Source organism: Aulonocara stuartgranti, assembly GCF_965226115.1.
Source record: "Aulonocara stuartgranti genome assembly, chromosome: 12".
In the NCBI taxonomy this organism is placed as follows: Eukaryota; Metazoa; Chordata; class Actinopteri; order Cichliformes; family Cichlidae; genus Aulonocara; species Aulonocara stuartgranti.
Window position 1 is genome coordinate 28,051,144 of NC_138948.1, and position 68,781 is coordinate 28,119,924.

Here is a 68,781-nt window from a genome sequence, read left to right on the forward strand (position 1 = left end):
GCACACATGTTCCCATTAGGCCTGTAAAGCAGTCTTTGTGTCTCTGAGCAGCATCCTTGACAGCAGTTAACTGTATTTCCCCCTTTGTGACAAACACTGACCTTGTCCACCTCTCCATCTGACTGAAAGCACCTTAACAACCCCCTCCCCTCCCCGCATTGGTGCAAAATGGGTGCAAATACTCCAGTGGGAACCTAAAATTCACTCTGTGGGAGAATTTCCCCAGCAATGAAAACTTCGGACACAGGCATTAAGACATTAAAACACAAAGAATAGAGGTTATCCCTCTACCTTTCCTGCCTCTACTGTGACTGATCCTTGTTACCAAGGGGGATTATGGGATAGTCCAGCGAGTTCACTATGCCATTTCTTATCCACACAGTGTGTGGGCCAGGTTGGCCTGCGGAGACACTGCCAGGCAGGCAGACGCGACTGCTGCTTTGGGCAACAGATGCCGAACAAAATGGAGATGAAAAATTCCACCTCCCCATTCCCATAAACAGGACTAAGATGTGATTTACATATTGTGAGACAAGAAGAAAATTATACACCTTACTGAAGGGCAAGTGTGTTTCAGATACATGTGCGCATGCTTGCACAATACTTAACTACAATTAGCATGCCTAAAGAACCCACAAAGGGTGCATCTGGGAGCTTGAAATGCCCACATTAGAGATGATTATATTCTTCAGCATTCAACCGCAAGTTTTTATTGACAATAATTGGAAAATGTTCCCCATCCACAGGAAGGTCAAAGCTCAGATTTGGAGCTGAGAGAGATTTATTGCTTTCTCGAGGACACTTCAGCGGCACGGGTGCCTACTGACACAAAACTCACCCTGTAATGTAGTGACAGCTGCTACAATGTTGCATTAAAGTGCAACTGACTGTATTGGTTACTGTTGGTCAGCGGTTGTCCTCCAACACCCTCTTAAACTTGAGCTGCTCGTCTCCCGTCTGCAGCCTCTCTTCAAATAGCGGTCCAGCTGACTCATCCTAAACCCCTCTCACACATGCTTACGCACAGATAGTGAATCCCACAGATAGAAATATATCCACATACAAGTGCTACACACACACACACGCACACACACACACACACACACACACACACACACACACACACACACACACACACACACACACAGACTCTACTTACCCCTGGTGAAAGTAGAGCTCAGCACATTTTTGCGGGGCATGTTGACACCCTGGCAGGATCTATGAGGAGGTTCTGGCATCAGCGGCATTTTGTTATTCCAACATTTTTGCTCTTGTGAATACTAACTTCTCCATCTCAGAGCCACAGACCAAATAAGAAATCAGCCAAGTATTTCAGTCGCACCACATGACATTAGTGGATTTTGGAACTGCTAGTGAAAGGACGTATATTATTACTTTTCCGGCTCAGTCAAGTTTATTACCCAATGTATTCTTTATATTTATGCCTAAAGCCTCGCTGTGGTACAGATCTCTGCAGTGCAGACTGTGTATGGCAAATTTCCAGCGAGGACTGACTGAAATACCCTGTAAGTCACAAAGACAAGCAAATTCACTCTCACAGTGCATTCACACATGCTAAATGCAGTTAAAGGTAATCGAGTATCAACTTATAGCTCATGTAGCCAAGATAGCATGGACAGCAAGCATTATTCTTTTGACAGGTATGCAGAATATAGCAGATAAGCAACCTTGGACATTTATCTGCTCATACATGTGCCAAAATATGATAATATACAGATGTTTTCACTCAGATGTTAACATCTGAATGTTAGCATCTGAATGTTAGCATCCAGGCTACTGGAAGCTTGTTGAAAAACCAAAAATCAAAACACATAAATATTTTTCCATTTTAATAATATTGTTGCACCAAGAAAGTGATTAGCTATTAGTTGAAAACTTGACATGACATAGGACCTGAGAGATGCACCCAGACCTTCAGCTAGTCTGTCTACTGTTCACTGGGGCCTCATCAGAAATGGTCTCAGTGGAAGGTTATCTGTCAAGAAGCTGTTCTTAATGAAGGAAAACAGGAAGAAAACGCTGAGGTACGCCAAATTGCACAAGAACTGTACTGAAAGTCAGTGCCAACAATGCAGCGATGAACCCAAATTGGACATTTTTTTGTTCAGACTGTCAAAATGTGCAGAGGAAGTCAAGAGAGGGGTGCAAAATTGAGTGTCTACAGCCTTCTTTAGAACGTGGTGAAGGCTCTCACAGAAACCGTCTGGAAAGTTTCATTTTTCAACATGATAATGATCTCAATGCAGTAAAGAATACCTGGATAGAAAATCCCACAATGGAACACAGTCATTCATGGATGGGCCTCAACATCACTGAAGCAGTGTGGGATCATCTTGACAGGGAAAAAATCAAAAGAAAATATCCAAAGATGAGCCTTGAAAGTCCTTAAAGAAGCCTGGAGAAGTATCCCTAAAGACTACGTAGCTCGTAAATTTCAGGCTGTGTTGAAGAATAAAGGTGTTCATAGCAAATATTAACCTCTTTTCGCTTTATACACTGTATTTTATACGTTTGCTTGTTTCCATAAATAATAATAATGGATTGCATTTATATGGCACTTTTCGAGACCCCCAAAGCGCTTTACAATTCCACTATTCATTCACATCACCAGTAGGCAGTAGGTGAAGTGTCTTGCCCAAGGACACAACGACCAAAACAGACAGAGCTGGGGATCGAACCGGCAACCTTCGGTTACAAGATGAGCTTTCCCAACCCCCTGAAGCACGGTCACCCGTAAATCAATTTCCCATTTTCTTAACAAAATACAAAGAAATGAAGGGTTGCTCAAAACATACTTATTCAATTCAATTCAATTCAATTTTATTTATATAGCGCCAAATCACAACAAAAGTCGCCTCAAGGCGCTTCATAGATACAGAGAAAAACCCAACAATCATATGACCCCCTATGAGCAAGCACTTTGGCGACAGTGGGAAGGAAAAACTCCCTTTTAACAGGAAGAAACCTCCGGCAGAACCAGGCTCAGGGAGGGGCGGCCATCTGCTGCGACCGGTTGGGGTGAGAGAAGGAAGACAGGATAAAGACATGCTGTGGAAGAGAGACAGAGGTTAATAACAGATATGATTCAATGCAGAGAGGTCTATTAATACATAGTGAGTGAGAAAGGTGACTGGAAAGGAAAAACTCAATGCATCATGGGAATCCCCCGGCAGCCTACATCTATTGCAGCATAACAAAGGGAGGATTCAGGGTCACCTGGTCCAGCCCTAACTATATGCTTTAGAAAAAAGGAAAGTTTTAAGCCTAATCTTAAAAGTAGAGATAGTGTCTGTCTCCCGAATCCAAACTGGAAGCTGGTTCCACAGAAGAGGGGCCTGAAAACTGAAGGCTCTGCCTCCCATTCTACTTTTAAATACTCTAGGAACAACAAGTAGGCCTGCAGAGCGAGAGCGGAGCGCTCTAATAGGGTGATATGGTACTACAAGGTCATTAAGATAAGATGGGGCCTGATTATTTAAGACCTTGTATGTGAGGAGCAGGATTTTGAATTCAATTCTGGATTTAACAGGAAGCCAATGAAGGGAAGCCAAAACAGGAGAAATATGCTCTCTCTTTCTAGTCCCTGTCAGGACTCTTGCTGCAGCATTTTGGATTAGCTGAAGGCTTTTCAGTGAGTTTTTTGGACATCCTGATAATAATGAATTACAGTAGTCCAGCCTGGAAGTAATAAATGCATGAACTAGTTTTTCAGCGTCACTCTGAGACAGGATATTTCTAATTTTAGAGATGTTGCGCAAATGGAAGAAAGCAGTCTTACATATTTGTTTAATATGTGCGTTGAAGGACATGTCCTGGTCAAAAATGACTCCAAGGTTCCTCACAGCGTTACTGGAGGCCAAGGTAATGCCATCCAGAGTAAGAATCTGATTAGATACCATATTTCTAAGATTTTCAGGGCCGAGTACAATAACCTCAGTTTTATCTGAATTAAGAAGCAGAAAGTTAGCGGCCATCCAGGTCTTTATGTCTACAGTATACTCTGAATATTGTTTTTTTACCACTTTCTTGATTACTGACAATATGAATGAATAAATAAATGGTAAATTTTCAATTTAAGAGTCTCTGCCATGATATTTATCTTTTGTGTATTGAAATTCAGTCCAACATTGTAAACAAACTTCCTTACAGCGCGTATCCCCCCACTGTGTTTCACTATATTCCCGTCCCACGATGGACCTGACTAATTAGTGGCAGCATGTTTCGACCAAGGTCTATAAATAGTCTTTCCTGTGCCTCGGGCCTCCTTTTAGTCAGGTCCCGATGGTCGTGTCAGAATGTCTTTACCAATATGGGGCACAGAACGGCTAATGTCAAACACGTGTGGAGAGGGAAAAAATGCTTCATCTTTTAAGTGATAATTACTTGATTCCTATTCTGCTTTTCTTGGCATTAGCCTTTGATCTCACGCAAGTCAGCTTGCAAGACAAGCATAAAATTACAAGAGAGTGTAATGATGTTAAAAACCCTACTGTCATGTGTCTAATTAGGACATCTCTCTCCTTCCCTTCTTGCTGCTATTTTTTAAATCTCACTCTCAATCTCCTCTCCTCTCTTCTTTGATGAACCCGGAGTGTCAAGAAAAATCTTGACACTCCGGGTTTATCTCCTACTTGCTTGCTTTGTGTTTGTGTGTGCAGCACGCATGCCTCTCGACACATTCGCTGCTGACTATGGCCTGACTGAGATGCCAGTGGAACAGGGTGCGTCTCCAAGAGCCAACTGCACATACTTCTGAAGTCAAGATTTGCAAGAGTCTTTCAGACAGCCCCCTCACTTGTAAACAGAACTAGGGTCTGTAGGAAGGAAACTGAACTCCACTTAGAGCTATTAACAGCATTCAGTAGAATACAGTGTGTATCCGCCGCATGAATATCTGAACTGTTAGACTGCAGGTTGGACGTGTGTCTTCATTACAAGTAGTATCGCAAAAGCTAAACATCTGTGTGCAAAATAAATTATACGTCCATATATATCAGCCTCTCCATGAAGTTTATACTGTGTCTTTATTGAGTTCATGTGGAAATATACTGAATTCAAATCAGAGGGCTTTGGAGGTATTCATCGGAGCAGTGCTAGGGCTCTCTGGCGCCTCCTCCCCCGTCCTCCCTACCTCTTCTCATCTCCTGACCACTTCCTCATGGCTTTGAAGCCGGGCGGCCTTCTCTGCTGCTGCCAGACAGGACACCCCACATCCTGTGAGAGACAGGAAGGAGCTCTGCTCATACTGCAGCCCCAGACACAAAATCTGTGCTCCAGAAACCTTCAGAAAAACCTTTGCTACTGTGTTACTTCTCACACTGTTCTTGTCAGACTGAAGCAAATACACAGAATTAAACAAATTAAAATCAGTCCTCAAAGATGCATCTCAAATCTGCAAGGATCTCAACAGCTGTTACTAATTTCCCTGAGCTTCTTTTGGATAGGCTCACCCGTGCGTCAGCGAAGACAATCCAGAACCTCCATCTGCTGGAGAGCTGGTGGTGGTGGTTTTGGTAGCTGCACTGACGAGCTGCATGCAGATCAAGAATTTGGGTGCCAGTGCAGAGTTTTCTTTAGCTCATACAAATGCGCAGTCAGGATCTGTGAAGCTGGGATCAAGAGTCCGTGCACATCAAAATGTGCTAATGTCCAGTGGCAGCGCTCTATCTCAGCCACTGGACACGTTCTCAGAACTTGTGATTGCCTCATGAAATGCAACATCTGCTGTTGTTTCGAGCTGAAGTTTTAGTTTAAGGGGACTATTTTTAAAATGCAAACGTATTTGAATTTTGCTAATAAAATCATATCATGCACCCTCACATTCTGCGAACACCCAGAACTGATGGGAAACTTTACCTGCTTTACTACATGCCTGCAGTTTAAGGTCAAAGGGAGTGAACCAAAAGACCTGCAGCCCCACCAAACTTTGTGTGAGCCCAGCTGTCATTTGTGTTTCGGACAGGCATGCCAGCTTGAGAGAATATTGCTTTTTCAAGTAATGAAAACAGGCACACACCCAAAATCCTTGGTCTAATTCCAGAAAAGAGAAGAGATGACCTTGAATAAAAAGCTCCCGAGCTATGACAGAACTGACTGTTCCTTGTAGTGGCAGCCTAACCTCTGCCAGGAGCAATCGGCTTTGCTGCCCTGTCAGCTTCCAGGTGTGGGAACCCCCTCTCTGCCAGACAGCCATCGAATGCATGACTGTAATTCAGAGCATTAAGATGCAGTAGAGTTCTTGTAGAGGGAACTGGCAGGGGGACAGATTCACACACTGCTCCCAGCATGAAAGAGTCAAGGCTTTGAGGTGGGCTGATGCTTCAGTGAAGACAGCCTGATGGGCTGGACTTCCTAACAGATTCCACTTCACTCAGACAGCAATACAGTGGGCCAACTAATTAGATGATCTATTTGCATACGTATATTTTATTGCGTTTTTACTTGTCACTTTGCCATGTCTGCCAGTATCACCCATGTCAGACTTGTTGGTTCTTCCAGAAATGACACTGTGTGACTGGATTTGTGGTGTAAGTCTCATAAAGCCTACCCATGAACCCTAAAATTGTCTCACTGAGGCACAGCGAGACATGGATAAAGTTCCAGAAAATGGAAAAAAGGTTGGCAAATATATTTTAACAAAAGCAAACAATACTTTCAAGGTCTGTGAATTGAGGGAAATGTAAAACTAGCCCTGGGCGTACCTTTGTTAGAAACTCACCATGTATTTATGTAGCGCCAGAGGTTGAGTGTGTTTGCCAGCAGTGACAGGAGACACCTAGTGGCCTGTTTGGATTTAATACAAAACCCATATTAACCATAGCCCATATTAACATCACAGCTGAAAACACATCTTCGTCATCTTCTCTTCTCTTCTCTTCTCTTCTCTTCTCTTCTCTTCTCTTCTCTTCTCTTCTCTTCTCTTCTCTTCTCTTCTCTTCTCTTCAACGTTTTTAGATGTCTTAATATCCGTTAACCCCAACAGCAAAGAGACTTTGCAGGGGAGCATTGAAGAATAACAGCCAGAGTATGGGACACACAGGGGTACATTTGCCCGATGAGTCTCCAGCATTTAATGTGCTTTAATTGGCTCAGGAGTTAATGTTACCCAACCCCAGAGTTCAAGTTTTATAATAACATTACTGCCAGACTATGCACCCCACTCACCTCGCAGATCCCATCATGCTGATGGCTGCCATGCTGATTATATTTGTCAAACCTTACTCTAGCTGGGTTTTTTTAATCTGTAAAAGGGTTTGTAAAAGTGATGGTGGGTCATCAGCAGAGCTGCAGGTGTTAATTATAACAACGGTAGTTCTGTAGGACACTTACAGTGCAGATTTATAGCTTCTGTGCATGTGTGCAAATTTATACATGTGCACACCAGCAGAACAGTAACTTCAGAAATCTTGGAGTAATTATAAATTTAGGAGCAGAATTTAGGGCCATTAAAACTAAGTACGACTTCTTCCCAGTGACAGAGGGCTGTTTGTTGCTGGGCCTCAACGTCTCTCCACTCAGGACAGAGGCAGTAGTGCCAGTGTGCCAAATGCTGGAAGTGGGTCAGTGCACAGTCACACAGTGGCTGCAACGCATACATCACGCGTGCACCTGTACAAACATACAGAGAGAGGGAAAGCAGAGGAGAGTCCACATTCAATTCAAGACACATTTTAAGGACATTTTTAAGCACAAGGCTACACGTTTAGCTACACAAAATGATGAACTTATAAAATAGTATACCAAATATGAAAGCTGTATGAGTAAAGCCTCTATGTTTGTAATTTTGCACTGGCGAACTTGGTAAAGTCTGCAGTAACCGCCCTGTTTGTCAGACAGAAGAAGGATCTTGCCTGCATCAAAGCCAAGACCGCAGTGGTAGTATATTTTATTGCCTTATTTGCATTTATGTTCTCAGCTATAGCTCTTTATAGTTCAGAGACTATAGCTGTATGTGATTCAGCAATCTGCAACTAATGAATGCAGAAAAGATAGATAGATAGATAGATAGATAGATAGATAGATAGATAGATAGATAGATAGATAGATAGATAGATAGATAGATAGATAGATAGATAGATAGATAGATAGATAGATAGATAGATAGATAGATAGATAGATAAGGAGCAGGATGCTATTTTATGTCAAATGTCTGGTTAGGATAAAAGACTCAAAGCAGGAGTCTTCATCAACTGGTTAAGAAAAGCATGCAGTCATTTCACTTTTATCAAAAGAAAACACAAAGAAAAAACAGGATAATTATGACGATGAAAGACGTCTTTCTAAAGAGCAACAAGATATAACTTGCTTTGAAGAAAATATTTGTGTTGCTTCTTTGTGAGACTGTGCTTAAGCACAGCAGTTGCCTCGAGCTAAACAGTAACATCCACATGCTTCCTGACTGAACAATTATAATTTACTTTTATAATATTTGCTATTAGCTAACAATGATGAATCCTAGAGGAATTTTACTTAATTGTTCATTTTAAAGGCACCATAAAACACTATGGGAATGCCTCAGCACACATATGGATTACTGGCAAATTGTATATAAATGATAAAAAATAAAGGTAATAATTTGTAGCACAATGTTCTTGTTTACTTGCTTGTGCTAGTAAACAAGCTTGTATACTTTGCTCAGTCCTCAAGCCATTGTTAAAAGGAAATGGATGCGCCCATGAAATCAACCTTCACTGCAGATTTCAGTGGAACTGGAGGCAAGCAGAATTAACCCTGCTTTCTCAGACAATATCCAACTGTGGCCACATGATAGCAGCAATTAAAAGGACGCAGTGAAAGATGCTAATGGCACAGAATACTGTTGAGATGGAAAGAGAGGTTTCACTCTGGGATTAATTGATTTTTAGATTTCTATTTTTAGATTTCACTGGGCAAGCAGTATTTGCTGTGCTTGCCCCGATGGAAGACAACTGTTTAGAGCACATAAAAACTGTTTTTCTCTCCATAGCTAATCCCCCATTCATGACAGCTATACCAAGGTTAATATTTTTAATATAATTTACCTGTTAAAATATTATATACGCTTAAGTTAAGTGTGTAGCTGCTTTACTGGTAAGTAAATGCTCACACAGCTGTTGCAGTCTGTCCCTGTCTGCTAAGTTTCACCTTTACAGGACTGACCATGTTTGTTGTTTTGTTGACTTTTGGTTCTTTTGATTTGATTCATTTGAAAAAAAAAAAAACAGCACTTTGTCATGTCTCTGTGTAGGCAGGCAGGAAGAGAGGACCCAAAATGCAGGACTCACGGAGGCGGAAGAAACTCAAAATAAACAGCTTTATTGCTGGGATGAAGCAGAACAGGGAAAACACTAACTAAACTGGGAGTACAGAATAACTAGACAGGTTGGCAGGCTGGCAACCAGAACACAGAGGAAGTGAGGGTACAATGCAACACTGACACGAAGAAACACTGGGCTTAAATACACTGAGGAAGTCATCAAGGAATTAGAGACAGAAGGGGAACACAGCTGGGAGGAATAAGACCTAATGAGACGGGGGGAACAAAGCTAGAAACACTGACATATGACAGGAACATGAACCTTCAGAGTAAAACAGGAAACAAGACACACTTAACTAGGACACGGACTCGACAGAGTGAGACAGACAAGACGCTGAACTAAACCGGCAAAAATAACCAAATACAACCCGAACCTTAATCATAATGCAGAAGCATACCAGAATAACTGAAACACAGATTCATAATAAAAATCAACAAAGCACCAGAGAAACATAAAGAACAATCCATCATTCAAAAATAAACCAAAACATAAGGAATTCAAAATGCTGGGTCAATCCGACCCAGGACCGTGACACACTTGGTCTATGGTCTATGGATTCACCTTTAAACCACCGAGAATGTAAAAGAACTCCACTTGAGGCTTCAAAACGAGAGTGTCCCTATGCATCGTTTTTGTTTTGAAATCTATGTCCATCTTTTTTATACAGTCTGTGATATTAATGTCATTAGTTCAGCATGTGTTTTATTTAAAAGAAATACAAAAAGAATTGTGGAAATTAAATTCCTGAACAAATGATTGTACTCGAGGCAGTTATAGAGTCATATTCTGGAAACTGTGAATGTCCATCCAAAAAATTTGTACCAGTCTGTTTTGTAGATGTGAAGTTGTGCCACTGGATAAATCAAACATTTTGGCTTGCTTGTGGTGCAAGACTAATGCTTGTTTATTAAATGTCACAAGTAAGTATAGATGATAGACACTCCAGGACAGTGCCTGATGAATTCCAGACCGCTGAGGGAACTATAACAAATGGTTCAGACCAGTGGGTGTCACAGACAAGTCTGCTGGTCTGGAAAGTATCATACCAGGGGAATGGTCATATTCATACCTGGGGTCAATCCGCAGAAACCCTGGTGTTACAAGAGTGGATGTAAATAGCCGATGTGTGGCATGTACAAATTTTAAGTTCAGAAAATCTCAATTTGGGCCTCATTTTTCTTTTGGCAAAAGAATTATGGCTTTTTTTTCTTTCTTTCTTTTTTTTTTACCTGTATTTAAAACGTGGAAGGAAACTAAGTCACTCACTGGTAAGTGTAGCATTGTATGCCAGCATCTTGACTGGCACTAGTTTGTTAGGATTTTAAAACCTTTACCTTAGTAAAAGTAAATGATTTTACATGTTTACTCACACTGTCTGAATCTTTGTGATCTCAAAAATGAAAAGGTGGGTTCCCCGCTATTTCTCCCCCATGTCTGTCTTTTTCTTACCGCATGGGCTGTCCTCTATGACCGCAAGTAAACACCCTCTTCAAAGTTTTGCTCTTTTAATGCACAGTATGAATAAATTGCTCCAAGCCCATAAACTTTAACAGCTGTTTTGTTGCTCATTGCAGTTTCCTGCGTTGCTCATGCCCCGAGTGGAAAAACTCCCTGACTGCTTGCCTGTTATGAATCTGCTTGTTCTCATAAAACATTTCTTTAATTCTGTGGGATTTTTTTAAGTGCTTGGACCTGTGAGCCGGTCTCAACATCTCTTCTCACTAAGAGAAAGTCGTAAAGAAAAGCTCCCGTAAAGAGGTTAATTAAAAGTCTTAAAACTGCTGGTTAATTAGGGAGCTTTAATTTAAAAATACAGGTCATTATGTTGCATCAACAAAGGATAAATGAGATGCAACTATAAATGCTGTAAATAAATCAAATGTAACTTATATTTCTTGCTAATGCTGGAGAGATCAAATTTTCCTGCACATACAAAACATTATAGGTATGATTTTCTTTGCACCGTCTGTTTTGTACTAGCCTTCAAAGGCTTACAGCTCTTTATTAGTAGTTCACTGATTACACAGAAAACATCTCAGTCGGGGCTAGTTCACCTGACCAAACAGCTCCTGATTAAAGAAGCTTGTTCTGGGTGGAAGCTTTCTCCTCCATGACTTAAGGGTGAAAGGTAAATATCCAAGTGCACCTGAAACACTCCAGAGCAGACACCCTTTGGTACAATTTGCCAAGCATATACACTGAAAAAAATATGTTGTTGGATTTACTTAATTCAATGGTGGACATTTGTTGCACACAGATGTTTTGCTTTGGCAGCAACTTAAACCATTGAGTTAAATTAACACAATTTATTCATGTTCAATAAACCTGTGCAATTTGTGTTGATAAAATGTGACTTAAACATGTTTTGATGAAGTAATTTGAGCTCTTGGAATATTTTAATCCTTCACAATTTTCTCACGTTATCCCAACACGATTCAATAACTTTTACCCAATACTACTTGGTCACTTAAATACTACATGTTATCTTCAAATTACATTTTGCTATTATATTCTAGTATCAAATACACAATTTTCAAATGGAGGCCTTATAACAGATTGTATTGTTCTCTTCCAAGATGGTTGCTGGCATCCACCAGTAACCTTTCAAAACAACATGTCTAATTTCACTGCAGTAGGTAAAGAATTAAACTGACATTACTCCACTACTGAATCTATATAAATCAACAGTTAAATAATGTCAGTTCTTCCGTGTTCTCTGGAATCAATCGCAGCAAAGAAATTAGACTGTTTCTTTTGAAAAATGTTGGGAAAGAACAATACAAAACATTCTATTTAAGGCCTCTGACATCACGATTCAGTTAAACAACAATTATAACTAAACAATTTGAGGTAATGTTAGTTTCCATTAACATTAAATTAGGTTACTGAATTGGCAAACACCTTCCTATTAACACTACCCATTTTACCCCAATAACTAAAGAAATTAGCACTTGCAGGTCAAAAACTTTATTCAAGAGACGCAAAAATAACATTGATACAGTGACTGTCAAAAATTACAGCACTGATCATACTGTGACATCTTGGTTCAAAACAGCACACTTAGAAATATTCAACGTTCTTTACTTCAACTGAATGAAACTGAAAATACCATTTCACACGACCCATATGGGATATTTAGACTGTATAACTGTTCACGCTACATCTCTTCACTAGTAAAAGAAAGAAAAAATACAAAGAGAAATTTAAAAATGCTGCCAAACAGACAGAGAACTTGTACAGAGCAAAAGGAAAAACAAACAACAACAAAAAACGGCTCGTCCTCATGGCAGTTGCAGAGTATATAAAAATGAACCCTGCGATCCGTTCCTGGAATTGAGCTTCAAAAATGCAGCAGAACAAGTGTGAGATTTAAATGTCCTCTCACCTAGAGCTGGTCACCTCACATGCATAACAGTGAGCTTCGTTGCAGGAGCAGTTTTGTCTTAGTTGTGAGCTTTTCTTGAGAGCTGAGTTGCATCCAACTCCATTACCACCCATTGAATCACCTCAAAAGTGTAGCAGAGTTGTGATGGGTAACTCATGTTGAAGGAATAAAAAAGGTCCAAACAGCATGGCTACTGCAAAGGTCACGTTATCCAGATCTTGAAGAACAACATCAGAAAAGTCATTGCCTGGCGCATCTCTGGAGACAGATGTTCATTGTGGTTTTCTCAATCTGTGCAGTGGCCTCAGGCAAGTCCTGGTTAAACACAAAACATTTCTTTAAGATTCCTTTTTAAACTCATCTCTTTTGAATCTACCAGTTCTAATGTTAGAGTAATTTAAACCAATGCAAGCAACATAGTAAATAGCTATAGCCAAAGAGTGGCCTGCCATGCTGCCATTCATGGTCTAACAGAGTTTCTAAGAGAGGGTGAAAAACATAATAATTTCAAATGCTTTACATTAGTTTGTCAGAAATCCAGGCTATGTCACTCAGAAGATGTTAGAATTTAGACTTTCAGCCCCACAATTTGGTTAGCTGTTGGTCAGTTGGTCTTTTTTTTTTTTTTTTTTTTTTTCAAACAAAAGCTAATGTAAATACTGGTGGGATTTTCCTTTGTTCATTAGAATGACAAATTTAAAGTTTTTTCACACTGATGTGACCCCTAATACAGGGGTGGGGGTGGGGCCTCAAGGGCCGGCGGCCGAGTTCACTACCAGGCCTCATGTGAACTTCAAATTATTAAAGAGGACTACTGGTCCTAACCAGTCCAATGAGGATCAAGTGGATAACTAAATGCATTTTTAAAGGTTGCAAATCCACAATCTACTCATAAAACACTCACCATGAACTCCTGCACCAAGATGTTGCAATTGTCTTTCACACAGATGCGGAGCACTTTGATGAGGGACTCCGAGCATTAATGTCATCCTAAAGTATTATAACAAAGAAAACAGAGATTTGTGAACTTTTCAGTAGCACAGAAGAAAATGATCCCAGACAAAAACTCTTGACTTTTTAAACCAGTCAACATGCAACACCAGCATCTACAAAGCAATATCAAAAGTTCCTGTTTGACATCAACTTTATGGATATATAGTTTCCAGAACATTTATTTTTAAAAAAAGATAATTTTTTCTCAGTGGGCCAGTAAATGCATGACGAAAATTATGGCATCCTTTTAGTGGAATCATTACTCACAGGTAATAGTTGACTGTTTCAATGGATGTAGCATAAAAATTTTACTGACCTAATGCAATACATATACACTTTGTAGTTAAAGAATTTTAAAGTTCTTACTGTCATAATGGCAGCTACATCCTTTAGCTTTGTGCCCTGTTCCCCCGATCACTTTGCAAACACTTTCAGCAGACTGTCAGAGAGAAACTCAGCTCCGTCAGAAACCTTGACTGTAAAGGCATGGTTGGGATGCACTGGAATGTTGCATTTTATCTGAAATGACATAAAATTATTTTGAAATAACAGCAGGCACTGTGCTTGGTTAATCAGTAATGTTTTGTTGAATAAAAACTGTGTTTCCAGATCTTATGGGATTAAAAAAAATCCAAAGATGTTTGTTTCTGATTTGCAACCCAACAACCCACAAGTTACAACCTCATTTCAGTTCAAGTGTGCATTAATGCGAGTCCAGTAATCACCTTTCTGGCAATACATACAGGTATAAGTTAAACCTATGGCAGATTTTGGATTTCTCAGTTGTATTAATAGGGTGAGTATGCATGCACCTAATAATTATAAAAAACCCATTATAATTAAGTTACAGAAACGAAAATAGAATATACTTTCTTACCATAACACCTTGAACCCACAATCCATCAGCTGACTCCTGGTGAAATGCAGAATAGAGGTCGTCTCTCAATGTGCAGCAAAAAAAAACAAAAACAAAAACAAAAGGACAGCAGGTGAGGGCAGGAGGGGTAGGGATGTAAGCTAGCATAATGCCGCTGATGATATTAGCTAAAGCTGTTCAATGTCCAAAATCTCACTAACACCATGGTGCAGTAAATACACAATGTAACTGAAGAGTCAGTTGGCAAATCTATTCACACAGAAAACCAAATTATGTTATGAGTGCCTCATAATTAGGTTTAATGTGATATTACGGCTCTTGTGCCAAAGACAAATTCAAATGAAAAAGCGCCAATTCTTTGACAACAGATAAAACAGCAAATAAGCTAACGGCTCTTTTTTAGCATGTTACATGGCGACACTCTAGACGTTTAACTACATTTGGCTGAAATATGGTAAATATTAATTCAAAAAATCAAGACATACCAAAAACGTAGAGTTGGCTGCTCGACTTGACTGAGATGGATGCCTTTTTTAAACCACGATCCAAAGCCCGCGAGATGAAATCACGCGTGGTTTCACGAGATTTAACGTTGCTATCTTATTGACTTACTTCACCTGAACATGATATGAACAATTTAATACACCCTTTCTGCATATCATGTAGTTTTTACACTATATAGTTACATTTAACTTTAAAACATGAGGCAATTGTGTTAAATACATGCAAGATGCTTACATAAATCCAAGAGATGGCCAGTCCCTTTTTTTCAGTGTAGGTCTAAATATACTCTGCCAGCTGCGAACACAAATCATACAATCAACCTCAAATGCACAGTTTATATATCTCAATATATTATCCCTTTGGAACATTTTTATGTTGTTTATCACAAGTGATGAAACTACTGTGCAGCAGAGGTGTGGACTCGAGTCACATGACTTGGACTCGAGTCAGACTCGAGTCATTAATTTTATGACTTTAGACTTGACTTGAAAAAATGTTCTAAGACTTGTGACTTGACTTGGACTTTTACACCAATGACTTGGGACTTGAATTGGACTTGAACCGGTTTACTTGAAAAGACTTGATATTTTACCCCAAATATAAAATTTAACATGCATATTATATAGAGATTGAAAATGTGACGTCATTCACGGGTAGAACCGCAAAGGATTCTGGGAACTCGTGGCAAGCGGTACTAGCGCACGCAGGCTTTCAATTGAAACCAGTCACACAGCGATAAAAAGAAACACAAAAATGTCAAGAAGCTGTTGTATTATTAACTGCAATAGCCGGTCGCATGACAGCCACGGGAAGCCGACGGGTAAAGAGATCGGTTGTTATCGGATTACCATTGAAGAGAAATTGTTCGAGCCATGTTTCCGAAGTAACAAAGACGCGACTGGATTGCAGCCATTCAAAGATCAAATATAACGTCCCAGAACACTCCAGCTCACAGGTTAGTCTGCTCCAAGCATTTACACAAAGGTCAGTCTGCTGTTGTAGTTAATGCGTCATTTTCATAGCATAATTGGTGATATAGGTTACAAGCAAGTCTGGCGCTGAACAGAAATTGTCGCACTATGCTCCTTTATTTATTGTGCATAAATAGTGAATTGTCCTGACACAATATTGTGTTTCGCTTCTGTTATTATGGTGCATTGACAAAAACATATACTTTTATTCACAGAATAAAACAGTTGTTTTGTATCACTAATTGCCCAGTACGATTACAGCATACAATATTATTGTCACTGCTACATTTCTGTAACGCGTACCAGAAATTATTTCCACTACTAATTAATTACCGTTGAGCTCAAAGGTCCTATTAATAAACGGTTAACGAATGTGTATTTATGACGACGATTTGTGAGACTGGTAAACTTATGATACGTACGATGGTCTTTCGTTCTACACGGTGCATTTCAAGGTCCTGTACCCATCCGTCGGTAAACTGTACCTGGACTTGTTGCAGTGACCGGAAGTTACTAAACTTCATGAGTGTATGCACTCACTCCAAGAAGCGTATGATTATAAATATGCATATAAATATGCTACGATGAGATAGCTGACTTCATCTAACTAGCAAATGTTGTCCAGGCTACGTTGGTGATACAGTTTTTTTTAATGTGTATGATATTTTTGTCATGCGATTTTAAAGCCGGTCCTACAACCGCATCCAAGAATAACATGCAGCTTATCTCAGAACTGTCGGTGAAAATTATTCTTGGAGCTAGGTTTAATTGAGCTGCATTTTAAAGAGGTGCAATTTCACAATTTGTGTATATTTTCTAAGTTCACTATTTTGTCATGTGTTGAGAAAAACACAGATTTAAAAATTACATGGTCTAATATTTACATTTAGCATAACTGCAACATACTTTTTTCTTTTTTTTTTTTTTAAAGACTCGAAAGGACTTGAAATTCAAAATTTCAGACTTGTGACTTGACTCGGACTTTTACACCAGTGACTTGAGACTCGACTCTGACTTGCCTGACATTACTTGAGACTTGACTTGAGACTTGAGGATAAAGACTTGAGACTTACTTGAGACTTGCAAAACAATGACTTGGTCCCACCTCTGCTGTGCAGTGTTGAAATATTGTAGTTGGCAGCCACAGCCCTTCAATTTCGGTGCTGTAATGAGCGAGTTTACCTGCCGTAATAGGCAGCTTTGTATCTGCACAGCTGCAGCAGATGTGTCCTCTCCGTCTCTGCTGGTTTAGGGGAGACAGAGTTACTGTGGGAAAGGGAGAAGCTTGTTTGAAGCAGGCAAATCTGCTGGGTCTTTTAAATAACATCCAGTAACACATCCAGAGAGAAAACTGAAACTTTAAGTAGATTATTGAATGTATTATGGAGAATAGATCATCTGAATTTCTCAGATATTACAGCTGTTACTCATAAAGAAAAACATCTGGAATGAAAAGCTCATAATTCTTTTTATTTAGTTAAATCATGACTTTCAGTGACTGTAAACTTCAATCAAATGGATGAGTCAGACGTGATCAAATGTTGTAATGTACCTATTCCACTGAATGGGGAATGGGAACATTCCCAAATCTGTGGATTCAACGAAGTCTTTTTTAAAAGACTTAACATTCCCATTATGGAGCAGCATGGGCTGCACGGTGGTGCAGTGGTTAGCGCTGTTGCCTCACATTAAGAAGTACCAAGGTTTGAATCCACCAACCATGTACAGCGCACATGTTTTTTGCTTGCGTGGGATCTCTCAGGTGATCCCGGGGTTATGGTTATTGGTGATTCTAAGTTGGCTATGAGTGAGAATGATTGTCTGTCTCTCTGTGTTAGCCCTGCAGTAGACTGGCAATCTGTCCAGGGTGTAACCTGCGAAAGCTGTGAAAGTCTCTGGCGACTCTGAAAAGGAAAAGTGGAAGAAAGTGGATTGGGTGGTACGGCTATGTATGTTGTGTGCACACACATAATGTGATAGAGTAGCGGGCAGATGTCACCAGCATGTTGTCCTGTTTAAAAACACAGCAAACAGACTTAAGCAGAGGCAACTTGCCATGAACAGAATTACCTGATTTGCCCTGTTTGCATATTAAAACTTGTTCCCACTGCTGCAAGCATAGCTGTGGCTATTTATGTACTGCACCTGTAAGCCATCACTTATCATTCACGTCATTAGATGCCACAATAATGTGCACGTTCATGTATATATCAAAAGATGTGAACAGCCTCCAAAACTTTTCAAATAATCTTGAAGAACATTTGCTTTTAATGAAGTTTAACTGATTTATTAAAAATGTGCTTATTATCACTGGCTATATATAACTGAGACTGAGAAACCAAAAACAGTACATGCTCATATCAAAGCAAAATTTAATGCAATAAAGTGCACCCTGATTTATTACCTTTTCGACACGGGAACATCACATTGCATTATGTTTGAAGCTTTTCCTCCATTTCTTGAGTTATTAGGATTGTGCCCTATCAAATACATGACTACTTGCCTGAAAAGGCGGGACTGCAGAAATGCATGAAAATAAGATATTTTGATCAGAACAAATCATCTGAGATCAAATACATACACCTGGAAGGATAACTGAGATTTCAGTTGTGTTGTATGGAAATTGGAGGAGAAAGCGCTCCAGCAGCTCAGCTAGACTCTCTAACTGTCAGGTTATGACTTGTGAGTTGCACATGTGTGAATGACTCCAGCCTCTGCTTTGTGCCAAGCTAAATGCATCTGTGGCTTCAGTTTATGGCTTAATGCACAGATAAAAGAGTGGTATAGATCTGCTAAATTTCAGTGGCAGAGTGTATGTGTTTTCTTTCCACAATGTGAAAATATTCCTTTACCTGTAATTACCCTCTACAGGCTGCAAATACAGCTACCACCAAGTCTAACTTGAGTGGCATGGTAAAGTTCTGTGAGGCTAGCCCCTATATTGTGGTTGTGTAGTTTACACCTCCCCTGTCACACCGCTGCCAGACTGCGTGATTTCTGTTTATTTATGTATGAAAAATGCAGAAATATATGTGGGCTGAATTAGAGAGGTCTTGCAGACCCACTGTGAGCCCACTGGCTGGAGAACCAACTGGGCCTCAGAAACCTCCATTACACCACAGTTTTATTTTTAGCAAGCATTCTTCAACTCAACAAAGAAGACATTCAGGTTAATCCAAAAGCAAATATTTCTCAGAGAGCTATAGAAATAAACCATGTCACATATTGACATCTGTGCTACTGTACAGTCTTGCACTGGTGTGTGTGTTTCATCAGTTTAAAAGAAAAAAAGAACCTCTTCACACGAGCTTTTGGTCCTTAGATTTAGAAAAGATAAGTGCGGCCTCTTTATAAAGAGTCCTCTGAAATAAAAACAAGGATCCTGCTCATTGAGTTTGAGCTTCAATAACATCAGAGCATTCCTCAGTGGCATCAGAAAATATTTGGAAACTATGGGAGAAGGAGAGAAACCCTAGACATAAACATGTGGGTCAGGGAGGGCTAACCGGCACAGGAGGACAACCTGCCAACAGGAGTTGTGGCTTTCAGGAATGTGCACAAACACTCCGCCTCGCTTTGGTTCTCAGTATCATCCGATTCTTCCCGTTTTCTCAATGCATTTGTCTTACCTGCAGCTTGCAGACATTTGACAGATGAAACTAATATTTCTGAGTTGAAAAATGTTGCATGCAAATATTTAGTGCTAAGATGTTTGCATGAAAAGTTCAGCATTTGGAGAAATACATGCGTCGGGTTTCTTTTTAAGACTTAAAGTAACCAGCTGTTGTTTAGTTTGTCCTAGTATAGCTTAGTCTGGATCAGTCAGAAGCACCTTTCAAGTTCACAAATTTTAATAGACACAGAAACAAAAAAGAAAGTAATTTAAGTGAAATGATACTTTTGTGCCGGTCAGTTAATCTCTGAGCTGAAAAACGCTCTCACACTCGACTCTCTTTATTCAGTCTTTAAAGTATTTTAAATTAATCAAATTTGAATAAACTTGGAAGAGTCTACAAACAAAAAGACAACAAATTTACCCTGAGGTCAGACCATGCTATGCTCAGAGACACAGCAAAGAACCCAACAGCCACATAGCAGACTCTACAGGCCCCAGGTAGCATGTTAACGTTCAGGACAATTACAACTAGAAAAAGACTGAACAAGTGTGGCTTGTTCAGAAGCGTTGCCCAGAGAAAGTCTCTTCTCTCCGAAAGGAACATGGCAGCACAGCTTAGATTTAAAAAATTGCATCTGAACAAACATCAAGACTTCTGGAACTGTGTTCGGACAGATGAGAGCAAAGTGGAGATGTTTAGAGAAAATCAAACACGGCATATCAGCACAAACATCTCAAACCCGCTGTCAAGCATGGTGGTGGAGAGGGATTGATTTGGGCTTGTTTTGCAGCCACAGGATCTTGACACCAGATCACTTTTATTTATATAGCACCAAATCACAGCAACAGCTGCCTCAAGGCTCTTTATATTGTAAGGTAAGGGCCCTACAATAATACAGAGAAAACAGAGAAAACCCCACCAATCATTTGACCCCCTGTGATTAAGTGCTTTGGTGACAGTGGGCAGGAAAAACCTATTTGTACTCTCTTCCTACAGAATTTGGACCAACAACAGAAACTCAAGTTAACTCTTTAGAGTTTCACCATACTCTTAAGACTCATATTGACAATAATTTATTGTTAATAAATATATTATTAAAAACAGTAAATGTTTAAAATTTGTTCTCCAAACTTTTGGTCTAACCTTGCTCTGTTGGTAATTGCCTCTCCTGGGGCAGGAGCTGGGTTGGCAGCATGTTGTTGCTCCTGCCTTGTTCACTTCACCTTGATGGCCTACCAGCTGCTCAGCCGGCACTGAGTTGACAGCGCAACCTCCAGTTTTGTTTACACAAACCCCCACTTCCAATTTCTCCCTGCATCACGATTGTGCAGTTTATTTCATGCGTGTCACCCATGTCAGTGTAATTTCCTTCAGCACACACCACACCAGTAGACCTCTGGTCACAGATGGTCACAGTTCCACACCTCTGTGGAGTGATTTGTACGGTTTAGTCCACAGTTGCTTCACACCACATAACAGATCCTGTTGTGCTTGCACCATGTGCTAAGTCAACCTTACTGAAGTTTTTCTTTCCAATACAGATCTGCAGCAATGTCACCCTGGCATATTCATGTTTTGGTATTTAGAGATGCAAGTCAGAACACTGAGCCATCTGATGGTGCTGTTATCGAAGCCAGGAGACGCTGCCAAGCATTTGATTCATTAAGAGTGCTCTTCCTCCAAGAAAAACAAAACATAACAGTTAACGGATTGATTTATGTTAAGGTGTGTTTATCAGGAATATTGCTCCAGGAAAAATCGAATGGAATTCTAAAATTATTGTCCGTGTATAGCAGCTGCTTGCGTCATCAGATTTAAAATCACAGCCAATTTTTTAAAGACTCATTTAAATGCTTTCAAACGGCGTTAAAGGCGTTTATTTGTGAAGCCAAAGAGATGCTCTATTCATTTGTTTGCCTGAGCGTTGCTGACATGTTGTCACTTATGGTAATGAGTCTGAGTGAGTGGCACATAAAGACTCTTTTCATTGCACTCTCTGGGGCACTGGAGCAGGGCAGTCACAGAGTTTGAAGGCAGAGCTGTGCCCCTGCCTGAATGAAAATACAGAATGGAAAGAATTTCCTGAAATGAAACTCAATCACTTTTGCCACTAAACAGCAGACTATGCACTGGAGGAATCATCTGCAAAGTCTTGGATTGGAGGGGCTTATTAAAAGCAATTCTGTAGAATAGTGGAGGCACAATCAGAATTATACAGGGCAGCTCTGTTCAGTAGATAGTTTACTTACATGCAATGCAAAATTACATTTTTTCCCCCAGTTTATATTGACTTAGACCTTGAAATTTTCCATTGTTGAGTTCAAGTGGACTGATAGCCACGGATGACAGCGACGTTCGTAAAGACGGTGGTGGCAGTGGAGGCTGTAATCCATGGCTTTCCTGTGCTTACTAGTCTCACAGAGGCCAGCTGTTGTTGAGTTTCCATCCAAGCAGCTGGGCTAGGGTGTTCTGTGGTCTCCTTCAGCCCTCTTTGAAAGAGGATAGTCAAGTTTAGTCCCTCTGTGAGTCCCTGAGAATACACCCACTGCAGCCTCACTGAGGAGAGATGTCCTTGTTGCAAGGATGTAAAAACAGGCCTGCAGAAAGGGACTCTGGGAGACTCGTGGGGATGTTGGCAGCAGGTGAATGCAGGACCAGTATGAAGGGAAATATCTGGCAAGTGGACTGGAACATCTTGACCCAACGTGGGAACTCAGGATGTCGTCAATATTGGTGAAATGTGTCTGACTCAAATGGTGGGAAGAAATAAAAGACGTTGGTTCAAAAGCAAATATTCTTAGTTCAGAAGGGTTACTCAGACGTGGTGAAGCAGCTGTCCTGTTGGGAGAGGCACAGGGATAGGCGAAGCTTTTCATTTACCCCCACAGAGGAAGTGGACAACTTTAGGAAGGGCCTTGACAGTGCGTTGATTGGGCCTTTTTGTCAATCCGACTGATCTAGCGTTCCTTGATCTGAGAAGGCCTGGGTAAATGGTTTCCTCGTATTTTGCCTGGCCACACAGATGGTGGAAAATAGCTCTGTAGTGGGTTTTGCTTGGCTAAGCAGCTCTGTTTTATTTGGAGTCCTGCACTAAAGGATGAGTAGCCCAGCTTGACTGGAGAGAGCCCAAGGCCTTTTGAGATCACACAGGCACTAAAATCCATATGTGAGATGTATAAACAGCAGACAGTGTTTATTTACAGCATTTGATCTTTCAGCATGTGTCTCATGCTTAGCGCCACACTCTGGAAAGAGGAGTTGACATATCTAGGCTTTGTAATGTAAAGAAACACATGCAGAAACCATAAGCTGGGGCAAGGTTTACAGACATCACTGCCATTTTAGTCATTTTACTTCCCCAGAATATAATTGATCACGCTCTTCTTATTTTACTGCAGATTTTGAGGTTATAGGATGTAAGCACGTCAAGCAGCCAGGTTCTGGCCAACATCCGGGTCCGTGGAGATTAAAGGAATGTTTGACAATTTGGCAAATGTGCTCATTTGCTCACTATCACACATGAATGTCAGGTTAATAATGTTACAACTAGCAGCTGCTTTGCCTCGCTTAGTACAAACCTCAAGGAGAGGTAGTCAGACTAACCTGTTAAACTAACGAACCTTTTTTTTATGGAGGTCTTCACTGGATTAGACAAGCAATATTTGTAAATAGTTAACATTAGAGGTGTGGTTAGGTGGATTTTGTTATGTTTGAGTAGAGCTAGACTAACTGTCTTTTTGCATTTCAAGCCTTTATGCAACGAGTCCACAGCATCTAGCAATTGCATGAGCTGTGCACTGCAGCAAGCAAGGCACCTGTTCCTTATTTGGTTAAAGTTGAGCGCTAGGCTATTTTATGCAGTGGTTACCAGAGTAACATGTCTGTGAAGGTTCTCAGTCATCCAGGTCATCGTAAGGAGCTTGGACTTCCTTAAGTTGCTTGAAGACGTTTCACCTCTCATCCGAGAAGCTTCTTCAGTTTTAAGGGTCAAATGGTGGAGAGTCCCAGATCTAAACCCAGTGGGAGTTTCCCCCCAAAGAGGGACAAAGGACCCCCTGATGATCCTCTACCTAATCACATGAGCCAAGGTGTGAAAATGGGTGTGGGTCAAAATCAGCCAGGGTTTCGAGTGAGCTAATTGTGAAACCTGGCCCCACCCTATCATGTGATTTCCTGAGGTCAGATGGCCCAGCATGTGAGTAGGTGTTTAGGCGTCTGGGAAGGGATCTCAAAACTGGATTATAGATGGCAGACAGTTGGTGTCGTAAACCACCGCCTCTGTTCAAAGATGGTCGCTCACAGTGGACATAAATGGCTTCTTTCACTCCTCTTTCAAACCAGGTGGAGTCCAGATGCTTTTCTTTCCAAGATCCTTAGATTACCAGAGTAACATAAAATTTTGAAAACGTTTAAAATCGTTTAGTGTTGATCTAAAAGGAAAACAAATTCAGCAGCTGGATGTCCTAATTATTGCCTTAGATATTTTTAGAAAAAGTTTTCTTATTGGCGGCACTGTTGTGGTTGATACTGGTGTCTCACAGGAAGAAGGTCCTGGGTTTTATAATCCAGTCTGGGGCCTTCCTGTGTGGAGTATGTATGTTCTACCTCTATCTTTGTGAGTTTCCTCCAACGGGCTCCAAACATGCGAATGGTTGTGTCGCTGTGTTAACCCTGTGACAGACTGGTGACCTGTCCGGGGTGTAGCCCTCCACCCCTCCCAAGACCCTAAACTGGATAAGTGGAAGAAGATGAATGGACATTTCCTAGATTGTATTTTTGTAATGTATAACAAAGGTTGCAAATTAGCCATTATGTTGGTGCTGCTAAGTTTTCACCATTGTCTATTCTGAAGCTGACTTATAAAGTGTCCAGGGAACTGAGAAAATACAAACAGGGCATTGGAAAGGTAATGATAGATAACACCAGGAAAAATATGACACTAAGTTTAAAGAAAAATGGAACAAAAATACAAACAAAAGTTGAACATAATTCCCTTCACAAAGAACCAGAAGAGAATAAAGAAACAGAAACTCAAACCAAGACTCAGGGAGCATGAGAGTGATTTTACTGATATAATTAAAGCTCCTGATATGTATGGCACATGTAGGTTTAAAAAGAGGATTATTCACCCAGTATTCTGTGGGATCACTGCTGTTTGTGTGCAAAAACAAACATTTTCGTTTCATGAAAATTGTTGGAAAAGTGGAGGATGACAAAGACAGAGTCGGTCAACAAAATTACAAAACTGTTGCCTGAGCTTGGCTTAAGTTGTCATTTCTTTCTCTTAATTTTGAGTTGAATTAACAGTTAAAGTAGCGGACCTTGTAGGTGCTAAAATATGTCACTAGAAGAAGGAGTGGATATTTATTGGTGAGACAATGGGCCAGTGAAATCCATTTTATCCATTTTTATGGATTTAACGCTTTGTTCTGGTCTGCATATGTCTTTTCACATTAATTACGCTTTTGTTTTGCAGTCATTCCTTTTATGTCAGCTGTCTGAGGAAAGTTGTTTTCAAAACCACGTATACGCACCTGAATTTGGGTGCCAAGAAAAGGAACAGTCTTTTCTTCCCCAGCTGACCTTAGTGGACCTCTAGAAATTTTAGCAAGGGAGCAAATAAATGCACTTTCCAACATGTGAAATCACTCTTTGAGGTGTTGGGGATGTGTTTAGTTGAGTCCTGGTAAAGATTTGGATGTTTGCATATAAACGTCCAGTGTTGTAAGAGCTCCTTTGGCGTACCCCAGCAGTGGTTTGAGGATGAATAGAAGTGGGCACATGAAATGAAGAAGTCAGCACAATTCTCATCCTTATTGTGACTAAAGACCAGGATAAAAAGTTTCTATTGAAAACAGGAAAAACCTACAGCCAGTCTCCTATGTCTCTGGAAAAACAGAATCTCTGAGCTCTATCTCAGAGCAGTGATTATGGTGGTACAGTGAATGACTGAGGTGGTCGAAATAGGAGCTTGGGGGATTTTTTTTTACATGCTCTGAATACAGGAAACACATGTGTGCTTCTGCTTCTCTTTTGGTTGTTGACTCAAACTGCGATAATCTGAGCAGTGTGTACCCACCACAAACAAAGGGTTTGCACATAACCTCACCACAAAAGTTAGCCTATAGACTGCTTATATTTTTTCTAAATAGCTACTTCATATGTGACAAAGCAAATAAATTCTATGTTTGATAAAGCTTTATTTAAGTACTCTAATTTTTGTTGTTGTTGTTTTTACTTTATAACACAGTGCAGCATTCTGAAGCTTTCATTGTAGCTAATGGATATTCAGGCCATGATTTCCATTTCTAGATTCCGATCACAAAGGTGTAACATATAGGATCCATACATTTATATGGTCGATATGAATGGTTGTCGAGAGATGGTAATGGTAAATGGTTTTTGTAAAACTTTTCTACTCTACCTGTGCACTCAAAACACTTCACACAACATGCGTAATTCACCCATTCATACAAGCATAAAGCTGTCCAGTGGGCTCAAGTGGAGTCTTTGTTGGATCAGTTTTGACTTCTGGGCCTGATGTTTGAAACCACTGAATAAAATGAAGGCTAAAAAAGAACTACATCATCGTTAGATGATTTCTCATGGTAATGCAGTCCCTTCATGCTTTTGTCATCATCTGTTTGTTAATCTGCACTCGGCCAAAGTCTACCCGAATATGAATGCTTTACGAACAAACTATGACTATAAACCAGAAAGTTTCTGGGGCCTAAATTTTATCTACAAAACCACAGACTCTTCAGAAGCTACCGATTCTGTGTTTTCACAGAGAATCACTGCATAACTGTGACCTGTCTGAGAAAAAAGAAGTTTATTCTAACTTTGGAATACAGTACATCATTCATTACAAAATATGACCATAAAGTGGCTTTATAAACAATAAACTTCCTTAACTTTAAATACTCCTATATTGTGTATTAATTTAACTGTTAAAAAAACATCAAAACTCCCGGGGGGCATTTTCCATAACTGCGTCCCTCTGATTTTTCCAGTGAGCCCTCGCAATCTCATTAGTTCATTTTAGTCACATCTGTATCTTATCACACTGTCTCGTACTAGTGTGTGTGTGAGTGTGTGTGTGTGAGTGGGAGGAGTAAACCATGCATGGCCCACGTTTTTCCTGCTGAAGTTGGCACTGTGAGTTACAGCCACTTCAAAGTCTGGTGTAAGGGTCTATTAACCATTGGTAATTGAAGTATCACTTTAAATGGCACTGAGTACGCTGCTCTCTCTGGACTATAAAAGGAAAAAAAAAGGTTGCATAGAAAACATAGTTTTATGAAGTCCAGCCTCATTACTAGAATGAATGCGGTGACATTTTGGCAGTGGCTGTGTAATGATTCTATAGCAGGGCTTTCCATGAGGGTCCTATGTAACATGCTGGCTGTAATTTCCTCTCTGTGTTCACCTGTGTTTTGTCAGCTAGTAAATTTGTCATGAACAAATTGGACGGTTAAACTTGTCAGAGAAGCTGATTGCTGTTGAAATAACCTTTACTTTAAGTGCTCATTTCACATATTCTGCCACTTTATTTTCAAATGGCCTCATATAAAGTCCAGATGCTACCAGCATTTTCACACTGTACATTCTGTATGAGCAGGAAAACCTCTGGGTCCACTATGACCGAGTGATTAAAAAAAAAACAGTGCAAATATCTTTAAATGACTGAATAGATGAGTAAAACACAGGGATCTGCCCCATAAAAAGGCCTGCACCACTGCTTTTGTAAGGCTACATATATCTGTATGCAGACTAGTTTTTGACTATAAGCGTGGTTGCATTTTACGTTCAGATGCTGTTATCTCAAGCGTTAAATGTAGCATTATAAAAGTGCAGTTGGCACATTTGGAAGCATTTACATAAATCACACTTTCATGACTGTCTTCTTTTAAGCAGGCAAAAAAAAAAAGAAAGAAAAAGAAAAAAAAGGGTCCTGGAAAATCAAATTAGGTTTTCAGAGCTTTGCGTTTTGCCTTGCCAACCTCAATATAATAACTGTAAAACTATTACAAACTGAGAAGTGTTGGTGTTGGCAGCTTGTCAGAGCAGGGGCAGTAAAACAGTGCCATTTGAGACAGGTTGACGTTTCATTTGTATTTCTCTGATGAGAAGCGGCGCAATCTGTTAATAATCCAGAGGCATTACCAACAACACACGTGTAAGAATGAGGAATGGTATAATTTCTTTGTCCGCTGTATAAAAAATAGCATAAGTGTGATTGGTGCTAAGAAGTTCATTGCTTTTCCATCAGTATGCCATTTTGGGCCTGGGTACCTTCCAGTACTGTCTGTGCACCATCACTTGGAAATATTACTGTGTTCGAAAGAATGCATTTCCTAGGTTTTGTCATTAAAAAACAAAACAGATGATCAATAAAAAATGAAATTGCAGCTGATGATTGTTAAAGGAAAAGCCACTGTGGACGCCTCAAGTGGGAGAGACGCCTTGGTCAGTGGATCCCCCGCAGGCAAAGGCCAAAAAGAAAAACAGCGGTTAGAATTGCAGGAGTCCCGAGTCAATCCTGCATGTTTTATTTGGTTAGTTTCTCTCAACGAGATTCTTTAACTACCAGTTATGATGTATGGAGGCCTCAGGCAATGTGCAAGTAAAACAAATCACATAGAAGGTATAGGGGTCTCTGTTGGGGAATTATTTTTCACATTATTTTTGCTGGTGCGAGGATAACTTTGCTTCTTTTAAATTGGTTACTTTCTGTGGGAAGCTGGGAAGCGTGCCAAACTCACTAAAAATAAAGAAATGAGAAAAATTTAATCCCTATCGCAAACACGCCAAAGCCAGGGAGATATTAAAGGCCGCTTCCGAAAAAATAACATTCCTGGAGATTGGACAATAATTTCAGTTATACCACACGATATTTTGTTTTTGTACATGCGAGACTCATTCTCAGGTCGGGAATGAAAATTGTTGCTTTTGTTTTGTATCATTTCACTCAGTAGCTGTGTCACTGAGGAATTTACCCAGCCAGAAATAATTTAAAGTGATATTTGGGGTCACTAATGAAAAGGCTACTGTTTCCCCACTACACCCTGGGCAAAGTTAAGTCAAACTTGCTGATATCACGTGGGATTAGACAAGGTTCATTTATTCCTCTGGAAAATTATATTTTAACGAATGAAACAAAATACATTAAATTTCATTTCATTTATTTCACACTTGGTACAACAGTTTCCACAGTTAGTTCTTTCAGACAAACCAACCACACTTTCTATCGGTATAGCACTGTAAATAAACATACATATCATACCATTGAAATGCAGTTAGGTTGATGGAAATTCTGCCAGTTCTGCCAATATAATATAGACTTGTTGACCACTTTATTAGGTACACCTTACCAGGACTGGGCTGGATTTTTAGCTTCAGCACTGCTTCCATAGATTCAACAAGTTGCTGCCTGTATTCTCCGTTTCCTGTTCTTAGCTGAAAGGAGTAGCACCAGGTGTGATCTTCTGCTGCTGATGCTTCACGGTTCAACAGATTGTGCATTCAGAGATGCTCTTCTGCAAACGAGTGGTTATTTGTGTTACTGCAGTTTAAAGCAGTCTGACCAGTCTGGAAACAAGGCATTTTCCCCTGGAGACTTGCCACTTACTGAATATTTTCTGTTTTTTGTACCATTCTCTGCAAACCCTAGAGACAATTGAGTGTGAAAATCCCAGTAGTTCAGCAGTTTCTGAAACACTCAGCCTTCTGGCACCAGCAACCATACCACAATCAAAGTCACTTAAATGATTTTTCTTCCACATTCTAACCATGTCTGCATATTTAGAGTTGCTGACATGTGATTGGCTGATTAGACATTTGCGTTAACAAGCAGCCGAACAACTGTACCTAATAAAGTGGCTAGTGAGAGTAGAAACATCAGTCAAAGTGGGTGTCATGAACTGACTCAAAGTTCAGACAATAGAAGGGGTTTGGTGGAGTCTGCACAGATAAATGCACAGTGGGTTAGACCTTTCAAAGAAAGAAAATAAACCCAAATCATGCCTGCCTGCTGGGGAGACGAGAGAATGTTAGCTACCGCCTACTGGTGATGGCCAGAGGGGCCGATGGCACGATATGGCAGCCTTGCCTCTGTCAGTCTGCCCCAGGGCAGCTGTGGCTACAACTGTAGCTTGCCTTCACCAGTGTATGAATGTGAGAGTGAATGAATAGTGGTATTGTAAAGCGCTTTGAGGGGTCCCGAAAAGCGCTATATAAATGCAATCCATTATTATTATTATTATTATTATTATTATTATTATTATTATTATTATAAAAAAAATAGCTCATGAAAATCCCACACTGCAGCAGCTTGTAGGGTTGTTGTCTTGCTGAACCTGCATTCATCTCTCCCTCAACCCTGACTAGACTCTCAGTTCCTGCTGTTGAAAAACATCATGGCATGATGCTGCCACCACCATGCTTCACTGTAGGGATTGCATTGGCCAGATGATAGTGCTGCCTCCAAATTTCCTCCAAATATGATTGGCACTCAGGCCAAAGAGTTTAATCTTTGTTTAATCAGACCAGACAAATTTGGTGACCATGGTCTGAGAGTGTTTTGGGTGTCTTCTGGCAAACTCCTGGCAGGCTGTCATGTGCCTTTAACTGAGGAGGAGCTTCAGTCTGGCTACTCGACCACACAGACCTGATTGGTGGAGTGCTGCAGAACTAGATGTCCTTCTGGAAGATTTTCCTCTTTCCACAGATGCTGGAATAATGTCAAAATGACCACTGGGTTCTTGTTCACCTCCCTGACTAAGGTCCTTCTACCCTGATCACTCAGATTGGCCGGGCAGCCAAGCTCTAGGAAGAGTCCTAGTGGTTTGAAACTTCTTCCACTTAGAGATAATGGAGGCTACTGTGCTGACTGGGGCCTTTTCTGTATCATTCCCCAAATCTGTGCCTTGATACACTCAGATGTCTGTAGACAACTGCTTGGACTTCATGGCTTGGTTTGCCCTCTGACATGCGCTGTCAACTATGGGACCATAGATAGACAAGTGTGTGCCTTTCCAAATCATGTCTAATTAACTGAATTTACCACTATCAAGTTTTACAAACATCTGAGAGATGATCAGAAACAGGAATGCACATGATCTCAATTTTGAGGATAAAAAGAGATTATTATTTAACTATTATTTAATATATTTTATAGAATTATCAATACTTTTTTATGTTTGTTTCATTGTATTCATTGACAAAATTTCTGACAGACAAAGCTACATGAAGCACTGACTTTGACTTTGATAATCATTATATCAGATCTGATATTGATGGCTCTCTCCTAATTTGAACAGATATTTGTTAATTTACCTTTATTCTGTTTTTATTTGTTAATGTGATGAACTGGGTAGTGATCATTTTGTCTCTACCTCGTCTCCTTTCTGTCATGTCCGCCTGGAGGTTGCGAGGCCAGTTGTGTGTCCGAACAAAATCCACCATGGCGTCAGCAAATGTAACACTGGAAAATCAGTTGCAGAGTGCACAGAAAAACCTGCTCTTCCTCCAGCAGGACCACGCCAACACGCTGAAGGGGCTGCATGCAGAGATCCGCAGATTACAGCAGCAGTGCTGAGAAGGGCCACAAGTAGGACTTCATGCTGCTGCGGAAGACCAACACATTTAATCTCAACTGGCTCTCTCCTAATTTGAACAGATATTTGTTAATTTACCTTTATTCTGTTTTTATGTGTTAATGTGATGAACTTGGTAGTGATCATTTTAATTGTTGATTAGAGAGTGTGACTCTGTTAGTGCAGCCAAAACGAGATAGAGAGAGTGGAATGTCAAAACATGTGAAAAGTGGAAGGAAAAAACTGTTGCTGTTGTTTTACCGCCTACACAGTAATTGAGGGGCAATACTGCCCCCTGCTGCCCTGCAGCTGTACTGTCCAACAGCTTTCGTTCATTTTTATTTTTTCACGCATTCCAGGCGCTTTGACATAACTAAAAATCAAACCTAGCGCCTGAATAAACTATCATAAGCATCAAGAAGTTATGACACGTCACACCTGACATAACAACTACTTACTTCGACTCTATCACTAGATGGCGTGTACGCCTCACCCCTTAACAAGTGACAGTTTCTGTTGCTATGGTGACGACGCTCTCCCCGTAAACGGTGGCACGTCCGTAAGAGCTGCTACTTCCACATTTAATGACGTTTAAAGGTTAGTAGACTCTATTCTACTTTTACGTGAGCTGCTTAGTTTCAGCTCACGTAAATTCAAGCTGTGATTCTAACCTTTAACTTTAATGTAACTGGTCAAAAGTCACTGGTCTGGAACATTTTATGGTTGTATCGCTTAACGTTCAGGTTTCCCATGATGCACCGCTTTATTTTGTCTAGTAGCTCGGGGAGATGATAGGAAACTGACACAGCCACCCCTCTCTTTAACCCAGCGGAGGCGAACCCTTGACAGCAGCATCCTTGACATGCCCCACAAGGCGGACTGCGCTTAGCCGGTGTGGCTAGTCTGTTTATCCACATTTCCCGATATTTTAGAAGATATTCGACGGCCGAGTATTTTTAGCTGTAAGGTAAGCTCTCCGCCATATAACGTCAAGGTACTGTTGTAGCCTTGTTAGCAGTTAAGCTAGGCTAGCATCAATGAAAGCCTCATAGCTTACGTAGTTACCCCGTTTTATTCGAAGGAGGCTATCGGCACATTAAAATATATGTTTCGTTTATCTGAAGCTAATTTTTGTGTGCTTCAGTTTTATTTGGGATTAATCTAAACACACTCAATAAAACTACATTTTAACTTTTAAATTGTTTTGTCTATTCCACGTCAGAAAAAGCCTTAATGTCGTTAATAATGGCATGGCACCTGCTAATGTGTGCGCATTGCTGCAGGACTTTCATCGAAAGTACGGATAAGCCCTGTTGGATGTATTCAGTGTATCCCGAATTTACCTGACCACCTCCACAAAGCTAAATAAAACCCCATCTTCATGCTAGGATTGGTCGGTTGCTTTGTGCGTGCAGCAGGCTGTTTTTGGGTGATTGTAAAGTGTGGTTTGGTGTGACCCACCAGAGAAAGAAAATGTACTGTTTGCTGGACACTGGTCAGCTCCTCCCTGGACCACAGTCGCACATAGCATTGGTTGCAAGACAGCCTTTGTAATGACCCCTTGAAACGCAGCAATGGCATCCAACAGCACGCGGAGTCAAAAAGACCACATAAAGTGGGGTGTTTTGAAGCCTTTCACTTCCACCGTTCGTCAGGCCTGATTTACGACTTTCTCTTATTCTTCGGTACAGATAAAGAAGGTCAAGTCGAGAATTAAGTCTCTGGATGAAGATTAACGTTAAAACAATGATCCTCTGGCAGCTACCGCCAGGACCAGCGGAGGCTTCATTTCGGGGTGCTGTCCGCAATGCAGGTGCTGAAATTGAAAAAGTGTCGTGGAGCGCAGTCTAATAACACGTAGCGTTATCTGTCCTGTTGCAGTTGCAGGCGTTGTTTGTAGTTAGACCACTTAAGCTTTAGCTGCCTCTGTTTTCCTTTTAATTCTTTTGTTGATGACATAAACATGACTCTATGTGAGGACGTGATTATTGTGGAGAGTAACCCAGACTGCATCTTTCCATAAAATACAAGCAACAGATTTAGAGAAGATGCTGGAAGGGAAGCTTCTGTTTACAGTGTGGAATCCAAGGTTGAAGGATGCACGTTTGCGTGCAGTTTCAGCATCATTACAGGGCGTGACAGCGAAGGAGTTATGGCTGAGGATAGTAGCTATTTGCTAATGTTTCGTTCTGCTGCTGCAGTTCATTGATTATTTATATTCTCTGTGTGGGGAAATACTGGTTGCTACATTAGGAAAAGAGAGTCAAGTAAACACGTTCAAATGGCAAGGATTTACATCTTAGAGGAACTGTCTTTCTTTAATTCACTGAGCATCCATACACTTTTTGAATCACCTCCATGCTATGGCATGAGCCATATTACTAAAGTTGGCAGAGGTCACGTCTTTGCAAGCGGAAAGCTATCAAAGCTATTCTAGGAAGGAGATGGGATGAGAGATATGCTTGCAGCGCAGGGTCTACCGGAAGGACCGCACATTACTCATCAATAATAGATTATCTCCTCAGCCTTTGTGACACACCCCCAGCTGTATGTGCCAGGCTGTGTTTTGGTTATCACATGTTTTCATGGCAAAAACACACAGGCGCGTGAGAGCTAAAACTAGGGAGCATGTTAGGTCAGGTGCATGGGATGTATTATTCATATAAGTTAGATGATGTAAGAGTGGGAAGCTCAGAGATGTTTAATTGAAACACACTTATGATTGCAGTCAGAGGCTGCCTCTGTATACAGGAGGGGATTTTAGTGGAGATCAGTGTTCTCTGAAGCCTCAGCACAGTTTAACAGAGGGTGGAGATATTGAGACTCGCCTCTGGAGACAAGGATGTTCAGTGAAGAGAGTGTGGAAGAAGGTGGGGCAAGCCACACCCAGTGTCACTCACCGTGACATCTGTTAATGTGTTCAGCTTTGATTTAGTGTTATGACTGATGGTGTTATGGACACTTAATGAGAGCATTATGTAATAGAGACATATGTTATGCTGTTTCACTGTTGGGGTCTGTTAGATATTCTGAATTTGAAAGACTCTCACAGAGGAAAAACATTTCCACTGCGTCGCTTTATCAAATTACAAGATAATATGTAAATTGGATTAGTACGTATTAGATTAGTGTTACCTTTCAGATGCCTTTTTTAAGGCCAGCAGGGCCCACTCTGTATTATAAATCAATAGCCTAATTTCAGTGATTGGTCGTTAAGTACAGCAAGCCATTACTGGCCTTTCTCTGCTATAGTCTTATTCTAGCATTGACCCAGGCAATAATGATATCCGACACAGCTACTGTGCATAACAAACAACAAACAGAGTTGCCGTTTTTGCCTTTGGATGATCAGTTTAAATGTAAAATGCCCTTCTTTGTAAATGGGGTTAATGGTATCATCCCGTATTGGCTGGTTTGCTTAGAAAGCAAAGTTAGACCGTATCCTAAATCTCACGCTTACAGCCAAATGGGTGAGAATTGATGTGATTACTTTTTTTATGGTCTTCTTCTCTGTCTCTCTTTTTTTTTTACTCTCTCTGTCTCTACCTCGTCTCCTTTCTGTCATGTCCGCCTGGAGGTTGCGAGGCCAGTTGTGTGTCCGAACAAAATCCACCATGGCGTCAGCAAATGTAACACTGGAAAATCAGTTGCAGAGTGCACAGAAAAACCTGCTGTTCCTCCAGCAGGACCACGCCAACACGCTAAAGGGGCTGCATGCAGAGATCCGCAGATTACAGCAGCAGTGCACAGGTGAGAAGGGCCACAAGTAGGACTTCACGCTGCTGTGGAAGACCAACACATTTAATCTTAACTGTGGTAGGGAGTGCTCATGAATTTAAAACAGAGGCTTTTGCTGAACCTAAGCTTATGCCTGGAACTAAAGGTCAGCAAGATGATGCGTTTCCAGTGCTAAATATGTCTGAAAAAATATGGCGACTTACTGGCAGTAATAGATACACGCAGCAGACATAAATATGGTCGCCCAGGAAAAGGAGAAAACAGCATGATCTGCCCCTGACTTCCTGTATCCAGGGCTAACCTGTTTACTAAAGCTGACGATGAGCTCTCACTAATCTTATTAAATGGACACTGCCATATGGAAAGCACAGACATGTTTTCCCCAAACTTGCTTTGCTGTTAATTAGTATGTGAGGAGCATGCTGTTAGATAGCTGCCCTGTTCTAGCCTCATGTAGCGCAGGCATTGTAAATAACCCTCTTCTTTTTCTTTCATAGACCTGACGTATGAGCTCACTATCAGAAGCTCCGATCCCTCAGGTAAGCATCATTTGTAGTACACAAGCACCAGTTATACCACTGGCATTCAGCGTTGTTGTCATGAGTTAGCGATGCCATTAATTTGTTGTGGAAAGGTGATTACTGCTAATGCTTTACACACTGTTTTTCCCAGTGTGAGCCCTTTGGTCTAGCCCTTTTCTTTTTAGACCAGTCAGTCTTATTAGTTCAATCTTCTGACATGACACTGGTATTCTGACAAGAGAAGCTAAAAAAACTGTTTCAAATTATACTCACTTCCCCCAGGTAAAATATTTTTTTATTCTTTGTCTTTTGGGTTTTAGAATGATATATTACATTTTCTGTAACTACTTCAAACTGTGCAGCACAAAACCCCCACAGCAGTAAAGGCTGTAAATCAGTGTTTTTTCCTTTGAAATAGAGGTCTGTGTCAGTGGACAGGCCTGGGAGCACAGCACTCTCCCTGTTCCCACCCAAGAAGTATTGCAGTGTGGGCCTCCCTGCTGTTTATTGCAGCTCCCATTGCTCATTGCCACCTGCCCCTCCCCCATAAAACCAGGGCCATGACATGGTCTGAATCACATGCTGCTCCACAGCTCAGCCTCAAAGGCACCTGATAGGCGGAATACAATTTAATTTATGTACAAACTATTGATGGCCACACTGATGTGTGCAAGTGAGTATGTCACCAGGAGCACATTACGTAGTTGGTGTCCTTAAAGGCCCAGCCTCAATCAGTATTGTCAAGGCCTCCAGTCAGAAGCACTATCATGTTAGTGGGGGACATCTCAGAGATTGGAGTGCAGGAAATGAGATTATGTGTCACAGCACTAATGCACACACTGCTAAATGCTCACTTTAGCAGGGCCCAGCTGTTCTAGCTGTAGCAAACATGTACCAGCCCCTCCTTCAGAAAGTGAAAAAAATGATATAACATTGCTGTAACCACCCCTGTATTTGATTAGACTAAATGAAGGAATTGCAAAGGATTGAGGATTTCTACTGAATAAAAAATACACAAATGTGCTTCATTCCATATTTTTTGCACATATACAAACATAGCTATACATTGATTGTACCTGGGTGGGGCAAGGCTGGGTGGGGGCAGCAGTGATGGAGATCACATGGGAGTACTCTGTCTACCAAAGATGTAATGTGAGACAGGAGCTCTCTGCCCACTGCAGATGAGTCTCTGTAGGATCATACCATCTCTGTCAGCCTATAGTCAGCGTCTGCACTTACTGCACTAATGATTAGTCCGGTGGTCTTTGTTTTATATATATATATATATATATATATAGTCATTTTTAATATTTTGCTGCCAAGGAGCCAGACTTTCTTGTAGTTTTTTAAAGTGGTGGTTTGTTGTTATTTTTTGTTTGTTTATTTTGTCATTAATCATTCAAGCATAAAAATGGTAGCTAAGTCAAGGGATGAACCAGCAAAGAAGCTATTTTAAATTGTATCTTTAGGCACTTTGTTACTAGCAGTCACAACAACACAAAATTTCTTCCAGTTTCTTTAGTTGTGTAAATGAAAAATGCCAAAGACTACACAGTTTAAGAGAGTTAAGATTTACATGAGTATTTTTGCACCAACAAAGTGATTCCCAAAGAGCTGTTAGCTGAAAACTTGGCATGTCTCAGCATGGTGTGCAGTGTCCTTAAAACTGAACAAGCAGAGGACAGATAGAAGAAATGTTAGGTTTTAAAAATGATCTACACTAGATAAACAGTATCTGAAAGTCGTTTCCAACAGAAAGACCTGTCTTGAGACCTGAGAGATGCATCTGACTCTTCATTTGATTCATCTTCTGTTCACTGAAGCCTCATCAGAAATGATGTCAGTGGAAGTGCGTCTGTCAAGAAGCTGTTATTAAGCAAGGGAAATGAGGACAAAAGGCTGAAGAATTGGACTGATAGTCAGTGGCAACAGGTCTTTACAGAGTGATGATTCCAAACTTGAAATTTCTTTAAAATTTATTTTATTTATTTTTGTTCAAATGATTGTCGGTATGTACGGAGGTATTCAGGATAGAGGGACAACAGAAATTGTCTACAGCCGTAAAACACAGTGGGGGCTCTGTCATGGTTTGGGGCTGCATTTCAGCAAGTGGAGTTCGGGATCTCATCAAAATTGATGCAATTATGAAAGCAGAAAAGTAGAATACCATTGCAGCACCATCTGGAGTAACAACATACTAGCAACAGCTTTATTTTCTTTATTTTTCAGATCCCAAACAGATTGCTAATGCAGTCAAAGCATAGTTGGATAGAAAAACATAGAATGGATTGGCCTCATTAGAGCTCAGACCTCAACATTATTAAGACTGCTTAAAGAAAATTTCAAGAAAGCTTGTCTAAGAGAGTTCAGGCTGTGTTGAAGAATAAAGGTGGTCATATCAAATATTGACTTTCATGTTAGAATTATCAAACTATTTTTCCTTTTATTCTGTATTTACATGTATGTTTGCATCTTTCAGTAATTGCTGCACTATTTCCTATTTTCCTGTCAACATATAAAGGAATGTTGGGTGGCTTGAGACTTTTGCACAGTACTCCATGTAAGAGCTGTTGGGTTTTTTTCTGTGTGTGCAGACAGCAGCGAGGCCCGATGCAGGGAGCTGCAAAGGAGGTGTGAGGAGCTGGAGGCCCAGTTGAAGAAGAAAGAGGAGGAGAACACAGAGCTTCTCAGGGACCTGGAGCAAAAGAACGCCATGATTTCTGTCCTGGAAAACACCATCAAAGAGAGAGAAAAGAAGTACCTGGAGGAGCTTAAGATGAAGAGCCATAAACTGGCTGTTTTGTCTGGGGAGTTAGAGCAGAGAGCCAGTACCATTGCTTACCTTACCTCACAACTACATGCCACTAAGAAAAAGCTGTTAGCCAGCAGTTCCTCTGAGGCCAGCCCTAACGCCAGTCCTGTCACCTCGTACAAGCCCACGCCTCCACCGGCCAAGGACAGGCAGCCTGAAACCCCACGTCGCCGCATGAAGAAGAGCCTCTCCCAGCCTCTACATCCAGAGTTGACAGAGGTGTATCGCCTTGGAGCGGACGGTAGACGGATGGTGCTGCGGGAGACAGTGGATGCCATGCCTGACCCAACACCCTTCTTGCAGGCAGGCAGAGAGTCTCCTGAACCACAGGTAGTTCGTGAGCGGCCTGCTGTCATCCCTCCCATTGCCCCTGAGCGCTCACATGCTCCTCCACTGGGCGCTACGGCAAGTCCGCGACACAGCCCCGCACGGGACCGTCAGTACAGGGCTCACGTGGGCGTGGCACACCGCATTCCACATGGCACTCCTCCCTTGGCTCCGCCACAGGCGGATGTGGAGACTCTGGCAGTGGACCAGGTCAACGAGGAGAAGGTTGTTCGGAAGCGCTCGGGAGCCGACAGGACAGTTTAACACTGCACTGCAAACCTGCACCTTAAATGCACATCTACTGTATACACACCACACTGCAAGAACAAGAAGCAGCCTGAACCACTTTGTAGCCTGCTTTTGACGCAACACTGCAATATTAAAAAAGAAACTATGAAAGTATATTATGATTTGGTGATGGTATTCCATTAGGACTTTTGTTTTTTTTCATATACAGTAGAAATGGACTACTATAAAGCATGCCAAATGTTTATTTACTGTACACCCCAGTGAGTCCTTGTACTATCACACATTGACTTTTTGCTTAGGCTTTCACTTCATTCTGTCTTACATGGTGCACACAACAAATTCTTAGCCAAATATCTGCATCAGTGCCTGCTGAACCAGTTTTACCATACACGAGCTCCATAATGTAGTCATGGCTAATAGTTATATTTACATATCTCTGTCTTCTTCATCTTCTCTGGACATATCAACAAACTGTATAACAAGCTGTGTGCAGCTGCTTAGGATAGAGCTGAAATAATTAAACTATTACTCCCTGAATGTCTTTCATCTGCTTGTGATATCAGTATAATAACAGCCCTGTAGGTATGAGCTGTGTAATATGCAATTAGACGATTGGCAGTTGCGAAGGTGAAAACTGGACTCTCATCTTTTCCTTTGCTGACTGGGAAAAACAGCAATAGGCGTGAGAGAGAGAGCGACAGCGAGTGCGTGTTTCTGAGAGACAGTGTAAGCCACTGTGACAGCTAAATTTTAGTTTCAACATTTATCCATTGATGTTGTCATGCAAGGGCATTTTTTTCAAAAACACTGCTGTAATAGGATTTTTGTGATATTACTAATTGTACTTTATAAAAGCTGTACATTTGTAATGAATTCCTTTTTTTTTATTTATTATTGATTGTAGGACTCAATAGAAAGTACAACAACACCTCAGATATTCACTGTAGTTACACCACCAATGTGACGGTAATTAAAATCACTAAATAATCTGCTTTTCACTGTAAGGTGTACTATACAAAACAGTACAATAAACAATAAATGATTTTTTTCAAAGGGTTACTGGGTTTCTGTTAGTGGCTGATGGGCCACACTGAAAGTGTTCTCCATGATCCAAACTGTGGCTGTTTTGCACACCTGTCTACACCAGCAGCCATGCAGTCACATGACTATAACTCACAATACCATTGTTATGCTAGACCCATTTACAGTCTGTTGTTCTTAGATTTAAACAAAAATAAAAACTGAATCACATCAGGAAAAAATCTGCCTTTTTATACTTACCTGTGTATGTACTTCTACCAGACACTAGGTGTCCCAATTTTTAAAAGAAAATGTCACTGAAGGGATATTAGTCACTGTATGAAAACAAAGACTGCATTACATGTAAACAATACCTTAAAAACATAAGTCATAGACCAAAAAAACATTTGTAAAACATAATATTTTACTTCAATGATTTGGTTGTAAGAACCAGTTCTTAGGGCAAAAATGTTACTTTAAGATTAAATGTATACTTAGTCTTACGAGTCTCGAGTTTTGCTGTAACATGATAATAGAATCAGAATTTGGCACAAAGACATGAAAGCATGAATATATCCATTGAGCCTGTGGTGGTGTGAAAATGTGCAGGATATTTACTGACACACTTAGGCCTGTTAGTACTAGCTGAGCATCCTTTAAGTGCCACAGCCTATCCTTAGTATTGTTGCTGACCAGGACCACAGTGTACCTATAGTCTGATGGCTGCCTCCAGCAGGTTCACTGTACTCAAAGGAGGTCCTGTTAAAGTGGCTGACGAGTGGATACTGTGTGACAGAAGTTTTGGAAAAGCTAGTAATTTCCTAAATATTTACAGTACAACTATATTTAGGGTCATATTTGATGCAAGAAGTAAATTTCCTAGTGGGCCTTCCTGTGCGGGCTTCCCTACCCAGTCCAGAGTGCTTTTGTGGTCAATTCTAATAGAAAAATGCTTTATGTCTGCCCAATTCAAATTACACTTGTTTATTCTCCGTTTATTCCAGAGGCGGCTCCAAACAACTACTAACTGTCTCCTTTGCACAGCCTGAGCACAGGGACCGACGCACGAGCACCACAGATGAGTGATTAAAATAAATTTTATTTTTGATATGGCATATTTGGTTAAACTCACTTAAGGTAGGCTTTTCTCAGTCTTTACAGGTACTCTGTATTGAGACTAAATGCAGTTTTTATAAATCATTTGGCATAACATTCTCTTTCCTTTTAGGTTCATATTTACAATCCAAAAGGCCACTTAATGCACTTTACAGGACTGCTATTGATGGACATTTACACACAATAATAAACACACAATAAACAACAAATACAGTTTGTTTTCTTACTCTTCTCAAAAATAGCATAAAATTATGTCCTAGTGGTGACATACCAAAGAACCAGTTTCAAGGGGTTAAAACATTCACTCCTGACTTGAGAGCATTTGAAAGCGCTCAAGTTAAAAAGTGCACAGAGGGGGAAATATATATATTTTTAAAGTCCTTTTTGGCATGCCCCCACAATAAGGAAATTTTTTTTTTTCAACGACAAATGACAGAAAGTGCTTTGTTGTCAACGTGGTATTGGCTTCACAATCCCTCAAATCACTACTGAGTATTATTTTAACTTGTACGAACTCGCTTTAATTTCTAAGAGCTTCACTTTGTCTTGATATGCGATGAAGACCTTCAGGCTTGCCACGTCTTGCCTGCTCCGTCACTGTGCAGGATCTAATATCTTGGCTGGCGATGTCAATTTCTTCTTTTGAAAGCCTGGACAGAGAAATGACTGTGTGTTATTTCAAAAGACTTACAACAAAGCTGGATAGAGAACAAAACTCAAAGTGCAAACCTGAATCTGTAAGAGTCAACTGATTTAATTCTTCCTCCAGCTGCTCGGTGCTAATATTCAAGGGGCGTTGAGGTATGTCGGGCAGAGAACTGAGGATGGACTCAGCAGAGGGCTGCAGATTGGTTGCTGGGACTGTGGGTAAACCGGAGACGGAATCTGGCTTTGAATCATTCAACAAAGATTTCAGTTCTTCCTCCAGCTCATCCATGTCTTCATCTACAGAACAAAAACACAAAAAGACATGATTAACTTAGAGCTCTATTAAAATCAGATATAAAGCATCTTGTAGATACAACTCAAACAGAATGACTTACCTGCAGCAGTCACACCGCTGGATATAGTCTGGTTCACCTCATCTTGAGTGTCACATAACTGTTTACAGAGAGGATACATGAAGATCGTTAAATGCTGGAGTTAACTAAAGTGGATCTATTATGCCTTCTCCTTATGTTTTTGTCATTCATATATTGTTAGAGTGATGCATTCTCATATTAATTATGACTAAAGTTTCAAGTTATGAGGTCAGTCCACATGTACATTTTAAGAAAAAGTATAAAATAACCACTTAAGACTTTAGTCCAACAATAATTAAAGTAACTTAACCATGCTGTCATATAATAACACTGAAAAGTATTTTCTACCTGGGTTGTTGTATTTTGTATTCTGTTTTTGCACCATGTGATCACATCAGTAATTTTTCAGAGTTGCACATCCCTAGTTGCTATCATCTCCTCCGCCATGGCCTGTTTGTACTCAGTGATGTTTTTTGTACAGTGAAAACACATTTACTTGTTGTTTTCATATTTAGCAGGAATTGTGCTTTGTTGGAGTTTTTTTTGAAGCAGTTCCCTTTTTAGGTGCTTTGTTATGCTGCTTTAGAGATGGTGGTGACTGTCAAAGTGGAGCCAATGAGAAATGATAATGTTATCAGAGTTGCTAAATTCTTATCAATTCCCATCCCTAAGTATATCTAATATCAGCACTGATACCACTACTTTTAACCTATAAAAGGCAGCTTATGTAGGGGAGAGCTGTGTGTCATCATCAGTTTGCAAATTCTGAACACATCATAATGAGTCCTACTTAAAAATAATAAAACATGCAATTAAGTTGAACATAAAAAGAAGTTGTGTACCTCCTGGATTTGATCCACAAGGCTCTCAGCGCGCTCCACAGTCACGTCTTTGAGAGAGAGCCTCAGGGCAGCCACTCCAGCCTGATATGCTTGCATAACCTAAAGACATGAGACAACAACCAGCTTGGTTATAAACAGCTGTACAATAAGGCTGTGGCAGCTCCTGTTAGTGTTGCCCTTACCATCTTATCACTCTGTGACTGGGCTATTCGATCCAGGATTTCCCTGATGGACTCCAGCTTGGCAAATAAGTTGTCTGCTCTCTTTTCTACCCTCTTGCGACCTCTCAAACACCTCAGTGCCTTTTTGGATTGACAGCAAACATAAATAGGTGCTGTGACTGCCATCGCATATTTGGTTGCAAGTGCTTAAATGACTTTTTTTTGGGTTTTTTAAACAGTCAACATTAGTAATAACCTGTGATTTCTTCCCTTCCCGCAGCAGAATCCTTGCTTCCTCTTTGCACCTGCAATTAGATCACGTAAAGCAATTTCAGCAACAATCTGTCTTTCTGAATCACTGTTCCTAAAAAATAAAATAAAATTTAAAGAAATCTGATGACACGAGTAGCACACAAACCAAATCAATCGTTTATTATAAAATGTGAGTTACTTGTCAGCCTCGAGGCCCAATTTCTCAACTCGCTCTCCAAGCAGTTTCTCACTGCGCTGCAGCTGATAGATGCCTATGTCCACGTCACTAACCGCAGACACGCGGTCCTGTCCAGGTAGACAAAACTTAACAATCTGTAAGAGAAAACACACAAGGACAGAGAGATTCCTTACATAAAGATGTCGCTGAAAATGTTAAATGTGCAGATTGTTAATGGTGGGCAGACTTACCTTCTCGCCTTCGTGCAACGAAACCATGACTTGCTTGTCCCTCTGCAGCTGCAGGAGCGCCATGCATAGGGTGCCCTCATCAGCACAGATGTTAGAGGAGAGGGTGCAGAGATCTTGAAATGACACAATGGAGCAGCTTGAAAATTCACTGCTGCGATAGACCCTGAGTAATTCTGCTGCTTTCTCCTGGGGAACAAAAAGAGAATTTTGTATTTTAATGGCTGCAAAATACTGGAGAAATGGAAAGAGAAATCCCTCATCCTAGCTGCAATTCAAAATATGCAAGATGCATTTAATTTGGCTCACTAATATGCAGCATCAGGGCTTGACATCTACTGCAATATGAAACTTAAAGTGCATTATGGGAGATCAAGATAAGAAATGCGCACAGTAATAACTTAGAGAAGTTATTGACAGTATAACTAAAAATGTAAAGATCTCAGTGGCTTGAATGTATGGATGTCAGCTGCTATGAATATGTGAACTTTAATGAGAACAACAAACCTTTACTAGTTCAATGATGACAAAAGACTCCTCCAAATGCACCCGGCTGCTACCCAAAAGAGCCGAGAAGGTCCACTTTAGAGGCTTCACTAGCAGCAGACCCACACCCCAGGACAACCAGCCACAGTCCACATTAGCAGCAAACTCCGACTCCCTCTGGATCTTCCCGCATCTGTCCGCCGAAAAAGAAAAATACAGACAATCTAAGTAGACTGACCCAGACTGGCAGGCTTAGTGAGGAGGAGGAGGAGGAGGGGGGGGGCAGAGATTCACTTACGTGGCCATGGACTGGATGACAGTAGCCAAGCCAAGCGGTGACTTTTCTTTTCTCTTGAAGATTTTGTTCAGTTCCTGCAGATTGACACAGACGGTGCGGCGGTCCTTGCAGCTCTTCACGATCAGAGCCGTCCAGAAGTCCATCTTACTGTCCCAGTCCGTAGTGTTGACGTCTCGGTTCTCCTTGAAGTCGGAGAACATAAAATTCATCCGCTCATCGTCGTCCCATTCGAGGGGGAGCATAATTTCAGCGGAGTTCGACATTTGTAACACACAAAGCTTCAGTAAACCTGTTTATCGGCTAGCTTGCTGTTTTTGCCAATCGGACAGCTGAAGCAGCTAGCTTAAAACCGAAGCAGCGTTTGGTTAGCTAGCAACATCCACCAGGAGCCCTTTAAAAAGAGCCAGAATATCACCGCTTAACGTTTAATAACATGTAAGTCCAGATGTCACCTGCTGGGTTAATCCTACCATTCACATGCCACCTGCCACAGCAAACTGAGCTGCTTAACCATTAATAAAATATCTCGCTAACGCGAGCTATCGTTTCACATTCCAACAACAACAATGTGTGGTAACATGAGTTCACAATTCTCAGCCGTACGGAGAGGCGGCAACAGTCGTTCCACTGCGTAAAAACGTCGGGGTGACCCACAGGGACATCCCGAACAACAAAGCAAGCGCCCCTTCAACTTGCTCATGAATGCTACGGTTGCGCCGCTTATGAGCATACGAGAGGTACGCAACGTCTCTTAATGGAGTCTATGGACATTACCCATCATGGACCAGATTTCACAGTGTAAATGAAGGTGTGTCCCAACGCATAACCACATAAAATACAAGACACAAGACTATTTGGAGCCCATATTTAATTAATTATAGGATTTAATTATACAGCCATCCCAGTCATGTGCAGATGTACACAGCAAGAATTAATACAGTTTGTGACTGTTCAAAGCATAGACTGCGACAGGATCTTGACCTTGTCTTATAATTCAGTGATTTTGTTATAGTTCCATAGAGAGTGTCGGATAGTTGGGAAACGTGAAAGGAGTTTAAATACCTGGGATCTACCATCCAAAGCAACAGACAATGCACAAGAGAGGTAAAGAAGAGAGTGAAGGCAGGGTGGAGCGGGTGGAGGTGTGAGAGGCAGTTAGTTTGGAGACAAGAAATGACAGAAAGACAGGAGCGCAAGCTGTCAGAATTAGAAATGAATACGTGGAGACAGAGTTAGAAAGGCGACGCTGGTTGGGACATGTGCAGAGTAGAGATAGTGGGTATACTGGACAAAGATGTTGAAGATGGAGCTGCCGGCCAGGAGGAAAGGTTCAGACCGCAGAGAAGATTCACAGAGGTAGTGAAAGAGGAAAAAAACAGAGGGTTGGTGTGACAGAGGGGAATCCTAGGGATGGGATGAAATGGAGGCAGATGAGCTGCTTTTGTGACGGGAACAGCCAAAAGAAGAAGAAAGAGAGACGGTATGGTATTGCTCCCACAAATCCCAAAGTTGAAGAAAGAGAGACGGTATGGTATTGCTCCCACAAATCCCAAAGTTTTGTACATGACCTCCAACTCAGCCATGAAAAGCAGGGAAATCTGCAGCATAATAAAATCAGTGAATGTCTGTGTAAACTCATCTTATAAACATCATAAGAAAACCGAACTGCCCAATGCTCAAGTAGGTCTACGTAGTTTCTGTGTTTAGTTTGTTTCTCATGCGTCCTCAGATCTGCTCTGACACTTTGTTAGAAATGCAGATCCAAAACAGATCCATGAATATCTCATTTGTAAAGATAAAGATAGTCAAGGATTTATGTTATTGCATTGTTTTATAGAGATATACAATGTCATGCAAGTAGCTACTCAGATCAGCTAGCCAAGATGTTGGAAGTTAGAAAACTGATGAAGATTTACTGTCAATTGTACAATTACCAGTGAATGATCCAGTAGATGCACATGCATCTCATTGTCACATTAGTATGATATACAACGTAATCCAAAAACAACATTACCTGGAGCAGTGATGCAGCAATGACATGACACTTGTGTTATTAAGTCAAAGAACATGTTATTCTTTCAGATATCAAGGGATAGTGCATAAAAATAGTTTAAATACTCTTTTAATTAATTGCCTCGCTTAAAACATCAGAGGAAACAGCAGACTTTTATTTCCATGGCAAAAACAGTCTTTTACTCGTTTGGCACGTTTGACACATATCCAGGAACACCTCTTGTTGCTCGAACGTGTCTACTTGGCACTGAGATCCACCACCAGGTGCTGGTAGGCTAGGGTGTTGCCTTTGAAGCTGGCGGCAAGCAGGATATCCTTGTTGTCCACGGACACCAAATTGAACCCCCTTGGGGCTCTCATGTTGAGCTCTTGGAAGGGCTGAAAGCGCTGAGTGAGGTCATCCCACAGGTATACCCTGGAGAAGGAGAAATCGCTTCCAAGAATGAGGTACTGGCGAAGGCCCACGATGAAAGGGTACACTGCCATTGAGCCCCTGGAGGGGAGAGTCTGGATTTCCACAAAACGCTGCCCTTCCCAGCGGAGGATCTTGGAGTCACCGATGAAGCGTGTTAGACAGAGGTAAAGAACTTTCCTCACCCAGAAGTGCTTAACCATCTGTACATCGGCCAGCTCTGTGATCTGCGAGTGGAAAGCAAACTGTTTTTGGCTTCGGTTCCACTGGTAAACCACCGGTGGTTGAGAGGCGCTGGAGAGGATGAGATGAGGCTTTCCCCCAACGTCAAGGAACTCGACGTGGGTGTCTCGATGCCAGGGATGGAGGGACTGGTGGGAGTAGAAACCGTTGCTGTACCACCGATAAATGCTAGTGGAGCCCGCCTTGGAGCTGTCTGCTACCACAAAGTACCATTCGCCGTCCAGCTGGAAGGTCTCCACAAAGTTGGGCTTCCTTACTCGACTGGTGTCAATGTCTTGGATCTTTACAAAGCGCTGCGGGTCCTCTTCCCACCTGTGTTAGCAGAAATGCTGTCAGTGCATTCCCAAAACTTTAAACAATTAGCTCAAAAAGTTAGATGAGTGGTTCACTGACTCTTTTATCACATCTTTGATAAAGGTAAGAGCAGCAGGTCAGCTTAGCCTTGCAGAAAAGCTGCAAAGCATCAGTAATTTTAGGCTATGAGGTGAAAATATTTTGATAAAACCTTGTGTGACTGGTTGCTTCATCTGGCAGCAGATCACAGATCTGACGAGTCTGTTTTACATTATAAAGGTAAAAATACACCTGCCAAGCAGTATTTATTTTTCAAACAAACTGCAGCTTGTACTGCTGAACGCTCACTGTAACTGACAGCTTACTGCTAACACGACTGCTTCTTGCCACAAGCCACTAACCGCAGCCTTAGCTAGGGTGCAGTGTGGCTATTGAGAGGTGGGTCAGCTGTTTGCTCCTCTTGGCAAGTGTTGCGGACTGCAGAGTCTAATGAATGGAGCCTGAGCTACTCCATTTGCACTCTGAACTTGGTCAAGCTTCATCCTTGTACCTACCTCTCAGAAATCTTTTTCACTTGTGTGAAGGCTTTCTGCCAGAAAGGCTTTGCCAAGACAGGAGAGGTAGTACATAAAGAGACAAACGTGCCCACATTAGAATGACATAATAGTGGATAAATGGCAAATGCGGGTTTGAATTCCACAGTAAACCTAAATTTAGTGTTGATTTTTTTTTCAAAAGATCTGTGTTTCAGTTTTCAGACACAGTTTAAGAACCAAAAGTACTTGGATAAGTTTAGGCAACAAAACTATTGGTTAGGGTTAAGAAAGAATCATTGTTTGGGCTAAAACAGACCCCATTCACACTCTTAACCAAGTGTCAGAAAAACCTGGCATAAAGTTCTAAAGACAATATTGACCTGTGTGTGTGGATCTGTGGCGTTCCTGCACTATTTAAAGCTCCACTGATTCTCCCTGTTTCCCTGTATTTACTCAAGCTTCAAATTTACCCAGCAGATATTAGAGTGGAGTTACTCTCTCAAAAATAAAGGGAAATAAAGCACTATGTACTTAGCTGCTCATATTTAATATACTGGAGACATTTTACAGGTCACCAGTGGTATGTGAGAAATAACTAACAAATCTTACTTGTATATGTGAGATCCACCGAAAAGTTGAGCCACGACCATGTAAAGTGTGTTGTTAATCACCACGGGTTTGCAGTACACGGCGGAACGAGCTTCAAGAGAGACACACGGAAGTCAAAAAACATCAGGACCCGTTCCTTAACACAGCGCTGTACACACTCATATGCCTTCATCCTCAGCAACTTACAGGTAATGTTGTGAAACCTCCTGAAAACCATTTCCACGTGATCCCATATATACAGGGTGCAGAACCCCGAATCAGGCTGAGCAAAGGCCACAAACTGATCTCCATTGAACTCATAGGACTCAACTGACACAGAGTGGAAAGGGAAGGTTTCGTACACTGCAAAATCTGTAGGAGGAGAAACCAGAGGCAGCGTCATGGCCAGAGACATAAGAGAAGTCTAAGTAGTCAGTCAGGAGTTCAGTCTTAGTAGTCTAATAAAAGATTAAGGTTAAACCTGCACTGATGCAGTTGAAGTCTCGTGGTGTAAGGTCGCGGATTCTGCGTCCTTGGAATTCAAAGGGGCTGGCGCAGTAGATGGCGGGAACAGAAGTGTTGGTCTTCTCCATCCAGTCTACAAGCCACTTGATTTTACAGTCACAGCGGAAAGAGTTCCCACGCAGGTCTCTAAGTAGCAGGTGGGGATCAGGGAAAACATGTGAAGTTCAGTCTTGAAAGCTCAAACTTAAATCTTTCAGCAAAGAGTGCAAATCAAACAGTTCATTTTTTAAAAACACGTGTGTGTTTCAAACAAGAACCGAAATAGAAACAAAGCTCATGCTCCAGTCAGACAGCTCTGTGGACCATTTGGCTGCAGTGTGGCGCTCCACTGAGGCCTTGGGGGAATCTGAGCAAACCACTGTTCATAGTGACAGACTGTAGGGTCAAAGCACTCGAGATGTTGAGGCGGATTTCAGTGTGGGCGCACTTACAGATCTGTGAGGATGTCTAGATGTTTGAAGAGATCTCTGGGCAGCTGCTGCAGGTTGTTGTTTGAGAGAGAGCTGAAAAAACAGTTGTCATCGTGTCGTGATTTGTAGTAAGCAGTTGGCTGCGTTAGTTGCATAAATGCATAGATTATTAGCTCGGTCGTGTTGCTAAGTAACAGGTTCTTTATTGGAAAGCGTTACCAGAAAAGTACTCACAGATGAGTCAGAGATTTGAGTCCTCTGAAGGTATGCTTCGAGAGAGCCTGGATGTCGTTGTTCTCAATGAACCTGAGGAGGGAACAAATTATTCATATGTCACACAGTGATGTTAAACTCTGAAATTCAGCCATTCGTCATTGGACGGAGGCTGTAGCAGCAGCAGGGTTTTCAGGGATTAGTCAATTTTTTTCAAGGGCTGACTTTTTCTTTTGTGTTGTATTTTTTGTATTGGATGTATTCTTATTGAATGGTCCTTGTATTAACTGCAAGGAATTGAAACACTAAATGTTAAAAAATATATTTCCGTCTTAGCTTTATCTGATTAAAACCCACAGTCTTACAGAGAGCTCTGTGTTCAGCATCATTTGATCCTGTTCTGTCTTTGTCTATTGATATCCGAGGACATGCTGTACATCATATGCAGACTCTCTGGCTGGATATGATATTATTACTTTATTAGAATTCACAGCGGGTAGCGATGGTACTGGCACTGATGCAGGCCAGCAGCCTGAGGCATAGCCATCATGGAAAGCTGCACACCCCAGAGCATCAGCTAACGACTCTCTAAAGCTCATCGATTCACAGATGGCATATTCAGCTTGATCACACTGCAGAAGCAAAACACTTGCTGTCGCGGGCAAATTTATTTTCTGGTTTACTTTTGGCGTTCTTTGCAATACTGCGGAATTCTGTGCAGATTACTGTTATGCACTTCACTGAGAAATAAGATGCCCTCTATGGAGGACCGTTACTGACTAAATGAATATATTTGGGATTGAATTAGTTAATTATTGTATAACATTGAAACTGCTTCTGTATTTATTTAGCTATATATTTTTTTCCATTGACTTTTATCCATCAAATTATTATCTAAAAGTAATTTGTTTACGTAGCTACTTATGTACTATTTTCACATTGCCTTTTTATTTCCCCAAAACTGTTAATAAAACGTATTTCTGTGTTTTATTTTTACACTTTTGCTTTGCTATCTAAAGAGAAAAATGAATTCTTTAATCAAAGTGTGAAAATAAATATGGAAATGAATACAAATATAAAGAAATATAGACACAAACTGAAACAAACCTGCTAATGTCTCCTACATTTTATGTTGGGTTTTTAAAATTATTTATTTATTTGTTAGTTTTGCCGTTGTGGACCTCCATATAAAAGACTTACTTTATAGACATAGTTTAATGAATCCCTGACAGCTCCAATGAAATAATTATTTTTAAACATAATGTAACAGTAGCACAGTAAGATTCAGTTTATTAGTTTGGAAAATATGTTATTTCTATTTAAAAAATACAGCGCTGTGCAAAACTCCTCATTTCTTTATGTTTTACCAAGAAATGGGAGGGGCAGCGATTTATTGAAATGGGCAAACATAAAAGAAATATGGAAATGGAGTATATAAGGAAAACACAATATATATTTATACAATGAAAAATCAATATTTGGTATGATAATAGTTCTCCAGGCTTCTTGAAAGACATTCAAAGTTCTTCTTTGGATGTTTGCTGCCTTTTGTTCTGATCTCTGTCACCATGATCCCATGCTGATTCAATAAGGTTGAGGTTCAGTGGTGGCCAATCCATGACCGATACTGTTGCAGTATCTTTTACCTGTCCAGGTATGTTTTCACTGCATTGGAAGTGTCATATTTTGAAATTAATTCTTTTCTGAACTGTCTGCTATGACTGGAAACACACAGTGTTATGACTGACACAGGGACCAGTCAGGAAAGTAGAATATAGAAAGGTTTGTGAGAAAAAGGAGGTCTGAGAGATTTTGGGATACCAACTGACTATGAGCTTTGAAAGTAATGAGCAAAATATTTTTTTTTCGCTTAGTTCAATGGCAATCCATTAAATTTAGACTTAGTGATGATCTGTTCTGCAGAGTTGTGTACCATTTGGAGCTGATGAATGAGTTTTTTAAGTAGACCGACGAGAATGGCATTAAAAATAATCCAAAGAAAAAGGCGTAGTCTGGAAATGTCACACAGGTGGAAGAAGGCTGACAGTAAATAATCACTGAGGTGGGCAGCAAACGAGAGAGTATTGTCCAAGATGAATCCAAGACTTTTGACACTTGTACAAGTGTGGACCCAACAACTATCTATAGAGACAACAAAAGGGTAGATTTTTGAAAGAGATTACTTTGAGCCAATAAGGATAACTTCACTTTTATTGCCATTTAGTTTGACCTGATTGATTGCCATCCAAGTGGTGATGGCTTATAGGCAGGTGGTGGGGATAAAAGGGGGAACGTATGTGTTGGGTTTTTGGAAACATAAAGTTGTGTTTCATCAGCATAGAAATAAAACTGTATTCCAAAATTAGAAATAATAAATTATAAATAAATTATGAATAAATTATGAAAGTATTACAAATTATGAGTCCCAGCATCTCTGAGGGACACCATGTGTGAATGAGGCTGATAGAGAGCCTTGAACAAACTGTTTCCTGTTAGAAAAGTAGGATGTGAACCATTGTAGTCCTGTGTCCTGGATTCCAATGCTGGCAGTCATTCTAACAGAGGATGGAGAATTATATCAAAATTGGGACTGAATGTCAAGGAGGATGAGGATGATGAGAAGCATGGGATCTAATCCAAAAAAGAGGTCACCAGTGATTTTAACAAGAGCTGTTTGAGGTTATTGAATATAAGGTTATTCCATTTGTCTCATCCAAGCTGAGTAATTTGTTGATTAGGCAGTATCTGTAAGTATTGAGCCAATCTACATGCACAGGCAATTCAATTTTCTTAGACAGCCTTTTGAGTCATCCCACAGGTTTAGGCTGGCAGAGCTCAGAGGTTGATCATGAAGAAGACTCTGACAGTGCGGGTTTTAAATAGATCCAGCGAGTTGAATGCACAGGTTAAACTGTAATCATAGTCATTTACCAAAGCAGCAGCAGAAATAAAGGGTGAGGAAATAATTAAACTGGTGAGTGTGGTGAGATTAATGCTTTTGAGGGGGAAGTGTCATGTTTCTGTTGAGATTTTTTAGAGGCAAAATATTGTCACAGAGGGTAAGCTTTGATCTGAGATGGGAAACTCCACAGCATTAAAATGAAAAGGTGTGACCCCAGAACGGCAGACTAAATCGAGCATATAGCCCTTAATGTGGGCAGGAAGATGAACACATTTTCAAACAGATCTAACAAAGATTGAAGCTATCCAGGGTGAAAATAAAATCTTGTCCATAAGCATCAATAGCTTTATTAAGATTAATATTAAAATTATATCTGTGAGTAACTACATATAGGTCAGCAAAATTGTTTAGTGAGTTTGGTAATAAAACACTAAACAAAGAAAACAAAATATTTCAGGTACAAGGACTGAACTGAAAATGAGAGAAAAAGCAGCCAATGTCCAAAAAAAACCAAAGAAACTTTCAAAAGACTTTCAGAAAGCCTGGAGAACTATTGATCAAGACAACTTTGGGAAATCACAAGAAAATCTGGAAGCAAAATATACAGAAATGAGAGGTGACTGGAGATTTTTGCTCTGTACTATACAAACTCTTGTTTTAAAACAAAAACCAAAGATACCATTTTTGTTATCAGTGCATATAAGACAGTAAACTGAAATATGATACTACAATGAATTTTATTGCTTTAAAGACTAAATTAATAAAATAAAAGTAATTTGCAAATGAGGAAAGTGAGACACTCACAGGTACTGCAGGTGAGCCAGACCAGCAAAAGCATCATCAGCTATAGTAGTGAAGGTGTTGGAATTCAAGAGTCTGCGCAAAGAAGGAAAAGTTAAATCACCTTACTGTTAGAGTTCTACATGTCCAACAACAGAAGACACAAAGCAGCTGGTTGCCATTTAAAGTGTTAAAAAAAAACAACCAAAAAAAGCCAATGTCCTGCTATCCTAAAACGATTTGTCACAATTTCAGTGTGTAAATCTCAATGCAAGGCAAATGTTTTGAACAATAACACATTAGGACTATAAGGAGACGCACAAATGCAGATGTGCACACGAGCGCCTTACTTATGATTGCATCTGAGGACATAAAGGCCCTTTTGTTTAGAAGAGCACAAGTGAAGGGAGTCAGTCATTGGCAATGACACTGATACAGAGCCACTTAACCCTTATTACTTGCGCTGTCACCACTGTTTTCAATAACCATTCATTTCTAGTACAGTGGCTCAAGTCCTTTCATTGTCCCTGCTAAACAAAAGATGCCCGCGTGCTGTATGAAAGCGTACCTGTGTGACAAAGCGCCGTGACAGCGTGTGTGCGTTTTATAAAGGGGGTAATAGCTGTACACTGGTTGCTTGAGAGCTTGTGAGTCAAAAGTTTGCAATGTTGTGCAGTTTTAAGGGTGTAGCGTGGTCAGGCAACTCACAGGAACTGCAGCAAGTGAAGGTGTGAGAAGGCTCCCTCAGGGATCGTAGTGAAGGCTGCGTTCACCATTGTCCTGTGTAGACAAACAACAGCAGATGTCATCAGATGTGTCACACGCCATGTTTGTGTCTAAGGGTTGAAAACACCAGATTTTTAATATTTCTTTGTCATTTTATAAGCCTGTCATCTTTGCCTGTCATGTGCTTGCAGCTTGAATTGCAGTCGTGGCTGCATCATTCGATAGGCCAACAGAACTTTACTTTTTTCTCTTACTAAATGAGGGCACCACCACCAGCCCGTGCTCTTCAATTCCCTTGACCCAACAGTCAAACACCAGTGATGGGGGTTAACATCATCAGCGCCTTGTAACCTTTTCGGTGAAACATAACCTTGCCCCAGTCAAGCTTTCACTCCTCATTATTTGTGCTCCATTTACCAAGCAGCTCTCTGTGCCCTCTTCAAGATTAAATCTCTCAGAGGAGAAGCAGGTCTCCTGCAGTGAGAGAGGGGAGCTATTGTTAGTATTCCTCCCTGGAGCTTGATAGGATTTTTACTGCCATGCTCCCTCAACTAAGTTTACCATGCCTTCGCCGTAAAGGGACATTATTGTCACTGTTACATAATACTGCCAATGCAGAGGCGAGCTGCATTGTGAAAACATCAGCAGGAGACGCACCTTTGTTCACTTTAAAGTAACTAAAAGGCAAGCGAGGGGTTTTTCATGCATCATTACATAACGCAGGGTGACATCAGTGATGTAGCCGTCGGTGCCAGCCTGCAGACTGCCGAGATTTCACACAGGTTAAGATAAAGATGCTTCTGCTGAGCGAGAGGGAAACATATAAACAGAGAACTCACAGAGAGATGATTCCAGGGGGGAAACTCTTGGGGATAGCCTTGGTATCCACACAGAAGGCACTGTCTTTGGTGCAGGAACAGGTTGCAGGGCAGCGGGGTATCTTTGGGGCTCTCCTGCTGTCTGACTGCCCCGGCAGGCAGAGAAACAGACACAGAACCGACAAGCAGGCTAGCCTCACCCATCTTGGTCCGATTTCCAGCATCGTTGGTCGGGAGGAAAGGGGAGCTGTCTGAGTGAGCTTCTTCTTAAAGTTTTAGATCAGTAGCAAGTGGCGTGTTTGAGAGGCGGTGGTCAGCCTGCCTACAACACAAGCGCACAAAAGACAGAGAAAGAGAGAGAGAGAGATAAGATGGGATGTGGGTGAGAGAGGAAAGGAAGGTAGAAAGGAGGGCGAATAAGGGTAAGCCTGTGTATCCTCGGTGGGCGTGGGTGCTCTGCAGCCTCCCTGGATCTGTGCAGTCTTTTTCTGTGTCCCTGTCAGGAGCTGCTGCCAGGATGCACACTGCAGGAATGATGAGCGAGGCTGCTTTCTCTCCACCAGGACCTGTTTGCAGTGCCGCTGACAGTGAATTATTTACTATTACGCATGCAGAAAACCTCTAAAACAGCGGCAGCAGCAGGGAGAGACGGGATAAAGATGAGAGGGTCTTGTAGAAGACGTCTCATCAGGTGCAGAATCCTGTCAAGCTTCTGCAGTCAGGAGAGCAGACAAGGAGGCATCAAAGACACAGGCAATATGTGCGTGCATGACTTCATGTGTCAGTGGTTGTATGTGTGGGAGGGTGTTTTTATTCTGTCTGCTTCTAAACAGCAGCCAGTGCTGAGATTTCTCTTATTTTGAAGGTATTAAAATAAACATGACTCAAAAAGAAGGAAGAAAAAAGTGAGAAGGAGAATATGAATGCTACCCAATATACAGAAGTGTATTATTATGTTATGAAATAATCTGAAATGAGTTTCTCAATCTCGGCAGTCAAATGTGTAAGTAAACAGGAAAAAGTGTAATCAGTAACAACAATGGCTGAAAAACAAACCCTTGTTTTTTGTGTGTTATTGCTACAGATTGTTTATATGGTGATACACGTTGCTTTAATATATTCAAATACATAATGCAGGTAATGGGGATCAGAATAAACAAATGTGCAATTACAAATATAAGAAAAGTGTACTATTTATTTGTGTTGACACAACTAAAACCACTGTCTACACAGCAATTACCCTAAAAGTAAGTTCCATCACCTAATTTTTTAGGTGAGCTTTAGATGTTCAAAAAAGCGTTTTCAATTAAATAATAAATTGAAATCTTGATTGCTTAAATGTTGTAAAACACATGCTGCTAAATGCAATAAAATGCACAATGGGAGCTGTAAGAGTCTCTCTTTGTGCCTTTCTACAAAAACAAATATTTTTTTCTCTAGAATATTTTCATTTTGTTTATCAAAAGAAGTAGCAACAGGATTATGAAGATAATCATCTAATATCTGATAAACATCAGATTGCCAGCGTGAATTAGACGCAATCCCTGTCAAACTCAGTACTGCCTCCAGACACCAGGTGGTGCTGTTGTCAATAAAATGTACAGCATGTTTAGGGCTGTCAGCTGCACTGTGGCCAAGTAGCTGGTGGCAGGGGCTGCAACCTCAGTGCCAGGCATTACCAGCTTTCCTGCACAACGACTCTGTTGTCACAAGTGCAGAGACCCTGCGACGTGCTGTCTGTCCAGGTCTCAGCACATTGTTCCCAACCCAGACGCACAGCATGTGGTTTTAATCATCTGATTCAAAGCAGCAGCTCTTTGTACTTTTTTTTTAAGTAGAGGGTAACTCTTAACAGACACATGTAACCAAAAGTGTGATTTTGCTTTTGTTTTTTCAGTCCCATATTCTCTTCTGATTTACTGTGTGAAACACAATCAAACCCATTACTTGATGTCCAAAAGCAGAAAATACCAAAAAATGTCTGAATGGGGCATATATTTGTTTTGCCTTGGGACAGTCTGATTCATATCTATGAGCAGCTTCTAAAGAGTGTAGTGTTTTTGAAAATCTTCAAACTCGTGAAGCTGCAGCAACAGCTTTCGAGAAGCAGTTACAAAGTTGGGTGGTGTCTCTTTTGTGCCTCATCCAGTTTAGGAACGCCATTTCCTGTACATTAGCTATTTTTATTGTTTATTTTCTTTTGTACTCCATGTGGCGTGTTTGCACTTGTCTCATTTTTTTTGTGCTAACTGTATTTGTAGATTTATGCAAGTTATGCCAAGTCAGGAGCAGTTAAGTCCTTGCAGAGCTCCACCCAATCCGAAACCTCCGGTGGGAACCAGCATAATTGCATGGCATAAAGAAGGGAGCATGAAACAGCAGCTGGAAACCCTAACATGGCCCATGCGGAGGAATCTGAAATGCCGCTGAGCTTAATCCACAAAATTCTCCCCATACAAGTGTACTTAGTAAATCATAGGTCTCGGTTTTAAATACTGTTTTGGAAAAATGTGCTGTGTGAATTCAGTCGACCCTTAAAAAATTAAACACTGAATTGCTTTGTTTGCCAAGACATAGATGAGAAGTCTTCCAGTCAGCTTTAGTCATGATGTGAGTGTACCCACAGCAGGCTTTTAGTTCGGCTTAGAACAAAGTATCACTCAGTTTTAGAAGTGCATCAAAGTGGCACCGAGCTTACAATCTACAGTACTGTGCAAAAAAAAATGTCGCCCCTCATTTCTTTATATTTTGCTTTGAGAAGTGATGTTGAGCAATAGTTCTCCAGGTGTACTGCAAAGTTGATCTTTGGATATTGGCTGCTTTTTCACTCATTGTCAGTCCAGTCCTTGTATCTGACCCTTTCTCAAAGGAATCTTTTTTGTTTGTCAAGCCACTTAACACTGACCTGTGGATCAATCAAGCATTTAAAAAAGGCACCTAAATCAAGGGATTGGCAAAGAAGCTAATTTAAATTGTATCTTTGTTGTTAGCAGACTAAATTATTTATTCCAAATTCTTTAGTTTAATCCATGAAAAAAATGCCAAAGATAACACAGTCTGACAGCTTTAAAATATTATTTTCTTATCAACAAGATTACTCACGAGGACATATTAGCCAGAAACGTGGCTCGGGATTTTAGGGTGGAGTGCAGTGTGTTTTTAAAACATTCAAATTGTCAGCAGTATTTACAGAGGAGGTCAGGGGAGAGGTACAGCAGTGTCTACAGCCATATGTAAAACACAGTGGAGGCTCTGTCATAGTTTGTGCAGTCAGATTTTGATTAACCATGTAGTACCAATAAGTGTCAGATTGGCAGTGGTTTCATCCTTCAGCATGCTAATCATCCCAACATACTGCTAATGCAGGAAAAGCATACCTATAGAAAAATACACACACGTATTATTGAAGCAGTGTGGCTGTGTTGAAGAACAACTGTGGTCATACCTAATATTGACTTTCAAGCTTATTAGAACTTTGCAAACTCTGTTTTTTCACATATATACTGTATACATACATGGAAATCCGTGTATGTTTGCATGTTTCAGTAAACTGCCGCACCTACTTCCTATTTCCCTAGCAAAATATAAAGAAACGAGGGGTGGGTCAAGAGTGTTACACAGCACTGTGAATCTCAACAAGAAGCAAATAATACTACAGCTTTTGTGTGTGTGTCATCATTTGTTTAATATCACATCTCTACCCATTTTTAGCCCTCCTTTTGGTCTCTGCCTATTCCAGAGGAATATATCCCTGTCTGCTTGTTTCTGGCTGCGATTAAAGCAGTTCAAATGAAGCTGTGCATAACATTTGTGGCCTATATAGCAAACACTGAGCAAAAACTGTCTATAAAACACTATTAAACAGAAAAAAGTTGCACACTGTCGCATCATTTTCACTTTTAATTCTTCATAGTTTTGTTTCAATTAGTTAGTTATAGCCAGCAGAAATAAATAATTTGATATTTTTTCTCATAAGACGAGTAGAACATGAATAATCCAAGGCTTATTCTGTAACTGCATTAACAGCCCCGAGGATAAACTTCGAGGACTGTGCTTCTACAGGCAGTGCACCCTTAGCACATCTCTCAGTCAGGAATTATATGGAATTAACAGCTGTGCCTTTTGAACTGCTTTGTTTCATATCAGCCCTTCGGGCAATCAAGGAAAGTTCAGCCAAGTTACCACTCACTCTGAGAGCTCAACATTAAGAGGAACACTTGCTGAGTTTGGCAAAAATTAGTCATTGAACATTACAAGTGTTCTCGTCTGCCAAACTCTCACCATCCCATTATATCCTCTGCTGTCTGGCACGAAGGTGTTCTAAAATCCAGACTTTTCACCTCTTCTCCCCAAAGCCCTGCCTTACCGGGAATCAACCCTATTTGGACAACTGGAACTTTACGTCACAACTTGAACAGCGTCCCCGTTCTCCTCCGTTTCAAACCCACATCCCATTCTGATTATGTGCCAAGCAGCCTGAAAAGACCTCTCTGTCACTCTGTTTCAATTTCTGTTTGGTTTTCATAGTTTGGCATGGTGACTGTTCAGGAAAAGGCAAAGAGAAAAAAAACTGAGTAGGAGGAGAGGTGAAATTTGCTTCACCTCAGTTCTTTTCAGGGAAAATCAGAGCCGCTCCAGGCAGCGGATTCACAAAACTGTCAAGGCTTCAGTCAAACGTGCGCACACGCAGACACGGCGCAGCGTGTGCACTTCCTCTGGAATTCTTTACACGAGTTGATTAACAGAGATAGACAAGGGCACAAATAAACAGGGGATTCTGAGGCATTAAATCATTAACTTCATCTTCAGGTGTCTCCATGAGGCCGTCGGCCGATTCATGCCAGTAACTGAGTTGGCTGAATTTGAGGACAAGCTGACGTCAGGCCTGGTGAGTCAGGAGCCATTGATGCATTCACACGTGACCAAAAATTCAATAAGTTAGTAAGTGTCTGTCACAACAGGCCACACGAATATATCACGTTTGAACCTGTCTTCGACGGCCAATCGCAGAGTCGCAAACATGCCAGTAAAACTGATAATCATTTTATATAAGACAATAAAGCTAGAGCTCTCAGTCAGGTGTTACTACTCCAACTAAGCCAGTGAAATGGAAAGCAAGGGACAGAGCACAAGCAGGCTGGATACTTTCAAGGTTTCCTCCCAAACTGTGCCAAGAAAACAACCATTCCAAATTGCTCTAATTCCTTGCCCTGCTATCTCTAAGTGAGGCACAGTCGCTGGAAGGTATGTCAGCCCATCTCATCCTAGGCTCAATTCAATTAAAGAGAGTACAAAGACATATGGCTCAGGGGCAAGTGATATGATTAGAGTCTTCTGTACGAGGACACCGCAGCTTTGATTCATACCCTCTTTCATTTGGTCACTCACAGTGTGAGTGTGTGTGTGTGTGTGGGGGGGGGGGGGGGTATTTGGTGCTGAAACAACTAAGCTCTCCCAGGTGGACCTGTAAAAGGCTTGCTGAGCTAACCTCCTACAATCAGCTCGTCATGTTGTCATTGTCTTCTCACTGGAAACCGGCTGCAGACGAGAAAATGCTACATATTTTTCAGTTTATCATCAGTCTGTCATATTGAGACCTTGAGCGTCAGGAAAATCCTCTTAAACTCAAGACTGTGCTACTGTCTTGGTTTCCATTCCTCACAATGCAGAGGAGCAACTGTACCCCGTACCCCCGCCCTTCGAGCGGAGCTGCCATAAAAGACAAGCGATACGCCTCTTGGGACAGGGATGTGTCGGAGGAATGCGTGTGCAGGTATCCTGCCGCCTGTGGGGACTGTGGAGGAAGACCCGGCACGCCAGTTGATCTCGCTTGATAAAGGCCCTGACAGGCCCAGATTATATGTCTCAGCCTGGAGGAGGTGTCTGTGTCTCATTCCTGTGCTGAAGAAAGTCGATCTGGTGGGAAAGAGGCGGGACCATGCCTGTAGGCGTCAGTTTTTCTATGGACGCCAACACACACACACACACACCTTGTCAGGCAGGCACCACTGCCACTACCCCCTCTCCACCCCTCTGCAAGCTTAACACCAAACAAACACACTCACCCATCTCATTTACCTGACCACACCTGTGCCTCAAGACGCCATGAATATTCTTTGGACAAATCATGACAGACATACAAAAGACTGCATTTTGTTTGTTTGTTTTCAGTTTTTTTTAATGCAGGCTTTATTTGGTAAAGTATACACTATGACTAAAGTCACTCAAATCATAGTGACTTTAACGCTTACACTTGAAAAACTACTAATAATGCTTCCCAGCTTTCTGTCACATAGTGCAGGCATACCTGGTACTTACACTCAAAAAAGTGAAATTTGGTGGTTATTGCATTTACAAGACTCTAACATGTAATTTAAACACAATGAATTTATGTTTCTAAGGTGAACGTAATAAAATCATATAGGATCTACATGAAATTTACCAACTTAGCACCTCTTAAATTTATTCTTGTTGATATGACATGATAAAATCTAACAAGAGTGGTTAGCTGCCTTAAAGACTTGCGATGTGAGATTCTAAACAACAAGAGGCAGGAAAGCACATGGTTTGCTTCGTGGTCATCTTGGAAAGGTAAGAGTGAATCTATCTTCATCCATCTTGATGAAAATACTTTTTGCACAAAGGTATCATTAGTTTGTCGATTCTTTTCAGTTCTATTTATTCACATTTGTTTTTTTGTTTTTAAAAAACAACAACAAATATCTGTTCGTTTATGCCATTCTAGCTAGCTAACACGTTATTGGAAGAATATAGCACAATGTCATGCTAGCATGATAGCCTAATATGAAAGACTTAGCTACTCCAAATATAGATATTGTTTATAACTTAACCTCTGCACATAAGCTAGTTTGGCTCTACCACAGAGACTGTTGTGATAAATTTACATTTTACGTGTGGGTTGTTGAAATTTGTAAGTTTGTAAGTTGCAACTGATGGACAGTGGTTTATTTAACAATTTATGTGTTTTTAGTACACTGAGGAGGAAAGACAAAACATGAACAGATATGTTTTCCTGTTTTTTAATTTTTTTGAAATTAAATATTTTTCTACTTAATAAACTTGCAGACTTGCAGTTCCCTCCTGTAAAGATAATAAATGTTTAATCTTATCAGGTGGTGAAAGGTCTGGAGAGCTGGCAGGCCAGTTCATCAAATTCAAGGTGAGCTAATATTTTTCTTAAAAATGATCACATTCCCATGTTATGTCACTTACAAATGTATTCATTTGTAAGTGACATGTAGTTTTGAGACCAAGAAAACATTGCATTCTGATTTTATGTACACATCATCTAAACTTTCTTGAATTGGGGGTATGGCTTGATTAAATTAATACACAAAGTAAAAAACAATATTAAAATGACAGACTTGTCTAAAATGCATAAATACTATTTGAAAAGATTAAGACTGTAAAACAATAGCCTCTGTATTTCTCACAAATTCCTGGTAATTCAACTAAAAGTTCTTTAATCCCACTGCTAGGTCGTTGAGATGGATTTCCGTATATATTTGTTTTTTCCCCCCTCTGTGTATAAAGACTGATGCTGTTGAAATCAGAAGAGAATACATCGCCAAAGGTCTTTGCGTGTACCTGAATGAAGATCCTGAGAAGCTGGTGAAGGATTACCTGGTATGTTAACTTGCCTGTATCCTTAACTAAGGAGACGATCAAAGATAAGCTTGAACTACATACAAAAAGTTTCAGGGGATGGGGTTTTCCTGTAAATTACCAGTGGCTGTAAAAAATGACCTTTTAAAATAGGAAAAGTAAGAGCTTTATGTTTCTCACTGGATACTACACGCACCATTCTTGAGTGTTTTATACTAACCTTATTATAATATCATTATAATAACCTCATTCATACACACATTCATACAAGATTTTTATGTAACATTTACACTTCAATGGATGTATCAGGAGCAACTTGGGGTTCAGTATGTTACCCATTGATAGTTTTAGTATCAGATTAGAGAAGCCAGGGATTAAACCAGTAGACAACTTGCTCTATCTCCTGTGCCACAGTCACCCCTATCACAAGATTTTGAAAGACAGGACATTGTTGAGGTATTGAATGAACTTCTCTTGAGTCAGGAAAAATATCGGGCAGTCATTTTTGATTACATTTACATTATTATAAAGCTTGAATGAATAAAGCTTTTAGGTATTTTACATTAATGTAAAACAGATATGTACTTTTAAAACGGTTTGCAATGGATATTAGTGAGAAATCCTTATCTTTTTTGTTTGTTTGTTTTATTGTTACAGGAAGTTGATAAAAGCATCGCCACTGCCATAGCAGAGACAGTCTTTAGCATCTGTGTCTTTCGATCAGAGGGTGCGGAGCCTGGCGATGACCCTCAGGATGTTATCATTGTTCTAGAGGGGGTGGAAGTGATGGGTGAGTTGGGCAATGTAGTTTTTGCAGTGACAATGTTGCTTGGTCTGGTCTATTCACTGAACCTGAGCTACCCTCTGGAACTCAGGTACACCTTTGAGGTCCTGCAGAAGATTCTTATGGAATTAGATGCACACGAACTATACGTTATGTGAAATTTGCTATAAATTCAATAAATTGGAGAAAACAAAAAGATGTGTATGACAAATTTTTAGATGTAATAGTGAAATCTATGTTAACCAGACTCTAGACTTTGTTAAATGCTCCAAAAAATTACTCTTTAAATTAACTTAAAATAATCATGGAAAGAATTTCCATGTGCTTAAATTGCTTTCTATTAGCATTAAAGACTTGTGTTGGAATAACTTAATTTGTATGAGTTGGTTCAACTCAATTAACTTAAGCTGGGACCAAATTTAGTAAATTAGTTGGAGAAAACCTACTGAATTGAGTTGGAACAAAACTCTTCAAGTTGGATCAACACTATTGAAATATATTGGATCAAAATGCAGTAAATACGTTGATTCATCAATCTTTAATTAAGTTGGTCCAACATGAGTGCATTAAGTTGGAGTAACAGAATTGCATAGTGCTAAAATAAAGCAATTTAATCACGTGGAAATTCTTTCCATGATTTTTTTATGTTCATTTGAAGAGTTATTTTTTTGAGTGTACAACATTCTCTCTCCTTACCTTTAAAACCCTGCGCTCATCCACTTGTTGCCATTAGTCTTGTTGTGATCCTCTGCACCTACATTTAAGTACCAGTAACAACCGCCAAGGACTAAGTAAGTACCCGATCCATACATCAAAGTGATACTGTAAATCACCGGCATTATTATAAAGTGCTGTAGCCCACACACGGAGCACTTTATAACTGCTTTGAAAAATGGGCTAACAGGAGACTGGTTTTATTTTACAGCCTGTGTGCAGTTAAAAATAATATCAGGAAGCTGTTAAAAATAGATGAAATATATAGATATAGTAAAAACACTGTAGCAGATCCTAAATGAATACTGTCAGTGTTTTACATTTTTTGTTTAAATACAGTGTGTTGCTGTCATTTTACATGCAGCAGTGTGTATGTTGGGTCATTTATGTAAACAATGCTGGTTCAAAAGGTCAGACTGGAAATTGCAGGAAAGTGCTGTTATAGGCGTATTTCTCCAGAGTTATCAGGACATTTAGATACTTAAAGAGCAGGAGGCAACAGACCTACAATCACCAGACACTTTAGTGCTAGTGCTGGGTTGGACTGTCTTTTGCCTCCAGAGCTGTCTTAATTCTTTGTGGCAAAAATTCAACATTGAGCTGGAAACATTCCTCAGAGATTTCCCACAGTTGCTGCAGGTTTGCTGGCTGCACATCCATGATGCAAATCTTCCTTTCCACCACATCCCAAAGGTGCTAGTATTTCAAATAGTCTTAATCTGGGTTTGAAAGGACGTTTCACAGTTTTAGGATACACATTCAATATTCTGATGCTCTGTTTGAGCTTCAGCAGGCTGTCTTGATGTGTTTGCATGCCTAAATGCACCGAAATGCTGTACATGGCGAATTAGAGGACTGTGTTAACAAGCAGTTAAATGGGTGTACCTGTTCAGACTGTAAAATATCCACATATGATAAATACCAGCTATGAAATACATATCATCATTCTCACTTCATTTACATATAAAACATCTCTATGCTGTGTCTTTCTGTGTATATGGTACCATTTGTACATAGTACAAATCATTAAGCCATTTTATTGACATTTGAAAACTTTCCAGCATTTTTTTTTTTGTTCTAACTTATTTTTCTTATTATATTATTATTTTTATCATTTCCTTCTCTGTCCATCTATCAATCCATTCATCCATTTAGCCAACATTTAAGTATTTCAAGTGTAACAGTATTTAAATAATAACTGACGCTATTAAAAAGCCCTGTCTGAATATTATCCCACAGTTTTCCTTCTTTTTTAGTACTAGTAGGAATGCTTAGTTACTAAATGAAAAGTCAAAACACAAAAACAGCCTTTAGACATTCTCCCTGTGTTTATTATACCAGATGAGAAATAGTTTTTTAATGATACCTTGCAGTACATAATTATAACTGTAATTACCACATAGGAAACAGATACTTCCCCATGAACCTTTTTTTTCCTAATGTTTTTTATGATGTAGAGACAGAAAATAGTGAAACACGCAGTGAGTGACAGGGCGTGCCCTGGGCTCACCCCCGTCTGTCATGTCTGTCCCCGAGAGCGGCTGGGGCACCGGGGACCTGTCATAAAGACAAGTCTTCTCACAAACAGAGGCCCCGATCCTCCGTGGATACTGGAACATCAACAACCAAAGTGCACGGATGAGGACTCTGACTGTCATTTCTACTTGAGAAGGCCAGCAGAAGGCTTACGTGCTTTCACAATCTGTTGACAAAATATTTACATCAATATTAGATTTCTGATTCTGCAGAAAAAAGTAAACAACACCCGAAACCACAGCGGTCACATAAAGACCCAAAACAGCTGTACACCATCTTCACTATTGTTTCCAAGGGTGGGGAATCTGTCACAGCGAGCAAACAACAAGAAAATTTAAAATCCATGTCCATGTTGAAATCAATCTGTGGTGCTCTGGAGCTAAGCCTGTCTGCCGCGGTTACCCACACACTTAGTGCCTGAACTGTCTTAGCTCCTTTTTTTATGTACTTGGCATAAGGAGGAATGTCAGGACAAGAGACACGTCTCCTTCACCTTGCATATGGATGCTGGCCAGAATGATATTCATGAGTTCCAGTACTGTACTGCTCAACCCCTCTATCAGTCTTTTTTTTTTTCGTGTGCATTGACAGCTCCCATAAATAATCAATTCATTTGAGAAGAACCTGATGTGTCACAGTCCCTTGTTTCCCAGAGGCTTAAGAAAGCAGAAACACACACATGCATCATCAGGGCCATGAGTCCCAGGACCCTCTTACCCAACCCTGCAAAGCTGAGAAATGATCTGATCGACATGGCATCTCCTCTTCCGCAAAGGTGGCGGAGAGGTGAAGGGCAGGTCATCTGTCTCTGCTGAAGGGACACACAGGGTGGAGATTAATGGCGATGATCAGACTCCCCCCCGCCCCCCCCACTCCTGCTGATGATAATCCCGAGCTGGAATAAATCAAACCGTCTCTGGTAAACAAGAGCGCGGTGCAATTCATCTAACAGGCCACCAAGGGAATATGCGCAAAAGTCATCTTGCTTATATTACTGACTTTCAGAGAATGTATACAGTTTCAAGATGTGATGGCTATGTTCACAAAGGCCCACACATTGTTGTGTCTGTATGCTGTTAACTGAAGTATTCAGCTAAGTAAAAGAAATGTAATGTTCCAAAGAGGTTCTGAGCAGACAGAGTCTGCAGTTTTTAAAAATGAATCAAATTTAAAGTTCACAGTTTTAAAAAGTTAGATTTACCTTATAAGGCTAATGGGTTAAATCTTGTTTTAGTTTAGTAACTCGACTAACACATGGCTAATGGGTGGTAGTGCTAATACTTGGCATTGAAAACATTTTGTCAGAGATTTTGGTCTATATTGACATGACACAGTTGCAGCAGACTTGACTTGCGAATCTCCCGCTCACCATCTCAAAGGCTCTCTATTGGACTGAGATATGGTGACTGTGGAGGCCACGTGAGCACAAAGAACTCACTGTCACGTTCGAGAAACCAGTTTGAGATTATTTGACCTTTGTGGCAAGGTGCGTTATGGCATCAGCCATCAGAAGATGGGTACACTGTCCTCATAAGGGGATGGTTATGGTCAGCAACAATACTCAGATAGGGCTGTGGTGTTTAAATGATGGTCATTTGGTACTAAGGGGCCCAAGGTGTGCCAAGAAAACACCCCACTACACCACAACCACCAGCCTAAACCACTGATACGTGGCAGGATGGATCCATGATTTCATATCATTTAGGGTAAATTCTGACCCTAACATCCCCATCTTGCAGTAGAAATCAAGATTTATTCTAGCAGCCAATATTTTTTTGAATCTTCTATAGTACAATTCTGGTGAACCTGTGTGAAATGTAGCCGTAGCTGCCCGTTCTTACCAGACACCGTGTGGTCTTCTTCTGCTGTAGCCCACATGTTGTGTATTCAGAGATGCTCTTCTTCATACCTTGGCTGTATGTAGTGGTTATTTAAGCTACTGTTACCTTCCTATCACCTTGGAGCAGTCTGGCTATTCTCCTCTGACCTCATCAAAGCATTTTCTCCCAGAGTTGGGATATTTTCTCTTTTTCGGACCATCCTTTGTAAACCATAGAGATTGAGAGGTTGTGCAGGAAAAAATTGGCTAAGGTGATGTAAGAGTCGCTTACATCACCTTTCTTCCTCATTCAAATGCTTTGTTTGAATTTTACCAGGTTGTCTTGACCTACGTGGCTAAATGCATCGAGTTGCTGTCATGTGATTGGCTAAACATTTGTGTTAATCAGTGACCGAGCAGGTATACCTAATGAGGAGGGCAGTTAGTGTAAATGAGTACTTAACCTGTTTTTGGAAGGACAGGATGTTTGCAGCAAAAAGTCTTCAAAATAAGCAGCTGGTGTAACTGGAGGCATTTCATCAGGCTGTCCAGAATTGTGCAACAGTGTTGCTGGAGTTTTAACATGCCAGTTCCAGCTGGGCAGTGCTCGGATGGTTTAAATTCCGGTATTCCCAAATCAGTTTGTATTGCCCCCCCCAAATCAGTCCGCGAAGGCAAACACAGGATATAGCAAACCCCTTCTTCACTCATCTCAGAAGCCATTTAATTAGATGTTAGCTGTTATGACTGGAGAATGTGACACTAGCGGTAAACATCTTCCCGTGTGTCATTAGAGCAAAATATGGACACGCTCTAATGGCGATCGTAAATCACAGTCATCCGCTGAAGAGTTTAACTGTTGCTTTACCAGAGTATGGATGATTTACCAAAACTCTTCCTGTGCCATCTGTTAGAACGCGATAATGCCCTTCACCTAATGGCACCCCTGCTCCTTACTCAGCACCATTAGAAGGTTATAATGACAATCCTTGCACGTTCTTTATATTCTTAAATGCAGCTCTTCAGGATCACCTCAGCCACAGCACATGGATACAAGGACAGGTTTCCAGGAGTGAATGAAATTTGTCAGAAAAACAATGAGGTGTTTGAATCCTTGAAGTGGGCACAAGGATACTACCTCGTCACCAGGAAGATGAGGTGGTATCCTTGAAAGCCATCATAAATGGCAGCATTTCAGTTCAACTGTTAATAAGCATCTGAATAAAACTAATATAGATTTTTAATCCATTACCAAATAAACTGCTCTACATTTTTGCAGTAGCACAGTATTGCCATGGAGGCTAACAGCAG

General features: G+C 40.7%; 4 protein-coding genes and 1 long non-coding RNA gene across 7 annotated transcripts; 2 read left to right on the forward strand and 3 right to left on the reverse strand.

The window, feature by feature from the left end:
* Positions 1-12,382: 12,382 nt before the first annotated feature.
* Positions 12,383-14,197, reverse strand: LOC309718201. The gene is made up of 3 exons (XR_014279912.1): positions 14,062-14,197; positions 13,607-13,692; positions 12,383-13,017 (listed from the first exon to the last, which is right to left on the reverse strand). It is a non-coding gene; the product is annotated as an uncharacterized lncRNA (long non-coding RNA).
* Positions 14,198-31,789: 17,592 nt separating this feature from the next.
* On the forward strand, positions 31,790-40,913 carry ccdc92 (coiled-coil domain containing 92). 2 transcript variants are annotated; one of them, XM_082556176.1, is made up of 5 exons: positions 31,790-31,858; positions 32,091-32,228; positions 34,839-35,011; positions 35,497-35,538; positions 38,115-40,913. In XM_082556176.1, exons 3-5 carry the CDS (start codon positions 34,876-34,878, stop codon positions 38,921-38,923), a joined length of 987 nt encoding a protein of 328 aa, XP_082412302.1. In that variant the 5' UTR covers positions 31,790-31,858; positions 32,091-32,228; positions 34,839-34,875; the 3' UTR covers positions 38,924-40,913. The 2 variants fall into 2 exon arrangements, with proteins under 2 accessions (XP_082412302.1, XP_082412301.1); XM_082556175.1 differs by having other exon boundaries at positions 31,806-31,858; positions 32,041-32,228.
* A 94-nt stretch (positions 40,914-41,007) lies between these two features.
* chmp7 (charged multivesicular body protein 7) lies at positions 41,008-44,797 on the reverse strand. The gene is made up of 10 exons (XM_082556173.1): positions 44,532-44,797; positions 44,255-44,426; positions 43,751-43,936; positions 43,521-43,654; positions 43,326-43,374; positions 43,091-43,210; positions 42,909-43,007; positions 42,088-42,145; positions 41,774-41,989; positions 41,008-41,694 (listed from the first exon to the last, which is right to left on the reverse strand). The coding sequence occupies exons 1-10, from the start codon at positions 44,792-44,794 to the stop codon at positions 41,639-41,641; spliced, it is 1,353 nt and encodes a 450-aa protein (XP_082412299.1). The 5' UTR covers positions 44,795-44,797; the 3' UTR covers positions 41,008-41,638.
* Positions 44,708-55,687, reverse strand: lgi3 (leucine-rich repeat LGI family, member 3). Its single transcript, XM_082556172.1, has 9 exons — positions 55,013-55,687; positions 54,156-54,227; positions 53,472-53,543; positions 49,787-49,858; positions 49,574-49,645; positions 49,099-49,268; positions 48,825-48,989; positions 48,639-48,729; positions 44,708-47,511 (listed from the first exon to the last, which is right to left on the reverse strand). Exons 1-9 carry the CDS (start codon positions 55,213-55,215, stop codon positions 46,782-46,784), a joined length of 1,647 nt encoding a protein of 548 aa, XP_082412298.1. The 5' UTR covers positions 55,216-55,687; the 3' UTR covers positions 44,708-46,781.
* Positions 55,688-60,593: 4,906 nt separating this feature from the next.
* LOC309718291 (uncharacterized protein) lies at positions 60,594-63,709 on the forward strand. 2 transcript variants are annotated; one of them, XM_082553371.1, is made up of 4 exons: positions 60,594-61,187; positions 62,125-62,171; positions 62,546-62,638; positions 63,275-63,709. In XM_082553371.1, exons 1-4 carry the CDS (start codon positions 61,097-61,099, stop codon positions 63,557-63,559), a joined length of 516 nt encoding a protein of 171 aa, XP_082409497.1. In that variant the 5' UTR covers positions 60,594-61,096; the 3' UTR covers positions 63,560-63,709. The 2 variants fall into 2 exon arrangements, 1 of the variants encoding a protein (XP_082409497.1); XR_014279942.1 differs by lacking the exon at positions 60,594-61,187 and adding an exon at positions 61,309-61,582.
* The last annotated feature ends 5,072 nt before the right edge of the window (positions 63,710-68,781 follow it).

Coding starts and splice junctions, on each gene's coding strand:
- ccdc92 (XM_082556176.1), top strand. CDS start 34,876: ATGGCGTCAGCAAATGTAACACTGGAAAATCAGTTGCAGAGTGCACAG. Junction 35,012..35,496: donor ATTACAGCAGCAGTGCACAG/GTGAGAAGGGCC, acceptor TTTCTTTCATAG/ACCTGACGTATGAGCTCACT. Junction 35,539..38,114: donor CAGAAGCTCCGATCCCTCAG/GTAAGCATCATT, acceptor CTGTGTGTGCAG/ACAGCAGCGAGGCCCGATGC.
- chmp7 (XM_082556173.1), bottom strand. CDS start 44,794: ATGTCGAACTCCGCTGAAATTATGCTCCCCCTCGAATGGGACGACGAT. Junction 43,211..43,325: donor GGGAAGGGAAGAAATCACAG/GTTATTACTAAT, acceptor CAATCCAAAAAG/GCACTGAGGTGTTTGAGAGG. Junction 43,008..43,090: donor AGTCACAGAGTGATAAGATG/GTAAGGGCAACA, acceptor TCATGTCTTTAG/GTTATGCAAGCATATCAGGC.
- lgi3 (XM_082556172.1), bottom strand. CDS start 55,215: ATGCTGGAAATCGGACCAAGATGGGTGAGGCTAGCCTGCTTGTCGGTT. Junction 49,859..53,471: donor CTGGCTCACCTGCAGTACCT/GTGAGTGTCTCA, acceptor TTCCCTCCTCAG/GTTCATTGAGAACAACGACA. Junction 48,730..48,824: donor GAGGTTTCACAACATTACCT/GTAAGTTGCTGA, acceptor TCTCTCTTGAAG/CTCGTTCCGCCGTGTACTGC.
- LOC309718291 (XM_082553371.1), top strand. CDS start 61,097: ATGAATATTCTTTGGACAAATCATGACAGACATACAAAAGACTGCATT. Junction 62,172..62,545: donor GCCAGTTCATCAAATTCAAG/GTGAGCTAATAT, acceptor CTGTGTATAAAG/ACTGATGCTGTTGAAATCAG. Junction 62,639..63,274: donor AGCTGGTGAAGGATTACCTG/GTATGTTAACTT, acceptor TTATTGTTACAG/GAAGTTGATAAAAGCATCGC.